Raw genomic sequence first — 64,485 nt, 5'->3', positions numbered from 1 at the left:
CTATTTCCCGTATGGCCCAATAAGGCTCGTTACTTCTCCCGATGAATTCCCGTAACTCCCCGGTACTCCAAAAAATACCCGAATCACTCGGAACCTTTCCGATGGCTGAATATAGCCTTCCAATATGTTGATCTTTACGTCTCGACCATTTCGAGACTCCTCGTTGGGTCTATGATCTCATCCGGTACTCCAAACAAACTTCGGTCATCAAAACACATAACTCATAATACAAATCATCATCGAACGTTAAGCGTGCGGACCCTACGGGTTCGAGAACTATGTAGACATGATCGAGACACATCTTCGATGAATAACCAATAGTGGAACCTGGATGCTCATATTGGCTCCTACATATTGTACGAAGATCTTTATTGGTCAAACCGCAGAACAACATGAAGGAAATATGCCCTAGAGGCAATAATAAAGTTATTATTTATTTCCTTATATCATGATAAATGTTTATTATTCATGCTAGAATTGTATTAACCGAAAACATGATACATGTGTGAATACATAGACAAACTTAATGTCACTAGTATGCCTCTACTTGACTAGCTCATTAATCAAACATGGTTATGTTTCCTAACCATAGACATGAGTTGTCATTTGATTAATGAGATCACATCATTAGTAGAATGATGTGATTGACATGACCCATTCCGTTAGCATACCACTTGATCGTTTGGTATGTTGTTATTGTTTTCTTCATGACTTATACATGTTCCTACAACTATGACATTATGCAACTCCCGTTTACCGGAGGAACACTTTGTGTGCTACCAAACATCACAACATAACTGGGTGATTATAAAGGAGCTCTACAGGTGTCTCCAAAGGTACATGTTGAGTTGGCGTATTTCGAGATTAGGTTTTGTCACTCTGATTGTCAGAGAGGTATCTCTGGGCCCTCTCAGTAATGCACATAACTATTAGCCTTGCAAGAAATGTAGCTAATGAGTTAGTTACGGAATGATGCATTACGTAACGAGTAAAGAGACTTGCCGGTAATGAGATTGAACTAGGTATTGAGATACCGATGATCGAATCTCGGGCAAGTAACATACTGATGACAAAGGGAACAACGTATGTTGTTATGCGGTTTGACCGATAAAGATCTTCGTAGAATATGTAGGAGCCAATATGAGCATCTAGGTTCCGCTATTGCTTATTGACCGGAAACGTGTCTCGGTCATGTCTGCATAGTTCTCGAACCCGTAGGGTCCGCACGCTTAAGGTTTTGATGACAGTTATATTATGAGTTTATGAGTTTTGATGTACCGAAGGTTGTTCGGAGTCCCGAATGTGATCACATACATGACGAGGAGTCTTGAAATGGTCGAGACATGAAGATTGATATATTGGAAGCCTATATTTGGATGTCGAAAGTGTTTCGGGTGAAATCAGGATTTTACCGGAGTACCGGGAGGTTACCGGAACCCCCCGGGGGCTTAATGGGCCTACATGGGCCTTAGTGGAAATAGAGGGCAGCAAGGGGAGTGTGGGGCACACCCCCCAAGGCCCAAATCGAATTGGTTTAGGGCAAGGGGGGCCGACCCCCCTCTTTCCTTCTCCTCCTCTCCCTTTCCTTCCCCCTCTCCTAGTCCAACAAGGAAGGAGGGAGTCCTACTCCCAGTGGGAGTAGGACTCCCCATGACGCGCCCCCTCCTAGGCCGGCCGCCCCCTCCCCCCTTGCTCCTTTATATACGGGGGCACGGGGCACCCCATAGACAACAATTGATCTCTTGATCTCTTAGACGTGTGCGGTGCCCCCCTCCACCATAGTCCTCCTCGATAATACTGTAGTGGTGCTTAGGCGAAGCCCTGCGATGGTAGAACATCAAGATTGTCACCACGCCGTCATGCTGACGGAACTCTCCCTCGACACTCGGCTGGATCGGAGTTCGAGGGACGTCATCGAGCTGAACGTGTGCTAGAACTCGGAGGTGTCGTAGTTTCGGTGCTTGATCGGTCGGGCCATGAAGACGCACGACTACATTAACCTTGTTGTTCTAACGCTTCCGCTTTCGGTCTACGAGGGTACATGGACCCACTCTCCCCTCTCATTGCTATGCATCACCATGATCTTGCGTGTGAGTAGGATTTTTTTTAAAATTACTATGTTCACCAACAGTGGCATCCGAGCCTAGGTTTTATGCGTAGATGTTATATGCACGAGTAGAACACACAGTGAGTTGTGGGCGATACAAGTCATACTGCTTACCAACATGTCATACTTTGGCTCGGCGGTATTGTTGGATGAAGTGGCCCAGACCGAAATTACATGTACGCTTACGCGAGACCGGTTCTACCAACGTGCTTTGCACACAGGTGGCTGGCGGGTGTCAGTTTCTCCAACTTTAGTTGAACCGAGTGTGGCTACGCCCGGTCCTTGCGAAGGTTAAAACAACACTAACTTGACGAACTATCGTTGTGGTTTTTGATGCGTAGGTAAGAATGGTTCTTGCTCAGCCCGTAGCAGCCACGTAAAATTTGCAACAACAAAGTAGAGGACGTCTAACTTGTTTTTGCAGGGCATGTTGTGATGTGATATGGTCAACACGTGATGCCATATTTTATTGTATGAGATGATCATGTTTTGTAACCGAGTTATCGGCAACTGGCAGGAGCCATATGGTTGTCGCTTTATTGTATGAAATGCAAGCGCCCTGTAATTGCTTTACTTTATCACTAAGCGGTAGCGATAGTCGTAGAAGCAATAGATGGCGAAACGACAACGATGCTACGATGGAGATCAAGGTGTCGTGCCGGTGATGATGGTGATCACGATGGTGCTTCGGAGATGGAGATCACAAAGCACAAGATGATGATGGCTATATCATATCACTTATATTGATTGCATGTGATGTTTATCCTTTATGCATCTTATCTTTCTTTGATTGATGGTAGCATTTTAAGATGATCTCTCACTAATTATCAAGAAGTGTTCTCCCTGAGTATGCACCGTTGTGGAAGTTCTTCGCGCTGAGACACCACGTGATGATCGAGTGTGATAGGCTCTACGTTCAAATACAACGGGTGCAAAACAGTTGCACACGCGAAATACTAAGGTTAAACTTGACGAGCCTAGCATATACAGATATGGCCTCAGAACACGGAGACCGAAAGGTCGAACGTGAATCATATAGTAGATATGATCAACATAGTGATGTTCACCATTGAAAACTACTCCTTCTCACGTGATGATCGGACATGGTTTAGTTGATTTGGATCACGTGGTCACTTAGATGACTAGAGAGATGTCTGTCTAAGTGGGAGTTCTTTAGTAATATGATTAATTGAACTTTAATTTATCATGAACTTAGTCCTGGTAGTATTTTGCAAATTATGTTGTAGATCAATAGCTCGCGTTGTTGCTTCCCTATGTTTGTATATGTGTTCCTAGAGAAAACTAAGTTGAAAGATGTTAGTAGCAATGATGCGGACTTGGTCCATGATTGGAGGTTTATGCTCATTGCTGCATAGAAGAATTATGTCCTTGCTGCAACGCTAGGTGACATACCTATTGCAGGAGCAAATGCAGACGTTATGAACGTTTGGCTAGCTCAAAATGATGACTACTTGATAGTTTTGTGCACCATGCTTTATGGCTTAGAACCGGGACTACAAAAATGTTATGAAACATCATGGAGCATATGAGATGTTCCATGAGATGAAATTGATATTTCAGACTCATGCCCGTGTCAAGAGGTATGAGACCTCTGACAAATACTTCGCCTAAAAGATGGAGGAGAATTGCTCAACTAGTGAGCAAGTGCTTAGATTGTCTGAGTACTACAATCACTTGAATCAAGTGGGAGTTAATCTTCCAGATAAGATAGTGATTGACAGAGTTCTCTAGTCACCATCACCAAGTTACTAGAACTTCGTGATGAACTATAGTATGCAAGGGATGATGAAAACGATTCCCGAACTCTTCGTGATGTTGAAATCGATGAAGGTAGAAATCAAGAAAAAGCATCAAGTGTTGATGATTGACAAGACCACTAGTTTCAAGAAAAGGGCAAAGGGAAAGAAAGGGAACTTCAAGTAGAATGACAAGCAAGTTGTCACTCCCGCGAAGAAGCCCAAAGCTGGACCAAAGCCTAAAACTGAGTGCTTACACTGCAAAGGAAATGGCCACTGGAAGTGGAAATGCCCTGAATATTTGGTGGATAAAGAAGGATGGCAAAGTTAACAAGGGTATATTTGATATACAGGTTATTGATGTGTGCCTTACTAGTGTTTATAGTTGCCCCTGAGTATTTGATACTTGTTCGGTTGCTAAGATTAGTAACTCGAAACAGGAGTTACATAATAAACAGAGACTAGTTGAAGGGGAAGTGACGATGAGTGTTGGAAGTAGTTCCAAGATTGATATGATCATCATCACACACTCCCTATACTTTTGGGATTAGTGTTAAACCTAAATAAATGTTATTTAGCGTTTGCGTTCAGCATGAATATGATTTGATCATGTTTATTGCAATACGATTACTCATTTAAAGTCAGAGAATAATTGTTGTTCTGTTTACATGAATAAAACCTTCAATGGTCATACACCCAATGAAAATAGTTTGTTGGATCTCGATCGTAGTGATACACATATTCATAATATTGATGCCAAAAGATGCAAAGATAATAACGATAGTGCAACTTATTTGTGGCACTGTCGTTTGGGTCATATCGGTGTAGAGCGCATGAAGAAACTCCATAAAGATGGATTTTCGGAATCACTTGGTTATGAATCATTTGATGCTTGCGAACCGTGCCTTTTGGGCAAGATGACTAAAACTCCGTTCTCCAGAACAATTGAACGAGCTACTGACTTGTTGGAAATAATACATACTGATGTATGTAGACCAATGAGTATTAAGGCTCGTGGCGGGTATCGTTATTTTCTGACCTTCATAGATGATTTGAGCAGATATGGGTATATCTACTTGATGAAACCGTTGACTCTAAGTCTTGGCACTGATCCAGATGACTCTAAGTCTTAATCTGGATACATATTGAAAGTGGGAGCAATTAGCTAGAGTAGCTTCATGCAGAGCATTGTAGACATAGAATATTTGCAAAATACATACGGCTCTGAATGTGACAGACCCGTTGACTAAACTTCTCTCACAAGCAAAACATGATCATACCTTAGTACTCTTTGGGTGTTAATCACATAGAGATGTGAACTAGCTTATTGGCTCTAGTAAACCCTTTGGGTGTTGTTCACATGACAATGTGAACTATGGGTATTAATCACATACAGATGTGAATATTAGTGTTAAATCACATGGTGATGTGAACTAGATTATTGACTCTAGTGCAAGTGGGAGACTGAAGGAAATATGCCCTAGAGGCAATAATAAAGTTATTATTTATTTCCTTATATCATGATAAATGTTTATTATTCATGCTAGAATTGTATTAACCGGAAACATGATACATGTGTGAGTACATAGACAAACTTAATGTCACTAGTATGCCTCTACTTGACTAGCTCATTAATCAAAGATGGTTATGTTTCCTAACCATAGACATGAGTTGTCATTTGATTAATGAGATCACATCATTAGTAGAATGATGTGATTGACATAACCCATTCTGTAAGCATAGCACTTGATCGTTTAGTATGTTGCTATTGTTTTCTTCATGACTTGTACATGTTACTACAACTATGAGATTATGCAACTCCCATATACCGAGGAACACTTTGTGTGCTACCAAACGTCACAACGTAACTGGGTGATTATAAAGGAGCTCAACAGGTGTCTCCAAAGGTACATGTTGAGTTAGCGTATTTCGAGAATAGGTTTTGTCACTCTGATTGTCAGAGAGGTATCTCTGGGCCCTCTCGGTAATGCACATCACTATAAGCCTTGCAAGCAATGTAGTTAATGAGTTAGTTATGGAATGATGCATTACGTAACGAGTAAAGAGACTTGCCGGTAACGAGATTGAACTAGGTATTGAGATACCGACGATCGAATCTCGGGCAAGTAACATACCGATGACAAAGGGAACAACGTATGTTGTTATGCAGTTTGACCGATAAAGATCTTCGTAGAATATGTAGGAGCCAATATGAGCATCCAGGTTCCGCTATTGGTTATTGACCGGAAACGTGTCTCGGTCATGTCTGCATAGTTCTCGAACCCGTAGGGTCCGCACGCTTAAGGTTTCGATGACAGTTATACTATGAGTTTTGATGTACCGAAGGTTGTTCGGAGTCCCAGATGTGATCACGGACATGACGAGGAGTATCGAAATGGCCGAGACATGAAGATTGATATATTGGAAGCCTATATTTGGATGTCGGAAGTGTTCCGGGAGAAATTGGGATTTTATCGAAGTACCGGGAGGTTACCGGAACCCCCCGGGGGCTTAATGGGCCTTAGTGGAAATAGAGGGTAGCAAGGGGAGTGTGGGGCGCCCCCCCCCCCCAAGGCCCAAACCGAATTGGTTTAGGGCAAGGGGGGCCGGCTCCCCTCTTTCCTTCTCCTCCTCTCCCTTTCCTTCCCCCTCTCCTAGTCCAACAAGGAAGGAGGGAGTCCTACTCCTGGTGGGAGTAGGACTCCCCATGACGCTCCCCCTCCTAGGCCGGCCGCCCCCTCCCCCCTTGATCCTTTATATACAGGGGCAGGGGGGCACCCCATAGACAACAATTGATCTCTTGATCTCTTAGCCGTGTGCGGTGCCCCCCTCCACCATAGTCCTGCTCGATAATATTGTAGAGGTGCTTAGGCAAAGCCCTGCGACGGTAGAACATCAAGATCGTCACCATGCCTTCGTGCTGACGGAACTCTCCCTCGACACTCAGCTGGATCGGAGTTCGAGGGACGTCATCGAGCTGAACGTGTGCTAGAACTCGGAGGTGCCGTAGTTTCGGTGCTTGATCGGTCAGACCGTGAAGACGTATGACTACATCAACCACGTTGTTCTAACACTTCCGCTTTCGGTCTACGAGGGTACGTGGACACACTCTCCCATCTCGTTGCTATGCATCACCATGATCTTGCATGTGCGTAGGATTTTTTTGAAATTACTACGTTCACCAACACAACATACGTTGTTCCCTTTCTTATCGGTATATTACTTGCCTGAGATTCGATCGTTGGTATCATCATACCTAGTTCAATCTCATTACGAGCAAGTCTCTTTACTCATTTTGTAATGCTTCATCCCGCAACTAACTCATTAATCACATTTCTTGCAAGGCTTATAGTGATGAGCATTACCGAGAGGGCCCAAAGATACCTCTCCAATACACGGAGTGACAAATCCTAATCTCGATCTATGCCAACCCAACAAACACCTTCGGAGACACCTGTAGAGCATCTTTATAATCACCCAGTTATGTTGTGACGTTTGATAACACACAAGGTGTTCCTTCGGTATTCGGGAGTTGCATAATCTCATAGTCTGAGGAACGTGTATAAGTCATGAAGAAAGCAGTAGCAATGAAACTGTAATGATCATAATGCTAAGCTAAAGGATGGGTCTTGTCCATCACATCATTCTCCTAATGATGTGATCCCGTTTATCAAATGACAACACATGTCTATGGTCAGTAAACATAACCATCTTTGATTAACGAGCTAGTCAAGTAGAGGAATACTAGGGACAGTCTGTTTTGTCTATGTATTCAAACATGTACTAAGTTCCGGCTAATACAATTCTAGCATGAGTAATAAACATTTATCATGATATAAGGAAATAAATAATAACTTTATTATTGGCTCTAGGCCATATTTCCTTCACATGTATCATACACTTTTGCATGGCCATGGAATACACCTAGCCTGGGCATTTCCTAGCTTGTTTATTATCCCTTGTGCACGAGGCAGCTCAGTTGTTTCTTTGAGCACGATGTTGACAAGAACTTCAACACAATCAGCTAGTGGTTGGCCATCAATAGCTTTAGCTTTTCTACTAGTTTTCTGAATGGTTCCCATTACCACCACACTTGCACTATTTGGCGACGTCAAACTAACTTCCATGCCACACTTTATGGTATCTTCTAATCCATCATGTAAGTTGCAATGGTACTAAGTAACCCTTTTAATTCGCTAGTTGGTTAATAAGTTGAGACACATCTAGAAAAATCACCTTTGGCCCCTTTTGGAGCGGTGTTTGAAATATTCCTGGTTTCTTATGTTTAGTTGTCTTTGTCTTCTTTGGTTTTGGCACAGGCGCAAGACTTGGTAGTGCTGATTCTGTTTTCTTTGATTCCAGTTGGGATGCCTTCACCTTATCTGGATGCCTTGGAGCAGCCATTGCCTCAGATGCCTTGGTAGTATATGAAATTGAAGTTGCTTGTTCTTTGTCATTCATGGTTTCCAAGTCCTAGTATGTGGAGACTCATATTTAGCTAATAGTAAATGCTCAAATAATGTGACTGAATTTAAGAGATGAAAACAAGAATCACCTTAGAAGGATCTTTATTTGGAAGCTCCTTTTCTGGAATTCTTCCCATTTCAACAGACCCCCTAGAAGCTATGATCAATCTCTTTAGCTCATTGTACTGTTCTTCCATTCTCTCACTCTTGGCCATTATTGGAGTTTGATTTGCCACCAGAGTATGCACCACATGTCGAAGCTCCATGTTCTCTTATTTAGCAGCATGTAGTTCAGCTTCAACTTGAGCAAGGCGCTCCGAAGAAACTCCACCTACTAACAGACCAAGGCCACTTAGCCTTCCTTTCTTTTCTTTTGGGAAAATTGATGAATAAAGATCACCATCATGGGCCTCCTCACCAATTAAATAAGGATCTGCTTGAATCCTTTTTTAATGTCATCCTGAAAGGTTCATATAACAGTAGGCTTGCAAGCATGAATTTTATGAAGCACTAAAAAAAGCAGTATGAAATGAAAGCTAACTAGGAGTATAATGGAACAGAGCACTATCAAGTGAACTACATACCATTTTTACTCCACTTTGTTGGTTGACTGGATATCATTTTTTTTCGTATATGTAACCACGTAAAGCTCGGCACGCACAATTTCCCTACCCTCTACCATCTCCTGAAGCAGAGATGAAATGTTGATACACTAGTTACACGAGTTAATAATACACTACTTAACAACAAATTACCATTTGATCAAGGACAACTGCAAAACTTCGTGACCTAGCGGTGTGGGTCCCATTGCATCCCTCGAGTTGCGATGCCCGAGTAGCCTTGTTTCTTTCAGATTTTTCCTGGACACACAAATATGGTGAAGAAACTCATAAGAAGCTTATATGTGCAATACATATTTAGCATAGGATACAAAACTACAACATTGAGTACTCACATTAGCTTTCTCTGTTCTCCAGTGTTTTACTAGCCACTCCCACTGTCCAATTGGGATTCTATTATCACAACCATTAAGAATATTCCATGCTCGTGACAAATCAGCTTTGTAGTATTTCCTCTTTAAAACAACCTTGAAGTCTTTCCATTTTTTACTTGCTGATCTCAACACCCATCTTTTGTATGACTCGTCAATGTTGAGAAATGCCTATTATAAAATACAGTTGTGACAACATGTAGAACTTGTTCGTTGAAGAAGAAAATGACTTGTTTATTGAAGATGCAAATATATATGTTAGATTGCATTGACATACCTGGATAGAATCCCACAACTTCTCTTTCTCTAACTTTGGTACTTTGCTCCAGTTTTGAGCAGCTAAGGACATTTCTTTTCCTTTCACAAGTGTTCCAATAAAATTTGTCAGCTTGCATGTCTTCAAACCACATGGCTGACCAAATCTGTTGAACTTCAAATTGATCTTGTTATCAACATCATGTTCTTTCTAGAAGCGCCTCATGTGAGTAGGTCCTCTTCTAATCTTCTCAGCAACTTCTGGGATATGAATAGATATCAACTACCATCATGGCCATGCAAAACAAGCACGTGTAAATTCTTTTATGCCCTCAAAACTAACCATGTGTTTGCTCCTGTTCTTGTCGAACTTCTTCTTCTTGTTCATGTTCATCTTCTTGTTCAGACTCACCTTCTTCATCTTCTGATTCAGTTTCATCACCATGTTCATCGTCATCTTCTCCATCTTCTGATTCAGTTTCATCACCACTTCCCTCATGGATCCTTAAGTCAACATCTTCTTCAGTTGTGGAATTCTTCAAAATCAATACAAGAAAACAAGATGAGTAATAAAAACAAGTGTTCAAAGTTATCCATGTTGAGCTCCTCAAGACCATCAGAAGTAATAAAAACAAGAGCTCACCAAGTACTTTAAGAGCTTACCATAGTGAAGTGTTTTAATTTATCCCTGTTTGAAGCTTCTGTTTTAATTTGTTTGATAACATCAATGCATTCCATTTGTGGCAGATTAAGTTCTCTGACTCTCTATAATTCAGCTCATTCAACCTTCGTTCATGGTCAGACACATGGGTCTGATTGAATGCATCAGATCTTGATCCCGAAGTCATCATATTTCCTGGCATGTACAATTCAAAACTCAGTTAGAAAAGACAGTATCAAAAATAAGATAAAAACAACAACGATGGCAACTCCCCAATCGACATTTAGTGAAAAACAAACAATAACTCTCACCTGATCCTAGCCTAATATTCATCATTCCCATCACTTCTAGCATCCATATCAAAGAAGTCTCTTGTAGGTGGATGAACCACGGCATACCAATCCTTCTCTATAGAATCTTGTACATAATAGACTTGGGTGGCTTGAGTTGCAAGGATAAATGGCTCATCAAATATATCACTACTGCTGCTTAGCAAGTGGTTAAAAGTCACCTCAGTTACTCCATATGGGTCCTTTCGAACCCCAGCATCAGGGCGAACACTATCAACCCAATAGCACTTGAATAAAACCACGTTGCCTTTGTTTGAATAATTCAGCTCAACTATTTCAGTGATTTGTCCATAGTAAGCAACATCTCCTAAAGCTGGATTCTTATCTTTAGCACTTGAGAAACTAGATGTCTTAGCAATCATAGATACTCCATCACATTGCGCTTCTTTTCCATCACCATATCCCCTTGTGTGGAAAGTGCATCCATTTATAGAGTAAGCATTGTACTTTCTCACCATCCCATATGGCTTTTGTGCTAAGACTTTAACTTCTTCATGGATCTTAACATTATTGGAAATCAATGACTGAACCTAGAGACATAACATAGTCAATGCAATATCTCCACATGAAGCGCTTTAAGAATTTTAGCGTGAGATCATAGACACTTACACGGTCAGCAAACCAAGTGTGGAAACTATTTTGATGGGAGCATTCTACATCACGTATTCTTTTGCGTTGACCCGCTGATAGAATATCGTGATGTTGTCTACATGAATATGAGAGAGGGTTACTGCTAGTTCAGAGAGTATGGAGAGTGTGGAACAAGTGATGAGAAACTTACTAGACATATGGAGCAATGTGGGGATTATTGACCAACACATATCTTTGAGCTTGGACCCATGACGTGTAGTCTAGTTCTTCAACACAATGACCAGATAAAGGACGACCGACTATTCTCAAGTATGGTTGATGGTTTGTCGAGTCATTGGGGCCAATAAAATCATTATGTCGTCCTGTTTGAGTGAATATGGTTGGACAACCATGCAAATATCGTGAGCAAAATGTAAGAGTATCATCCAAAACATATCCCTCTGCTATTGATCCCTCTGGGTGACTTAGCGTATGGATCATACTCTTCAACTTGCCCAAAAACCTCTCAACAGCCCACATGCTTCGGTAATGCACCGGTCCGGTAGTTTGTACTTCAGTTGCAAGATGAATGGTCAAGTGTTCCATGATGTCAAAAAAAGGCAGGAGGAAATACTTTCTCCAATTGGCACATGATTTCAGGAATCTCATCCTCCAACTTTTGTATCTCACTCACAGTGATAACCTTAGAGTATAATTGCTTGAAGTAGTTACACAAACGCATCAACGGAATACAAACATCTTTAGGCAAAGTTCTCCTAATGGCTAAGGGCAACAGATCACGCATTATAATATGACAGTCATGGCTCTTTAGTCCATTTAATCTATTTCTCACTATATCCACTTTGTTGTGCAAGTTAGATGCATAGCCCTCAGGAAACCTAGCATCCTTTAGAACCTGGCAAAACATGTTAGCACCGTGTGAATCCAAGTAGTATAATGCTGGAGGTAGGTATTGTTTACTCCCTGTTAAATATGGATGTTGGTCTTGGCGTATATTCAATTGTTGTAGGTCAAGACATGCATTTAGATTATCCTTTGATCTTTTGCTAACATTCAGAAGGGTATGGGAATTATTGTCAAACATATTCTTCTCTATGTGCATAGGATCCAGACTATGACGTAATTTAAGTGTTTCCCAGTATGTCAGATGAAAGAAGCAACTTCTCTTTCTGAATATTGAAGTGTCTTGCTGCACGTTTGTATCATTCTCATCTACCTCATTACGGTGTCGCTTCCTACTGCTCTTCTGCTGCAGTTTCCCATATGTAGTTTTCATGTCATTTGTCAATATTGAAATGTCATGTGATGAAGGGGAACATGAGGCTCTCGATGTTCCTCAAAACCATCAAATGACTCAGCATCGAATCAAAACTCGTGATTAGGTTCCAAGAATCTGCGATGTCCCATATAGCATTTCTTGTGTCCATTCTTTAACCAAAGAGAGTGTGTCTCTGATAGACAATGGGAGCAAACTGCTATATTTTATCCAGACAAAAATCCACGCCTAGGCCAATCCCTTATTGTCCATAGTAGTGCGGCATGTAAGAGAAACTTCTTAGATCGAGAGGCATCATAAGTCCAGACTCCATCATTTCAAAGCTCCAAAAGATCATCTATGGTCAGCTGCATGTAAACATCCATGTCTTTCCCTGGAGATTTTTTACTAGGAATGATGACAAAGAGGATAAAGTTTGATTGCTTCATACAAATCCATGGAGGAAGGTTGTAGGCGATCAAGATGATAGGCCATATGCTATATGAGAGATTCATATTTCCAAAAGGACTGAAACCATCAGCTCCCAATCCACATCTAATGTTGCAAACTTCTGACTGAACTCTTTGTGAATAGCATCAAAGTGTTTCCATGCAGGTGAATTGGCTGGGTGTCATATCAAGCCATCCTTTGTGCGGCCTTTGCTGTGCCACCTCATATCTGATGTCGTCTTTGTAGAAGCGAACAACCTTTGGAGTCCCTTCTTTAGCGTGAAATGACGAACCACCTTTTGAAGCACCTTGTGGACACGCCTTCCATTAACTCCAGTATTTACGCTCTTCCATCTACTTGTGCCACACACTGGACATGATATGGCATCAGCATGTTCCTTCCTAAATAGAATGCAATCGTTCTTGCATGCATCTATACTATCATATCCAATACCAATGGCTCTCACAAACTTTTTGGCCCCATAAATTTTTTTGGGCAAGACCTCACCTTCTGGAAGTGCCTCCTTAATTAGCATCAATACCTCATCAAAGAAGACATTGCTCATTCCCCTCATATTCTTGATGTGAAGCAACCTCACCAAAAATTGCAGCTTCGAGAATCTTTTGCAACCTGGGTACAACTCTTGGCGTCCATCATTAAGTAATCTATAGTATGCTTCAGCATCATCGTCCCAGTCATCTTCAGACTCTCGCTCCTCTCCTAAATTATGAGTATCGTACATCCCAAATCCTTCCAGTAGCATCTCATCCATCTCATCACTATCAGCCTATTCTTCAAACTGTGAACTAGGACCTGAAGTTGTTTCGCAGGGCCGCATACTTTCTCCATGATGAACCCATGTGGTATATCCAGCCATGAATCCATCATAAATCAAATGATCATAGACTCTAAGTTCACCTAACCAACGAGAGTTTACACATATCTTGCAAGGGCAGAGAATCCTATTATTTTTTGCTGGCGTACGAAAAGCAAATTTTATGAAGTTGCTAGTTCCTTCAGAAAACTCGGCGGAAGACCTTGCTGCTCGCATCCAACTCTTATCCATTCTCAACTGTACAAAACCAAGTTCTACGACACATTAAAGCAGAGACCACATAAAATTCTACAATAAATATTTGAATGCATCAAAGAGAAATTTCTAAAAGCAATATCAGTTTACTATTAGCGGAATCAAAGGGATGTTCTATATAGAAGACCTCACGTGTAGCAAGAAAACAGTTTAACTGAAACTTGATGCAACAAGATTAGAAGTAAGAGCATCTCCAACAGCATGTGTATATTTGGATGTCTATATATTCATATAGATAATGGTCTATAGAGGTTCCTTCGTATACACGTCCAGTTTCGGAGCAGAATGTCTATATACAAAACGTCTATATTCTCTCTCTTATATTTTAATATTATCTTATAACTACCATTTCAGTAACAATTCAAACGATTTATAGTTACATTGGTTAAACCTAACGATTACATTTCATCCGCAAACACAAATAATCAACACAGGTATCATACAATAGCAAAAAATGAGGTGGTTGTAGGAGCACTCTATCAAAATCAATCTAACTAAATAAGTACAGCAGCAACACTTAATAAATTAGCAACAACAGATAAACAAGAAGCAGCATAGAAAGATAGCATATGCAGATAAACAAGTACTGGCAATTTCCTCTTTGGTTGGTGTCGCGTCCATATAAACACACAAGAGTCACATCACATCTCAGCGTACCTCCAGCTTTGGACGACGCCTCGACAACGTCCAAGTCTGGACGATGTGGAGGTAATTCTAGACAATGTGAATGGATAGACGACACGGTGGACGAGCTGCTGGGACGCATTTTTGGGCCTTCATTGTCCATATCTCCTTTAGACGATGGTATACACAAGCTGTTGGAGATGCTCTAACACAGTACACTAGATAACATGTAGGGATGTTCTATATAGAAATGCCAAATGCACCTACAGTTTGATTATCAGTCTATCTATATAGCTTTCTCCTCGTGTGCAGATTTCTAACATGAACAGAAGGCCACCATTCACACAAGGCAACACCAAACAAGCTCCAACTTCAACTGGACAATTTGCCACACTCCTAGTATAATTACAAAAAGAACATGACACACAGTACAAGTTGATCCTAGATGTCATAGCATAATGATTCTTCATCCATAAGTCTAGCACCAACAAAAACTGGAAGAAAAATGAACTACAAGATTGAAGAGGGATTACCTCGAACACCTTGTGTGCAGCAGAGCGTCGGATCAACAGCAACCTGACATGGGCTTCTTTGGCATGGGTTGGGGGCGGGGGGATCACCGCTGATGAGTTCGTGGCCTGGACCACTTGATCTTCCTCCTCCTCTCCGAGCCTGGATCTCCCCTTCTTCTTCACCATGTACTATGAATCCCACCCCGAGATTGGGGACGAGAGAGGGAAGGCGCAGAGTGGGGATGGCGGTGCAGGTCGCGGTGGCTGCAGAGGCTCTGGCATGGTGCGCTGATGGCGGAGCAGGCGCCGGTGGCAGAGCAAGCACCGGTGGCAAAGACGACAAGGCGCCCAGCGCGGAGAAGCTGCGATGGTTGTGGTGTTCCTCTATTTTGGAGGACCTCTATTTTTTACCTTGAAACGCAGTGGGGAGGGTTGTTTCCATAGACAGAATGATAACTGCCATTCTAAAACTGAGCTACGCGGGCACTTTTCTAGAACGCCTTGTTTTCCCCTGTTTAGAACGCATTTTCTAAAACTGCCCTTCAAGGTTGTGAGCTTCGAGGCACTTTTCAGAAGTGTCGTAAATACCATGATTTTGAGGCGTTTAGCAAAAACGCTGGCAAAAAAGCCTCCTAATGACATACGTGTTGTAGTGTCTATTTGTTATGAACTTAATATCATAGATGCATGCTGGATAGCAGCCGATTGGTGGAGTAATAGTAGTAGATGAAGGTAGGAGTCGGTCTACTTGTCACAGACGTGATGCCTATGTGTGATCATTGCCATGAATAACGTTATAACTATGCGTTTTCCTATCAATTGACCAATAATAATTTGCTTACCCATCATATGCTATCGTTTCGAGAGACAAGCCTCTATTGAAAACATTGGCCCCGGGGTCTACTTTTATCATATTACGAAAACCAAAAATGCCTTGCTGCAATTTTATACTTTTTGTTTTACTTTTCTTTTTATCTATCTATCACTATCAGAATTAATCCTTGCAAGTAGCGAGTTCAAGGGGATTGACAACCCTCTTGCCCGTGTTGGGTCCAAGTATTTTTTTTGTGTGTGTAGGTGCTGAAGATGAGAATTTGTGTGGTTCTCCTATTGGTTAGATAACCTTGGTTCTCACCGACGGAAATACTTATCTATACTTCACTGCTCGACCCTTCCTCTTTAGGGGAAATCGCAACACAACTTACAAGTAGCAACCAACCTCTTCAGCGGTAAGCTGAGGCTAGGGCGATGATACCATATGTGAAGTCCTATTTGCTTTGGCATCAATCTCTTCATGAATCCACTCCTCATTTGACTCTGCTGATGGTGTCATACACCGGGGGTGGCTCACCATCATGGAGCTTGGTTGTGGGCCTGACAGTAGAATGATCCAGCAATAGGAGGACGCCCAAAGGAGGAGGGTGATAACCCTGGATCATCTTGATCACCAAGATGGTGGCGGCGGCTGATGGTGTCCTGGACCAGGGGGTACTCACCACGTCGTCTTCCGATCAGTTGGATTGGGCCGAGGACCCCCATGGCTGTATACTCATGGGCCAGTTCGGATAGCTGCCGCATACAAGGAAGATTCCACAAGACTTGGTGATCAAGACAAGGACTCCTCTCCCACCGGCGTATTCGGCTAGGACTCTTGTTATACTAGGCCTCTGGTACATTATATAAACCGAGGCCAAGCTAGTCGATAGATCATTATGACATTACTCATCATACATCTAGGGTTTAGACCACAACATATGATATCGGGGTAGATCAACTCTTGTAACCCCTATATTCATTAAAGTTAATCAAGCAGCATGTAGGGTATTATCTCATCAAGAGAGCCCGAAGCTGGGTAAAATCCCGTGTTCATGTTACCATCGATCCTAAGACGCACAGCTTGGGACCCCTACCCGAGATCTGCCCGTTTTGACACCGACATTGGTGCTTTCATTGAGAGTTCCGCTGTGTGATCGGCAAAAGGATCAATGGCTCGACTGCAGATCAACTGCGACGTCGACTTCTTCGTCACTGGCTTGACTAGTCACCTTGGCTTGACCGATGACTACGCCCTACCTCCGATCGTCATGATCGGATGAGGGCCTTCATCAACACCAACTCCGATCTCCATCAAGATCATGGAGGAATCATCCATGGAGCTCGGGGGCTCAACGTCAACATTGCCCTCGGGCGACCGTGCTGTTTTTCTGGACAACGAACTCGTATCCGCCGCCACCGCCTCCTTGAGTGTCGCTTAAACGATTGCTTCAGTGGAATTATGTGGAATTAAGTCTACAACAACCCTGCAAAATTACATCGAGTTCCGATGGAGGAATCTCCGGCAACCTCCAATATACCAGAGCCCTGTTGAATCTGGACGAGTATCCGGACGAGTTTGGAGCGTGGTGTCCAGCATCTAGCTCGGACGTCCTTTGGAAGAGCCAACCATTAATCGGCTGCGGAATTCCTATACCTACCACCTATCAAAAATTCAGCTCGATCCGACCGTCCAAACTCCAAGAACCTTCCGATTAGTGCATCACTTTTCGGATCTGTTTTCTGCGCGAGAACGAATCCGACCCGAGTTCATCTTCTTTATGTATGGAATTTCGGACATCCTTTTTGAAGGAAGTTTTTGTATGGGGTATTGTGTTTTATTCTCAAACACATCTGATTAATATTAAAAGTATTTTTACAATACAATCTTCACCATTGCGCCGGTGTCAAACCGGCTCGACAACATCACTCCACGGTGGCCGACCTGCGCTAGACACGTCGTCGTTTTGTTGAGCCGAGCTCAACTTCTTCGGATCATCATCTCGGACAGCTGAACAATAGTTCAGCATCGCGAAGGATAAATTGTCACCAACATCGCCGCTACACGGATTACATATGGAGCGGGCACACCGGCATCGCCGCACGGTCACTTCATCAAGCCAGCATTGACCACGTCACAAGTTACGACCTGGGTCGGCATGGCCGCACTGTTGCCTCTTCGAGCCAATGTCCGTCACACTGAACTACTTCAACACCTCGGCTGACATGGCAGTTGCAACAACTCCTCACCGGCCTACTCCGACACCTCGGCTAGACCGGGGACTTGGCTATTTCTTCATCAACATACTCCGGTGACTTCGGCGTCACCAGCCGACCAGCTTCGTCATGTTAGCTGGACCGGGGGCTTTGCCTCGGCAAGCCAACCTTTGCCAGCATCGCCATGCCGTCGCTTTATCTCCCATCAGGCAATGGGTGTGCGGATCAATTCCCAGCTTTGGGAGTCGCTTTTCTTCAGACTACTACAACAAATAAACCAGGTCTATCAAATGGCGGCCACGTTAAAAACGGTCGCGTGGTGGTTCAGTCAGTTTCTGTACATAGGTCGGCGAACGCCGCATCCGAAACTCAGACCACCCTGCAAATTCAGGCTTTGTCACGCCTTCACTGCGTCATGCCGACGCCCTACATCGACATTGGCTTCGGCGCCAGGCCACATCTCTTTAAATAAATTATTCTCGTATAAAGCAATTATTCAAGGATTATATATATTATTATTATTTCCTGGACCACACTGTTTTATCTGTACAGGTAATCGATTTTGACCGCATTACGTGGTCACTACTCGGGAATGCTGAACTCCTTGCTCGGACACCTCGGGCCTGGGGGCTGGGACCTCGGCCATGCCGAGGACTGCGAACCTTGTCGGTTCAATGGGCCTCTTTGTCTCGCCACAAGCCCGAATCGCGTCATCAACACCGAACACATTAACCAGCTAAGTTTCTTTCATGCTCAAAAACTTTCAGTTTTAAATTTTGTTCGGTTCAACCAAGCATTATACTTTTTGGCACAAAGTTGTTTGTGACAAAGTTCCTTGTCAAAACTTTGTTTGTGACGCACATATTCAAATACCCCGTTTATTTGGGGGCTTCCTTGATGGACCTTTTCCTCTTGCATATGATTATACTTGTAAGGCTTCATTCCTTGTTCGTGTATTACGCCACAATATGCACCATATTGACCTAAGCGATTTGCAAGCTGGGTTGCCTTGCTCCTATGTTTACCCCTACGTTCCCGATTGTTCGGCTAGGGAGTAAAAGGAGCACCTCTACCATTGTCATGATCGGGTCATCCGAGCCGGACCTCAGACTGGGTGAAGCCGAAAGCTAACGCTCTTACTATTTTCAATAATGGTCGGCACACAACGGAACTCATGGGTACAAAAAATCTATTGCACAACTCTCATAGTAATAATGAGCAACCGAAGAAAGGTATCGGTGGGGGTAATATTTTCTTCGAATATGCTTATTACACTTCGTCGGTAATATAGCATAAGTTCCCTGAGCGCGCTTTGTCTGTTACAGCCTTATGGCCTAATTGCCTGGTTATCAGAAACCCCGTCGATATTCTCGACAGGGGGAGTACATAAGACTTTTTGGTCCTTGATCAAAGAGGGAGAAGCCGACGGTCGATTAAGACGCGTATAAAGTTCGGGTGAACACAGATATGATATAAGTACTTCGGTACATACAATCATTATACATAAACTTCTTTTGCCAAAGTCACTTGGGGGCTCTTAAAATTCATATATGAGCTGTAAATGTGTTTTCTTCTTGGTCGACAGAAGCACAATTTTGTTCCAATTTTCGGATTGGCGCCGAACACGTGATCTTGTTTGGACGTCATGTTTTTACTGGCGTTTTTTGGTTTTCCAAGCTTTTGGCACTTTTAGACTATTTGTGTGTTTTTCGCATAAGTCTCGCAGTGCAACGCCGGACACCTTTAGAGATTCGGCAAAAAATTCTCGGATATTGCTACATATGCATCAGTTTTGAATTGTGTCTTCGGTCAATAGTTGGGTTGCCTGGCTCCTGTGCTTGCCTCCTATGTTCCGCTTTGTTCGCCTAGGTGTGCAAAGGGAGAACCACTGCGATTGTGCTTCCATCTTGCATGGTTAAGCACCGCAGTGGAGAAAGCCGAAAACTGACTGTCAGAATAAGCGTAAACTGGTCAGCGGTCTGACGACTATATTAAATGATGGGCCATTCATAACATTGGCCGAAGTGTTTACGTCTTGACCTTGGCTATCGCTGCACACTAAGCGGGGGGCTACTTGCTGGCCTCCCAACTTTAAGCTCCTATGACTAAGTGAAAGTTATAAAGCCCGCATATCTGATTGCCTCGTTTCCGCCAACTCAACCGCCTTCGGGCACCGAGACGTCGGCTAAGGGTTGTTTTGTTATTTCGGAAACACCCTGCGTAGCATCTACAAGGGGGTAGAAGCCGACGATGGGCCACTTTCAGATTATAAACGGTCGCAACGGAAGTGAAAATTTGGGTTCATTTAGACCACAGAGTTTGGAAGCTTTCCCCGAACTAAATCCTCAGTATTTTCCTCCCACATTGATCAGAGCCGAGGTTTCATGATCATGCTTAGCATGGCAACCCAAAGAAAGGAACCGATAGCGGGACTATTTTCTTTGGACGATGTTTCTTATGTTAAACAATAATATAACATGTCTCTCTGCGTACCTTTGTTTATAAAACCGTATGGCCAGATTGCCTTGTTTGTCGTAAATCTTTGCCCTCATAAAGGCTTTATAAAGTAGGACAAACACTCCTCGGCTGCTTGCCGAGGAGGTTGAAGCCGATGGTCGGTCAACCAAGTTTTGTACAATGTGGATCTGAGCATTAATGATGTAAAGTACTTGGATACATAGAGTCATTACACATAATTTATAATTTTACTATGGATATTGATCCTTAATTCGGCCTCCCGTGCCCGCATTAAGGCTCAGGGGCTACTAGGCTTTGGGCTTATTATTTAAAAATATTAAAAGGGCACATCGATCCCCTGATCGGGTGTTGCCACCCGACCAGTGTCTCGGGGGCTACTGCATTGACAATCCAATGCAGAAAATTTAAAGTGCAATATAGTTTTCGAGGAGATTATTATCCTCAGGTTGGTCGGCCGCACCCAACCTGAGTCTCGAGGACTTTGCACACCACATTTTTATTCCTAGGTATGATGCCGAGCTGGGAATTGATCCTTAGGCTGATTTTACGAATCGACCTGAGTCTCGGGGCTACTACGGTCAGCGGTCTGATTCTTTCCTTCAGGTGCATCCTGGATATTAGGCCAACACGCAGCTTGAGGACTACTGGCCATACATCTCGTTAGAGATTACATTGCACAATTTGGAATTGAATTCATAAAAATCAGCCCATGGCCAAGGTGGTGCACCACCTCGAAAGTAGCCCGGCATAAAGCACGGGCGCCAGTGGCTGGCTCCATAGCGGACATTTCCGACATTAAGCTCGGCTAAAACTCCTTCAAACCTTTTTGAACCAAGGTGATCTATGATACCTCGAATATAATCCAGCGTTGGAGCTCGGATACATTCCGAGGTTGGAGCTTGGACATAGTCCGACGTTGGAGCTCAGATACATTCCAACGTTGGAGCTCGGAAGCAGTCCGACGTTGGTGCTCGGCTGCAAAAGATACCTCGAATGCAGTCCGGCATTGGTGCTCGACTGCAAAAGATACCTCAAATGCAGTCCGGCGTTGGAGCTCGGACGCAAGAGGACACTGCCTCCCGGGAACAACTTCAAACCCGAGGTGTGGCATAAAAATAACGAGGCATTGATAAAGGCCGTAAACTTAAAGGGGCTCCTCGGATACCCGATGTGTAAACTCTTCGGATGCACTTTGGCGATCCTCGAGATCGAAGATAAGGAGATTTGTTGAACCAGTTTTCAAGACCGACGACCGAGGATGAAAAACAATTCGGAAGAATCGAGGAGCATCCCCAACTTGAATATCGGCTCAGGGGGCTACTAACGGTGTCCTAGACCAGGGGGTACTCACCACGTCGTCTCCCGATCAGTTGGATTGGGCCGAGGACCCCCATGGCCGTATACTCATGGGCCAGTTCGGACAGTTGTCGCATACAAGGAAGATTCCACAAGACTTGGTGATCAAGACAAGGACTCCTCCCCTGATATGTCTTCGTCGTATCTACTTTTCCAAACACTTTTGCCCTTGTTTTGGACTCTAACTTGTATGATTTGAATGGAACTAACTCGGACTGGCGCTATTTTCTGCAGAATTGCCATGGTGTTGTTTTATGTGCAGAAAATAAAAGTTCTCAGAATGACCTGAAACTCCACGGAACACCTTAGAAAAAACAATAAAAAATCCTCGCCAAAGATGAAGACCAGGGGGCCCATACCATGTCCACAAGGGTGGGGGGCGCCACCCCCCCTGGGCGCGCGCCCCTACCTTATGGGCCCCTTGGTGGCCCTCGGACTGCAACTCCAACTCTATATATTGGCTTTCGGGGAGAAAAAATCAGGGAGAAGAAATCATCGCGTTTTACGATACGGAGCCGCCGCCAAGCCCTAATCTCTCTCGGGAGGGCTGATCTGGAGTCCGTTCGAGGCTCCGGAGAGGGGGATTCGTCGCCGTCGTCATCATCAACCATCCTCCATCACCAATTTCATGATGCTCACCGCCGTGCGTGAGTAATTCCATCGTAGGCTTGCTGGACGGTGATGGGTTGGATGAGATTTATCATGTAATCGAGTTAGTTTTATTAGGGTTTGATCCCTAGTATCCATTATGTTCTGAGATTGATGTTGCTATGACTTTGCTATGCTTAATGCTTGTCACTAGGGCCCGAGTGCCATGATTTCAGATCTGAACCTATTATGTTTTCATGAATATATGTGTGTTCTTGATCCTATCTTGCAAGTCCATAGTCACCTACTATGTGTTATGATCCGGCAACCCCGAAGTGACAATAATTGGGACCACTCCCGGTGATGACCATAGTTTGAGGAGTTCATGTATTCACTATGTGCTAATGCTTTGTTCCGGTTCTCTATTAAAAGGAGGCCTTAATATCCCTTAGTTTCCAATAGGACCCCACTGCCATGGGAGGGTAGGACAAAAGATGTCATGCAAGTTCTTTTCCATAAGCACGTATGACTATATACGGAATACATGCCTACATTACATTGATGAACTGGAGCTAGTTTTGTGTCACACTATGTTATGACTGTTACATGACGAACCGCATCCGGCATAATTATCCATCACTAATCCGGTGCCTACGAGTTTTCCATATACTGGTTCTCGCTTATTTACTTTTCCGTTGCTACTGTTACAATCACTACAAAATACCAAAAACATTACTTTTGTTGTCTTTACTTTTGTTACCGTTACCACCACTATCATATTACTTTGCTACTAAACACTTTGCTGCAGATACTAAGTTTCCAGGTGTGGTTGAATTGACAACTCAGCTGCTAATACTTGAGAATATTCTTTGGATCCCCTTGTGTCGAATCAATAAATTTGGGTTGAATACTTTACCCTCGAAAACTGTTGCGGTCCCCTATACTTGTGGGTTATCAAGACCTTTTTCTGGCGCCATTGTCAGGGAGCATAGCTCTATTCTTTGAGTCACTTGGGATTTATATCTGCTGGACACTATGAAGAACTTGAAAGACGATCGAACTATTATTTTGCCCTCAACTACGAGGGGAGGTAAGGAACTTCCATCTAGCTCTGCACTAGATTCTCCTTCTGTTATAAGTAAGCTTGCGACACCTAAACCTGCTACTGCTATGAATTCTGATATGTCACATGTTATTGATGATGCCACTTCTGCTATGCATGATACTTATGATGAAACTACTTCTATGCTTGATACTACTATGCCCCTTGGTGAATTTCTTGATGAGCAAATTGCTAGGTCTAGAGAAGAGAAATTATTGAACCTGAATACGATGATGAGAGTGATGATGAAAATATGCCTGCTATTCCTGAGGGTTATCTTTTTGATGCAGAATCTTCTGCAGCTATTTTTGCTTGCCAGGATAGATATGAACTTAAGAGGTTGCTAGTTAAATGGAGTAAAGAATCTCTTAGAGATAGAATGAGACCCGACCCTGCTTTTGCTACTTCACCTATTTGTGTTCCCGATAAGGATTATTATGTTTTTTTTGTTGATCCAGATATAATTAATTTGGTTGAATCTGATCCTTTCTATGGTTATGAATCTGAAACTGTTGTGGCACATCTTACTAAGTTGAATGATATAGCTGCCCTGTTTACTAATGATGAGAGATCGCGCTACCTTTATTTACTCAAAATATTTACTTTCTCATTAAAGGGTGATGCTAAGATATGGTATAATTCTCTTGATCCTGGTTGTGTGCAAAGTCCCCAGGATATGATTTATTACTTCTTTGCTAAATATTTCCCTGCTCATAAGAAACAAGCTGCTTTGAGGGAAATATACAAATTCGTGCAAATTGAAGAAGAGAGTCTCCCACAAGCTTGGGGGAGGCTTCTCAAGTTACTTAATGCTTTGCCTGATCATCCTCTTAAGAAACCTGAAATACTTGATATCTTTTATAATGGACTAACTGATGCTTCCAGAGATTACCTGGATAGTTGTGCTGGTTCTCTTTTCAGGGAAAGAACACCGGATGAAGCTGAAATTCTATTGAATAATATGTTGACAAATGAAAATAATTGGGCACCTCCTGAGCCACCTCCTGAGCCAGCTCTAGAGCCAATTATTGAGCCTATTCCTAAACCAACTCCAAAGAAGAGAGGTGTTCTATTTCTCAGTCCCGAAGATATGCAAGAGGCAAAGAAATCTATGAAAGAAAAAGGTATTAAAGCTGAAGATGTTAAGAAATTACGTCCTATTGAAGAAATACATGGCCTTAATTTACCGCCTGTTGAAGAAGTATATGATCTCAACTACTTATTTACTAAAGAACCTCCCGATATCCCGACACAGGTAGTAAAGGTAAATTCTCTCTATAGATATGATAAAGCTGAAGTCCCTCCTACTAAAATTGCTAGTCAGTGCTTGGATGAGTTTGATGACGTTATGTTTAAGCAAGATGACTTTAATGCTTATTTTGGTAGACAATTAAAACAGAATACCTTTATGATTAAACGCTTGGGTGATTATATGGCTGATATTGGAGGTGAACTTAAACTTGTTAGCAAACATGCTTCTATGGTTACTACTCAAGTAGAACAAGTACTTAAAGCTTAGAAAGAAGTGCTTGATGAAATGAATAGTAAGAAAAATGATTATGTTGTTAGAGTGGCTACTAGAACTGGTAGAATGACTCAGGAACCTTTGTATCCTGAAGGCCACCCTAAGAGAATCGAGCAAGATTCTCAGAGAAATAATATTGATATACCTAGTTCTTCTAAAAGGAAGAAAAAGAAAAATGATAGGTGTCAGTGTCAAAACCGGCGGATCTCGGGTAGGGGGTCCCGAACTGTGCGTCTAGGCGGATGGTAACAGGAGACAAGGGACACGATGTTTTACCCAGGTTCGGGCCCTCTTGATGGAGGTAAAACCCTACATCCTGCTTGATTAATATTGATGATGTGTGTTACAAGAGTAGATCTACCACGAGATCAAGGAGGCTAAACCCTAGAAGCTAGCCTATGGTATGATTGTTGTTTGTCCTACGGACTAAAGCCATCCGGTTTATATAGACACCGGAGAGGGCTAGGGTTACACAGAGTCGGTTACAATGGTAGGAGATCTACATATCCGTATCGCCAAGCTTGCCTTCCACGCCAAGGAAAGTCCCATCCGGACATGGGACGAAGTCTTCAATCTTGTATCTTCATAGTCTTGGAGTCCGGCCGATGATGATAGTTCGGCTATCCGGACACCCCCTAATCTAGGACTCCCTCAGTAGCCCCTGAACCAGGCTTCAATGACGACGAGTCCGGCACGCATATTGTCTTCAGCATTGTAAGGCGGGTTCCTCTTCCGAATAATTTATAGAAGATTGTGAACACCAGGATAGTGTCCGGCTCTGCAAAATAATTTCCACATACCACCGTAGAGAGAATAATATTTACACAAGTTCAATCTGCTGACGTATTTCGTGGCGTTTCGTCATACCACTACCGAGCCTTTACTCGAATTGTTTTTATTGTACCACCTCAGCGCGTTTAGCGAAGTAGTTTCCTTGGCACGTCTTGTCAAAGCAGAGATCGTGTTCCCCTTATTCTGGGATTCCCATCAATACGGACGAGGATAACCCAACCGCGCCATTGATTGCGGCGCTTGGGGGATAAGCGAGTTTTATCAGGTTGGTGCGGACGCATGTTTTCGTCCGCCCATATAAGGGGATAAAGATCCAACCCTTTTACCTGCGCCTTCTTCCTCCTTGGATTATCCATCTCTACGAACTCGAGCTCCAGCGCCCAAGTCCGCACATCTCACCTCAACCTCCTCCAACTATGTCCGGAGCGGGAGGCAAGTGGATGGCCTCCTCCGTTACGGAGGGGCACATCCAGAAGTTGCACAGTGCCGGATATTTGTCCAGCAACATCGCGCATCGGCTCCCCGACGAAGGAGAGCTCATCCCCACCCCCAGGCCCCATGAGAGGGTAGTATTTCTTACCCATTTCCTCCGCGGACTGGGCTTCCCACTCCATCCCTTTGTCCGGGGGCTCATGTTCTACTACGGCCTGGATTTCCACGATCTGGCCCCGAATTTCATCCTCAACATCTCGGCGTTTATCGTCGTGTGTGAGGCCTTCCTCTGCATCTAGCCCCACTTCGGCTTGTGGCTCAAGACCTTCAGTGTCAAGCTGAAGGTTGTGAAGGGCAGCCAAGCGGAGTGCGGAGGCGCCATGGTGGGCAGGATGTCCAACGTTACTTGGCTTGAGGGCACTTTCGTGGAAACCATCAAGGGGTGGCAATCGGGGTGGTTCTACATCACCGAGCTGCATGACCCTGAATGGGCAGCGGCCCCCGAATTCAGATCTGGCATCCCCACACGGCTCACCTCCTGGAAAGAGAGCGGCTGGACTTGGGGTGATTCGGAGGAGCTGACCGGGCTCCAAGCCTGCGTACAAAAACTGGTGGACAAGAAGCTCAAGCTTGTCAACGTGGCCCAGGTCATGCTCATCCGCCGGATCCTCCCGTGCCAACGACGGGGCTTCAACATGTGGGAGTTCGATCCGGCGCAGCACCAGACTTTGAGCGGGCTCTTCGACACTACGTACGAAGATGTCTGGAAGGTGTTGTTCAAGGGCGCCGAGGCTCCCGCATCCGCTACCGAAGATCGCGGATTCAGCTCGCAGCATCCGGCTGACGAGGTAAGCAATTTTGTCCTTTACGGGACGCTTGTTTTCCATAGTTTGACTCTATGCGGATCTAAACTCCCTTTCCTTTGACAGGGTTGGCTGGCGAAGGCCGAGCGGACTATCTGTCCGGCCCCATTGCCAGAGGACCCAGCGGACGCCCGCCTAACGGGGCTGCTGGCTCCGGCACCCCACGTGGTGCCGGAGAAGAAGGCCAAGAAGAAGGCCACGGGGACTCAGAAGAGTTCCCGTTTTCAGGTGCTATCGGATGACGACTCCGAGGCCGACTCCTCTCACCAAGGTGAGGAGGAGAAGAAGAAATCCTCTCCCCCAGTGGGGGGGAGAAGAAAAGGAAGGCCTCCCCAACGAGGGAGGCCGAAGGGTCCAAGAAGGGAAAAACTCTTCCCCCGGATTGCTCTGCCAACGCCAGTGACGACGACGAGGACTGGCCTCCAAGGGCCAAGCCCCTGGCGAGATCGTGAGTATCCGGACTCCCGAATAACTTCATGGTTTTTCTTTTTTGCCACACAATGTCTTTCTAATGCCGCATACAACCCTGCAGTCCGCCCAAGGATGATCTTCCCGCTTCGTCGAGCGGGTCCTTAGGTGCGTCAGATATGGATTCTCTTCCGACTACCTCCACCCCCCATGATGCGGACGATGCCGAGGTGGGATCCTGGGAAGGGACCCACCAGGAGGAGGAGGCCCCGGAGGTGTCACAGGACAACCTCCCGGACTTTGCACCGGACTCGGCCCCGGAACCCATAGTGGCTCCGGAGTCCAGCGGGCGACCCCTTCGTAAGAAGGGCAAGACCGTGACGCCGGCAGCCTCCGTCCAACCGGAGGCGCCGGATAACTTGCTGGAGGCGCTCAATGGCGCCTCCATTGAAGAGGAACACCGCACTGTTATGAGTGTGGTGATTCAGAAGGTTCAGCTCGCCAAGAGCGGGCTGACCGAAGCCTGCAGCAGCCTTCTAACAGGCTTTGAGGTAAGAATTTTGATATATGTAAAATAGTACCGCATAGACAGTAGCCCCTGATGCTCGGTTCAGTGTTCGGAAAGAAAAGCCGGACTGAGGATCTAAGAAGATATACGCAGGAGTCATAAAAAGATGTCGATATGGGATTGCAGGCTGCGCTGCTGACCTCTGCCGCACTGACTGCGGAGGTCAATACTTTGAAGGAAAGCCTCGAGCGGTCCAAGAACGAGCTCGGCCGTGCCAAGAAGCAGCTCGAGGACAGGGAAGGTGAGTAACACCTTATTAAAATTGTACCTTACAGAAAAGGATTTTGGTTGCAAAAAGAATGACAAGGATAACGTGGGTATTGCAGGGGCCACTAACGAGGTGGCAACCCTGAAAGAGGCGGTGGCCGCGGCCGAACGCAATGCGGCCGCGGAGCGCACCGAGCGAGAGAAGTAGGAGGCGCGGGTGGCGGAGGTACAGCAAGAGCTCTAGGATCTTGTGAAAAAACATGAGAGCCTGGAGCGTGACTCAAAGACTCGAGAGTCTGAGCTTGCAACGGCTCTTGAGAGTGCCAAAGCCGCTAAGGCCGAAGCCTACAAGGCCCTCTAGGAAATCGAGGCATTGAAGAAAATAGCAGCGGGTAAGGCATTTTTCATGCAAAGTAAGCATGTGTGTTAATTACCTGTTGCTTACCCGAATTCGGAGCTCTCCAGGAGCGTTCGCAGATCTTCCTCACAGCGTGTCCGATGCTGCCGCATTCTACCGGGCCGAGGAGGGGAGCTCGACGGAGAAGGTCTTCTGGTCTCAGTATGCTGAGGCCGGACATCCGGTGCCCCTTAGCGACCAGCTGAAGCAGCTGGTCGAGCTCCACAAGGCGGCCGAACAGGCCATGAAGGGCCTCATAGTTTGGTTGTGGCCTAAGGAGGCCATGCCTGGGAGCTACTTCGGCCTGGTGCGGCGGCTGGTGGATGCGTGCCCGTGGGTTGAAGTCATCAAGTACTCCGCCTGTATTGAAGGTGCCCGTCGGGCCCTTGCCCGCGTAAAGGTGCACTGGGGCAAGATGGATGCCCAGAAGCTCGTGATGGACCCGCCACCACAAGGCAAGGAGCATCACATGCCCGAGATGTATTATAAGAGTGTGTTGAAGGGCGCCCGCACTATTGCGGGTGAGTGCTCCAAAGATGTAATATTTGAGTAGACTCGCATTTTGTTATCCTGTGCGCTGAAAACTTAGTTCATTTGCGCTAAGCAACGCATTTTAATTTAAAATATTACCTTCTGTGCGGCTGTTTATCAAATCTGAGAGATGGCAAGTCGTCGGCTTCAACCCCCATGCCACGAGTGCTGGGGTGTTCGGGATAAATTTGAGCACTCTTGTTCCCATATTTGGGTCCATCTAGGGAGGCGCTCAACACAACGAACAAGGCAACCGGACTTATAATGCTTGAAAACTCTCACTTAGCCATAGAATTCTATAATTTTAAATTTCGGCGAAGCCCCTAGTCTTCGGAAGGCCGAATTTGGGGCACTATCCACGCCTGGGCCAGACAAAGTCGGCTCCTCGCTCTAAGCGGCATAAGTCTTTAAGGACTCGCAAAAAACCTCTCGAACAGCGACCAGCTCTTGCCTCATCATGACGGTCAGTTTTAGCTTTCTCCACTGAGGCGCTCGCCCAGCTCAACCGGGGCGCAATCGCAGTGGTTCTCCCAGTGCTACCTTAGCCGATACAACGGAACGTAAGGTACCAAAACATGGGAGTCGGGCAAACCCAACTATTGACCCAAGACATGATTCGGAGCCGATGCATATAATGCTATAAATTCGGGGTGCCGCACTTGTGAAAGTGTTCGGACTTATCACACCATGATGCGGGAAACATAAGCCCCTTGTGTATTTAGCCGTACCAAAACGTACGGATGCGACATGTCACAAATGAACATATGTATAAGAGATAAATGCAATTGGAAGCAAAAAGGTGCTGCATTACTTATTCAAGAAAAATTGCTGTAAGTGCAGAACGATACAAATGGTGCGATAAGCAAGGGATGGGACTGTTAAACATGTCCCCCTCCAGAGGTAGGCTGCGGAATGGTGCATAAAACAGATTTAATGCTCGTAATGGAGACCACCTGGATATTCGTTGTAGCCTTTCTCCTTCCCTGGCTGTTGCATCGTGAGTTCGGCAGGTCTACTGCCGGACAGGGCCTCTGACGAACGGAGTCCTGTGGGTAAAAATTAAAAGAAAAGAAAAAAAGAACGACACACTTGAGAGCCCGTGGTGTGGTTAAGCCGTATTCTGGGCCTATCGTGGTCGTGCCCCTCTCCCCATGCCCATGGTATCTTCAGAGTGTAATGGTGTACGTGAAGGACCTGCCTTGACATTTTGCAGGGGCTGGGGTTGGGGCCGCACTGCTACGCGTGCTCGGAACGTGCCAGGTGGTCTTGTTGTATGTTACTCCGGGCGCGTTTAGCCGTGTCCGGTCGCTTAACGGCCGGACTCGAGAGTTGCCTTAAGAGGCTGCACTGTACTTCTTCTGCGAGAGCCGCTGTATGTTCCTCCGTTCGGAGGGAGCGTTCAGTGTTTCCGTTGACCATGATGACTCCTCGAGGGCCTGTCATCTTGAGCTTGAGGTATGCGTAGTGAGGCACCGCGTTGAACTTTGCAAACGCGGTACGTCCGAGCAGAGCATGATAGCCGCTGCGGAACGGAACTATGTCGAAGATTAACTCCTCGCTTCAGAAGTTATCCGGGGATCCGAAGACCACTTCCAATGTAACTGAGCCTGTACAATTGGCTTCTACACCTGGTATGACGCCTTTAAAGGTCGTCTTGGTAGGTTTAATCCTTGAGGGGTCTATGCCCATTTTGCGCACTGTGTCCTGATAAAGCAGGTTCAGGCTGCTGCCACCGTCCATCAGGACTCTCGTGAGGTAAAATCCATCGACGATTGGGTCTAGAACCAATGCGGCGAATCCGCCATGGCGGATGCTGGTGGGGTGGTCCCTTCGGTCAAAAGTGATCGGGCAGGAGGACCATGGTTTGAACTTCGGGGCAACTGGCTCCATCGCGTACACGTCCCTGAGTGCACGCTTCCGCTCCCTTTTGGGTATGTGCGTTGCGTATATCATGTTCACCGTCCGCACCTGTGGGGGGAAACCCTTCTGTCCTCTATTGTTCGGCGGTCGGGTCTCTTCCTCGTCATCGCTGTGCAGCCCCTTGTCATTGGTTTCGGCAATTAACTTGCCTGCCTGCTTGAATACCCAACAGTCCCTGTTGGTGTGGTTGGCTGGCTTTTCGGGGGTGCCGTGTATCTGGCACGAGCGGTCGAGTATTCGGTCCAAATTGGATGGACCCGGAGTAGTTCTTTTGAATGGCTTTTTCCGCTGACCGGGTTTAGAGCCTCTGAATCCGGCATTGACTGTCGTATCTCCACTGTTATCTCCGTTAATGCGGCGTTTGTTTTTGTTGCGACGCGACCTGCCATTACGGTCCTTGAAATCTGGACTGCCAGAATTTTTGCTGAGGTTATTGCTGCGTGCTAGCCAGCTGTCCTCACTCGCGCAGAAGCGGGTCATGAGTGATGTGAGGGCTGCCATGGATTTCGGCTTTTCCTGTCCTAGGTGTCGGGCAAGCCACTCGTCACGGATGTTATGCTTAAAGGCTGCTAGGGCCTCTGCATCCGGACAGTCGACAATTTGGTTCTTCTTGGTTAAGAACCGTGTCCAGAATTATCTGGCCGATTCGTCTAGCTGCTGAATTATGTGGCTTAGGTCATCGGCGTCTGGTGGTCGCACATACGTGCATTGGAAGTTATCGAGGAATGCGGCTTCCAGGTCTTCCCAACTCCGATTGACTCTGCTGGCAAGCTGTTAAGCCAATGCCGGGCTGGTCCTTTAAGTTTGAGTGGGAGATATTTGATGGCGTGAAGATCATCACCGCTGGCCATGTGGATATGAAGGAGATAGTCTTCGATCCAAACCGCGGGGTCTGTTGTGCCATCGTAGGATTCAATGTTCACGGGTTTAAACCCTTCGGGGATTTGATGATCCATTACTTCATCTGTGAAGCATAGTGGGTGTGCGGTGCCTCTGTACTGGGCGATATCCTGACGGAGCTCGAAAGAGCTTTGTCTATTTTGTTCGGCCCGGCCGGACTTACTGTGTCCGGCGCGACGGTTGTCGTCACATATCATGGGGCGCCCACGCGATCCATAGATCGATCTTGATTGTCTTGCCTTATCCTCCAATATATCTCGCAAGTCCGGAGCGTTCCCCTGTGGCTTTGTGCTCTTCGAGCGATGCCGGGGTACGGTTCTAGTGAAGGGCCTAGGGGCCTCTCTGTCGCGACCACGGGGTGGTCGGTCAGCTGTATTGTCTGCTGGTGATGTAGGTTCATACGCCTCCTCCTCTAATCGGGGGAGCAACTTGTGTTTAGGGTAACTTTTGGAGGGGCGTTCGAGCTCATGCTCTTTGGCCGCGAGGACTTCAGTCCATCTGTCGGCTAGCAGATCTTGATCAGCTCTAAGCTGTTGCTGCTTTTTCTTGAGGCTGTTTGCCGTGGCCATAAGCCTGCGTTTAAAACGCTCTTGTTCGACGGGATCCTCAGGCACGACGAATTCGTCATCGTCGAGGCTTGCCTCGTCTCCGGAGGGAGGCATATAATCCTCTACCTCTTCTTATGCCGCTCTCTCATGAGGGCTGGCGTCTTCGTCCTCCTGCGCTGAATCTTGCTGGAGTGGGTTGTCTTCGGCACTGTCCGGTGTGTTATTATCTCTGGTGCCGGAATCTTCATTCTTGCTGTGGCGGGATTTAGAGCGGCGCCGCTGACGCCGGCGCTTGGGCTGTTTCTTGGAGGGGTCATCCTCCGCTGTTGCTTCGCCATTCCCATCCTTTGGGATATCCACCATGTATATGTCATATGATGAGGTGGCTTTCCAGTGCCCGGTAGGCGCTGGTTCTTGGTCGTCTCCGGCATCGTCGTCCATACCGTCGATGTCTTCGGAGTCGTAGTCTAGCATGTCGGTTAGATCATCGACAGTGGCTACTAAGTGGGTGGTGGGTGGGCTTTAAATTTCTTCGTCGTCCGCATCCCAACCGTCCTGACCGCAGTCCGGCCAGGGTTCTCCTGATAACGAGAGATACTTTAGCGAACTCAAGATGTCGCCAAAAGGTGAGTGTTGAAAGATGTCCGTTGTGGTGAACTCCATGACCGGCGCCCAATCGGATTCGATTGGAGGGGGCGCGGGAGGTTCGGAGTCCGGCAAGGAGCCCGGCACCTCGGAGTCACGAGCTTCATTAGGGACAAGGTCAGTGTTCGGCTCTATCGCCATAGAGGTTGCAGCCCCCGAGGCGGTGTCTAGCCATCCGTCCTCGATCTGTGCAGCCGGCTCCGAATTGAAGATCGGAGCGGACTCGAGTGCGGCCTCCAGGGTACTGTCTGGCTGCAGAGCTAAATCATGCCCGTCGTGACAGTGTGGCGCGCTCGGCTGTGGCCCGAACCCATCGAAGATCAAGTCCCTGCGGATGTCAGCCGTGAAGTTCAAACTTCCAAATCTGACCTGACGGCCAGGGGCGTAGCTTTCGATCTGCTCCAGATGGCCAAGTGAATTGGCCCGCAGTGCAAAGCCGCCGGATACGAAGATCTGTCCAGGAAGGAAGGTCTCACCCTGGACTATGTCGTTGTTGATGATCGAAGAGGCCATCGAGCCTATCGGTGACGACACAGAGGAACTCTCAATGAAAGCACCAATGTCGGTGTCAAAACCGGCGGATCTCGGGTAGGGGGTCCCGAACTGTGCGTCTAGGCGGATGGTAACAGGAGACAAGGGACACGATGTTTTACCCAGGTTCGGGCCCTCTTGATGGAGGTAAAACCCTATGTCCTGCTTGATTAATATTGATGATGTGTGTTACAAGAGTAGATCTACCACGAGATCAAGGAGGCTAAACCCTAGAAGCTAGCCTATGGTATGATTGTTGTTCGTCCTACGGACTAAAGCCATCCGGTTTATATAGACACCGGAGAGGGCTAGGGTTACACAGAGTCGGTTACAATGATAGGAGATCTACATATCCGTATCGCCAAGCTTGCCTTCCATGCCAAGGAAAGTCCCATTCGAACACGGGACGAAGTCTTCAATCTTGTATCTTCATAGTCTTGGAGTCCGGCCGATGATGATAGTTCGGCTATCCGGACACCCCCTAGTCCAGGCCTCCCTCAATAGGACCCTGCAAACTTCTGGTGAACCTATTACTGAACCACCTGAGAATCCAAATGATATCTCTATTTCTGATGCTGAAACACAATCAAGTGATGAACATGAACCTAGTGATAATGTTAATGATAATGTTCATGATGATGCTCAACCTAGTAATGATAATGATGTAGAAGTTGAATCTGCTGTTGATCTTGATAACCCACAATCAAGGAATCAACTTTATGATAAAAGAGACTTCGTTGCTAGGAAACATGGTAAAGAAAGGGAACCATGGGTTCAGGAACCCATGCCTTTTCCTCCGAAACCATCCAAGAAAAAGGATGATGAGGATTTTGAGCGCTTTGTTGAAATGATTAGACCCATCTTTTTGCGTATGCGATTAACTGATGTGCTCAAAACAAATCCTTATGCTAAGTATATGAAGGATATCATTACTAATAAAAGAAAGATACCTGAAACTGAAATTTCCACCATGCTTGCTAATTATACTTTTAAGGGTGGAATACCAAAAAAACTTGGAGATCCAGGAGTACCTACTATACCATGCTCCATTAAGAGAAATTATGTTAAAACTGCTTTATGTGATCTTGGAGCCGGTGTCAGTGTTATGCCTCTCTCTTTATATCGTAGACTTGACTTGAATAAGTTGACACCTACTGAAATATCTTTGCAAATGGCTGATAAATCAACTGCTATACCTTTCGGTATTTGTGAGGATGTGCCTGTTGTGGTTGCAAACGTTACTATTTTAACGCACTTTGTTATTATTGATATTCCCGAGGATGATAGTATGTCTATTATTCTTGGAAGACCTTTCCTTAATACTGCAGGGGCTGTTATTGATTGCAACAAAGGCAATGTCACTTTTCATGTTAATGGCAATGAGCACACGGTACACTTTTCGAGAAAACAACCTCAAGTTTATAGTATCAACTCTATTGGAAAAATTCCATCGATTATATTTGGAGGTTTTGAATTTCCTCTCCCTATTGTCAAGAAAAAGTATGATATTCTTATTGTTGGGGATTTTCATATCCCCGTTGAGGTAACTAAGTGTTATTCGAAATTTCTCCGGTTCCATGATTATCGGAATGAGTTTGTTAATAAGACTTGATCAGCCTTGTTAGTGGATTCTTTTTTATGATCACGAGATGGATGAAACTAGAAGCACAACCTTCTGTACCCTCTTTATATTTCCTTTTTATTTAGTAGAAATAAAGTAAAATAGTATTTTTCTGTCTGTCTCCCGACTTATCCGTGCAATATAAAAATATCCCGAAAATAAAAGTCCTCAGAATGCCATGCCAATTTAATATGATTTTTCAGGAATATTTGAGGATTTACTGTGCAAAAATCACCGCGGGGGGAGCTGCCACCTGGCCACGAGGGTGGAGGCGCGCCCTACCCCCCTGGGCGTGCCCCCTGCCTCGTGGGCCCACGGTGGCCCTCCTCCACTTATTCCTGCACCCATCTTCTTCCTCTGTCTCTCACAAACACAAAAACCAACTCAAGCACGAGTTCCAGCCCCGTTGTTGTGATTTTCGATCTCCTTGCTCAAAGCACCTCTCGCAAAACTGCTTGGGGAGATTGTTCCTTGGTATGTGACTCCTCCATTGGTCCAATTAGTTTTTGTTCTAGTGCTTTATTCATTGCAAATTTGTGCTGCATAGGTGACCATGTTCTTGAGCTTGCATGTGAAATTTATATGGTTCCAAGTAGTTCCAATGCTTTATATAGGCTCTAGACACTTGTGGGAGTTGTTACTATCAATTTTATTAAAGTTGATTCACTTTTATTTGAAGTTACTAAAAATTTCAGATTGTTTCAAAAAATAATGAAGAGACTTTTGAGGGGCTCGTCGAGCCGAAGCTCCAAGGAAAAACAAAAGGAAGAAGAGCAGAAGCCCAAATTTAATTTGCCTCGCACCGCGGAGGTCCGGCCATGTGAATGGCCTTCCGATAACTTCTTGAGGAGAGCCAGGATTTATGAGGATTTCTATCTATTGATTGAGAACGCCGGCCTCACCGACTTCCTCCGCGACCAACGTCATCAGTATCTCTTACTCACAAATACTTTTGTGCAAAACTTCTACTTTTTCCCTAAAAAATCACCTCCAATAGTAGAATTTCATTTATATGACGTTGTTAAAGAGATGACATTAGCTGAATTCTGCGAGGTTTGCACAATACCCTTTGAGGGCACCTTAGATGAACCCCACCATAACGAAGTAGAAGCTTTTATTAACACTATCACTGTGGGAGAAACCAGGAAGGTTTCTGATGCGAGGATCACTAGCATACATTTTCCTGTTTTACGCTACTTTGCCTTATTTGCTAGTCGTTGCTTGATTGGACGCGCAAACTGTGGGAACCTTAGTATTCCTGATATTAGCATTTTGCTCCATGGTTTATACCGCGATAACTCTGTTAGTATGGGTGGAATTGTTGCTAGACAGTTAAGTCTGAACCGTACTAAAGGCCCCATCTTTGGAGGCATTTATGCTTCACGCCTAGCTGAACATTTTGAAATACCTATTAGGCATGAGGAGGAAGAAGAAACAGCACTGCCCCGTGCTTACTTAGATTATAAGAGTATGATAGCGCATGCTTTTCTTGTTAAGAGTCGCGAAGGGGAGCTCAAATACAAATTATACTTTGATAAACATCACCCTAAGACTATTACTTTGCCTGCCCCTTCTTTTTTTAACTTATCTGCAGGTCCTCACATTGTTCCGTGGTCGGCTGTTCAAGCCTATCGGAATCCTGCACCAGCCCCAGAACCGGAGCCACAAGATGAGCCTCCACGTCTATCTGTTTATTCTTGGGATCCAGAGGAAGTTGCCAGCCAGTGGTAGCCGGAGCCTTCTTCATCACAGTATGACCCCAGCTTCACCTACGGATATCCGCCAGGCTATCCCTGGCAATAGACCAACTTAGGCCAAAAGCCTAAGCTTGCGGGAGTACGTATTTCCCACCGACATTACATTCATGTTCACACACACTCATTGCTAGATGTCGGTGCTCATACTCTTTCACTGTAATATCCATGCTAGTTTATTTTCCTTTTCCTGCTTTCTTCTTGTGTGTTTGATAAACCTTGAGAAAAAACCAAAAAAATTAGTAGTAGTTTATTTCTTTGTTGTAGTAATTAAAAAGAAAACCCAAAAATATTTCCCGTTCTTCTTTTGCTTGTTGGGAGCTTTCCCGTGTAAATAGTTTTTATTTTCTTTTCCTTTCTTTGGGGGTCGAGAAGACTATATTGAAAATGCTTAGTGGCTCTTATATGCATGAATGATTATTTAACTTAGAGCCCATATTACTTGTCTTCTCTCTTGAGTTGAATGCTTGCAGATTCCAGCTTAGTCCAATGCACGTGCACTCTTAATATTATACACATAGTTCGGTCGTGCAAGTGAAAGGCAATAATAATGATATATGATGGACTTATTGGGATGAGAAAAGCTGGTATGAACTCAACCTCTCTTGTCTTTGTAAATATGATGATTCATCGTTTCTGATTCAGCTATTATGAAGTAAACATATTTGCAATAACATTTAGAGATTATAGTTGCTTGTGCCATGCTTGATTAGCTATGGGTTATAATGGTTTACCTTGCGTGCCAACATGCTATTAGAATGATTATGATGGGATGGCATCCTCCTTTAAATGAATTGAGTGACTCGACTTGACACATGTTCACACATGTAGTTGAATCAAATCAACATAGCCTTCATGATATTTATGTTCATGGTAGATTATATCCTACTCATGATTGTATTCGGTGTAAATTAATTTTAATGCATGTTTATGACTGTTGTCGCTCTCTCAGTTGGTCGCTTCCCAGTCTTTTGCTAGCCTTCACATGTACTAAGCGGGAATACTGCTTGTGCATCCAAACTCTTTAAACCCCAAAGTTCTTCCATATGAGTCCACTATACCTGCCTATATGCGGTATCTACCTGCCGTTCCAAGTAAATTTGTATGTGCCAAACTCCAAACCTTCAAATGAAATTTGGTTTTGTATGCTCAAGTAGCTCATGTTTCAACTAGGGCTTCCCTTATCTTCCATGTTAGGCGGTTATTCTCAAGATGAGTGGACTCCGCTCCTCATTCACGAGAAAAATGGCTGGTCTTCGGGATGCCCAGTCCCATGCTTTATGCAAACTAAATCAAAATAACTCCAAACAAAACTCCCCCTGGGACCCGTTGAATGTTGGAGGCACTCGTTGTTTCGAGCAAGCCATGGATTGATGCTTGTGGAGGAGGGGGAGTATAAACTTTACCATTCTGTTTGGGAACCGCCTATAATTTGTGTAGCATGGAAGATATCTTCATCTCATAGTTGTTGCGTTGACAGCAAAAGTATGCCGCTCAAAATGTTATTCGGTCTCTATTTTAAAACCGAGCTCTGGCACCTCTACAAATCCCTGCTTCCCTCTGCGAAGGGCCTATCTATTTACTTTTATATTGAGCCATCACCCTTCTTATTAAAAAGCACCCGCTGGAGAGCACACTATCGTTTGCATTCATTATTATTGGTTTATATTGGGTATGACTTGACTGGATCTCTTTTACCATGAATTACAATATTTAGTCAGTCCTTGATCTTTAAAGGTGCTCTGCATTTATGTTTTGCAGTCTCAGAAAGGGCTAGCGAGATACCATTTCGTTATATCATGTTATGATTATTTTGAGAAAGTGTTGTCATCCGGGTTTTATTATTATGGCTCGCTAGCTGATTATGCTATTGATATGAGTAATTGTGAGACCTGCGTGTTATTGTGAGTATGGTTAGTTCATAATAATTGCTGAAACTTGAATGCTGGCTTTTCATGTTTACAACAACAAGAGCAAACAGAGTTTGTAAAAGTTTTTCTTTTTCTCTTTCAGTTTGTCAACTGAATTGCTTGAGCACAAGCAAGGGTTTAAGCTTGGGGGAGTTGATACGTCTCCGTCGTATCTACTTTTCCAAACACTTTTGCCCTTGTTTTGGACTCTAACTTGTATGATTTGAATTGAACTAACCCGGACTGACGCTGTTTTCAGCAGAATTGCCATCGTGTTGTTTTATGTGCAGAAAATAAAAGTTCTCGGAATGACCTGAAACTCCACGGAACACCTTAGAAAAAACAATAAAAAATCCTCACCAAAGATGAAGACCAGGGGGCCCACACCCTGTCCATGAGGGTGGGGGCGCCCCCCCCCCTGGGCGCGTCCCCCCTACCTCGTGGGCCCCCTGGTGGCCCTCCGACGCCAACTCCAACTCTGTATATTGGCTTTCGGGGAGAAAAAAATCAGGGAGAAGAAATCATCGCGCTTTACGATACGGAGCCGCCACCAAGCCCTAATCTCTCTCGGGAGGGCTGATCTGGAGTCCGTTCGGGGATCCGGAGAGGGGGATTCATCGCCGTCGTCATCATCAACCATCCTCCATCACCAATTTCATGATGCTCACCGCCGTGCGTGAGTAATTCCATCGTAGGCTTGCTGGACGGTGATGGGTTGGATGAGATTTATCATGTAATCGAGTTAGTTTTGTTAGGGTTTGATCCCTAGTATCCATTATGTTCTGAGATTGATGTTGCTATGACTTTGCTATGCTTAATACTTGTCACTAGGGACCGAGTGCCATGATTTTAGATCTGAACCTATTATGTTTTCATGAATATATGTGTGTTCTTGATCCTATCTTGCAAGTCTATAGTCACCTACTATGTGTTATGATCCGGCAACCCCGAAGTGACAATAATCGGGACCACTCCCGGTGATGACCATAGTTTGAGGAGTTCATGTATTCACTATGTGCTAATGCTTTGTTCCGGTTCTCTATTAAAAGGAGGCCTTAATATCCCTTAGTTTCCAATAGGACCCCGCTGCCACGGGAGGGTAGGACAAAAGATGTCATGCAAGTTCTTTTCCATAAGCACGTATGACTATATACGGAATACATGCCTACATTACATTGATGAACTAGAGCTAGCTCTGTGTCACCCTATGTTATGACTGTTACATGACGAACCGCATCCGGCATAATTATCCATCACTAATTCGGTGCCTACGAGTTTTCCATATACTGGTTCTCGCTTATTTACTTTTTCGTTGCTACTGTTACAATCACTACAAAATACCAAAAACATTACTTTTGATGTCTTTACTTTTGTTACCGTTACCACCACTATCATATTACTTTGCTACTAAACACTTTGCTGTAGATACTAAGTTTCCAGGTGTGGTTGAATTGACAACTCAGTTGCTAATACTTGAGAATATTCTTTGGCTCCCCTTGTGTCGAATCAATAAATTTGGGTTGAATACTTTACCCTCGAAAACTGTTGCGATCCCCTATACTTGTGGGTTATCATGCCCCACCGGCGTATTCGGCTAGGACTCTTGTTATCCTAGGCCTCTGGTACATTATATAAACCGAGGCCAGGCTAGTCGATAGATCATTATGACATTACTCATCATACCTCTAGGGTTTAGACCACAACATATGATCTCGGAGTAGATCAACTCTTGTAACCCCTATATTCATTAAAGTCAATCAAGCAGCATGTAGGGTATTATCTCATCACGAGAGCCCGAAGCTGGGTAAAATCCCGCGTTCATGTTACCATCGATCTTAAGACGCACAGCTTGGGACCCCCTACCCAAGATCCGCCGGTTTTGACACCGACAGCGGCCACCATATATCATCTCTCTTTTTACAATCCTAGCCCTCACCATGTATATAGGGTATTACTCTCTGGAAGCTCGAACCTGGATAAACTCCCCGTGTGACCTCTAATGTGTGACTTACGCTAGGCACCCTACCGAGGGATTTGACTTTTTTTGCACCTTCATACGCCGTGAGGGTGCCCCAATTGACACGTTTGGCTCCGGACGAGGAGTCATTGCCAGATATAGACATGGTATGGCGAGGGAGGGGAGTGGAGAGTGAAGCGATGTGGATGGTGAAGCGAGGCGAACGAGGAGAGTGAAGAGCTAGGGTGTTGTCCAGGGGGGGTTGTAGGGTCCGTGTGGGACAACACATGCCGAATTAAACATGGTCGTCGTGTTCGGACACGTCAGGACCACTCCATATCCGCCCCCACATATGAGCCGGATATGAGGGGTGCCGGACAACCCTTGAGGGTTCTGGTTGGCTATTGTCCCATACCCGCATAGTGACAGAGCTAGCAAATTGTCGAAGCCTAGCCACACCATAAGCTAAATTTTACTTTAGGATATCAAACACCACAAGCTCCTCATTTATGTCACGTTCTCGGTGGTTGAAAAGACATTACCAATTCAGTCACCATCCGCTCGAGCTGGAGTTGAATTCCCACAGGAATTGGAGATCCGACAACTTGGTATGAGCAGGCTGACCCAAAATGAAAGAAAGCGCCCAGGCTGGCCCACTTGGAGCAACTTACAAATTTTTCATCCTATATTCGTATTTTCCAACAATGTTGAGGAATACGACAGCTTGAGACGCTTGCCATAGTTTAGAAAATTGTCGACGTCGAGCACGTGCCCATTGTGCTCGGTCGATAATTCACCCATGTATCCACCCCACATATAAACTAGATATGAGGGGTGTCAGATAGTCCAGACGTTTGGACTAGATTTGAGGGAGTCTGGTAGTGTGGCTTAATTTGATTTTGGGAGTGTTTGAACTGTCCACCCAAACATTTAGGGGATAAGTAGGACGTTCGGTTGGAGACGCTTTTATTTACTCTCACATTGTTGTTCAACAAGTTTCCTTAGATGTTCCTATAGTATTTTCTCCCCTCCAACAACCCCAAGGAGGCACGATGGTCTTCCTAAACGATTACTATTGTCCCACATATGAGTTGAATATGAGGGGTGTCAGACAACCCGGGTGTCAGACAACCCAGGCGTCTAGGGCTGAGGGTTTGGCAACGTGTGAACTGTTCGCCTGGGTGTTTTGGGGAGAAGTAGGACGTTCGATGGAGATGCTTTTATTTTCTCTCACATTGCCTTCCAACAATTTTGCTTTGCTTTTCATACGGTATTTTTTAAGTTCAACAACTCCAAGGAGGTACGATAGTTTTCGTAAAAGATTACTATTGATTACAGATCTTCTATGGTCAATCTTCCTCGAAAGAAATATTCAAGAACACATTAGGTGCTATGAGAAAAACAAAAGATCGCAATGACTAAATTCCCATAGAAGATGGATTCTCCATTCTTTTCTTTTCAACTACTCCCTCTGTAAAAAAATATATAAAAGCGTTTATATTGCTACTTTAACAATCTAACACTCTTATCAGTATTTATTATCGGAGGGGATATTTCGAAAGATACCTCCGTGGTTGGGCTGAAAGTCCAGACACGAGAGCTCGAGCAAACATGCCGCGGAATTTCGGGGTGAAGCACGGGGCGCGCTTTAGCGTTTTGGTACGGGGCCTTGTCCATTTTCGCCCGCACAACGTGCTCTTTCAGGAAGGGTCCAACTCCAAAGATGCTTTGGTGCCAGTCCAGACATTGACTTGGACAAGGCCCCTGTGACTTCGGGGCTGTTTGGTTCTAGGCCTAACATTGCCACACTTTGCCACATATTTTTGTCAAGCTTGCCTAAGGTTAGTTCATCAAAATGAAAGCCACAAGTTGGCAAGCCTAAAGAAATCTTGCCACATTTTTTGTGTGTATGCTATGTGAGGTTCAAGTGTGGCTTGCCTAAGGTGTGGCTTGAACCAAACACTCACCTAAGTTAGTCAAACTTGTCTAACTTTAGGTGTGGCAACATTTGACAAAGTTAGTCACAAACCAAACAGCCCCTTCATCGCCTGCGTTGCCGCCCTGCCTACAGGTGGGGCCAGCCCCTCTGACTCGTGCCGTGCCTATGGACGAGAATCGGAGTCGGTTCCGTTCAGGCACCTTTTTGGTTAGATAGATGGGTTCAGTTCGGTTCAGGCTTGGTATTTTGGTAAAGTAACAGACGTGCATCCGTTGGTTGTTACAGATGGCCGGGAGCATGAAGGGGGAAAATGAACAAATGGCCGTAATAAAAAGAGGTTGGTCGTAGCAGAGGTTTCCATTTCCATTTCGACCTTTTCAACGCGGATTCCAGGGGCGGGCGGGGAATCATATTCACCAGTTCATGCTCTGACCTAGTTCCACCGAGAAAAGGGAAAGGAAATGGAGCATCAAATTCGCGTTTCTCAACGGTCCGGGGAGAAGCTGTTGACTATTCTCGATCCCCCACCGGCGGGCTCGTTGAGTGGGCGCTCGATTCGGCCCTGTCGAGCGAGGCGCGCATGGGATGGACACGTGACGGTTGCACGCTATATGACGCTAGTCTAAATTATTATCTTTATAATATAAAATAATATAATAATAGTATCATAAATGACTTCATTTATTAGCTTGTAGACCCATCTTGTTTTATGAGACTCTATGTTGCAGTAATATATTATGTTATCACCTCTCATTAACTATTTACCACATAAATAAAAATTCTTAAAGTGCCCTATGTTACTAATTAAGTTACTCCCACTATAACCCATGGGAATGCATGGTGTTGCTGGTGTTGCTCACGTTAGGCTAGGGGGGAGGATATCCGTTCGGCTCAGGTGTGTATACCAGTTGATTCACTTGGCTCGGCCAACTTGGCTGCTCTCTTCCGTCCTTAATCGCCTGATTTCCTATTAATGCGTATCCACGATCTTGTAGCACCGCAAGGTACAGCGCGCTCGGCAAAGTCGCGTGGAGATAGAGACTGCCGAAACAGGAGAGGAGGGGCGTCGCTGCGGGCGCAGGGGGCCGGCACCCGGCAGCGCGCGCGTAGCCACGAAAGGCTGTGGCGCTGCCGGCCCGATCGACCTGACCTGCCTGCTGCATCGGCATCAGCTGAGCCGAGGGCGAGGAGAAATGCCTCCTGGGAATGGGATCCCCGTGTCCCGCCGTTGCCTTTGCCGTTGCCGAGTCGGCACGGCGCGCGCGCTCGCTCGCCGCCAAAGGCCGTGGTAGCTCTCGCCGAGTTGATCATTGTCCCCCGCGCCAACGAAACCACGTCCGGCCGGCGGAAACACCGGTCAAACACTCCACCGCTCGCTCCGCCCTGCGTCGACTAGCAGCCCACTCGCTCTCACCCTTGATACATGTGGCCTACACTCGACCCATACGCCTGCGGCTCGGCCGCTACTCGTGTCGATCAGTTTCTAATTTGGGAATGCTGAGTGAAGGTGCAGATAACCTAGTACTCCGGCCGTCGTGTCAGTACACTATTTTGTACCAGCGGCTGCAGCCTGCCAGAAGATCCACGATCAAACCATGCATGGCGTGGGGACCTGGGGACGCAAGCTTGCCGAATTTATATGCATCCAAACAAGGATAGTAATATTTCTTTGCATCTCCAGTAGATTTTGCGCCTTTAAATCCAAATCTGCGTGTTGGAGTGTCTGTGTATCTTCAGCTAGATCCATGTGTAGCATCACGGTGGGATTGCATAGTTTCAGCAGATCTGCATTTCATCTCCGGCGAGTCCCTGTGTTAATTCCGAGTCAACTATCCTTACCTCCACAAGCTATAGTATTACTCCGCACAGATGGAGAATTAATCTGGTTCATGATGGTTCCGCTGCCATTTCTGCATCAGGCCTCATCAAACCTTTCTTTGATCGACAAATCAAGCGTGCTTAATTCCTCCAAGTCCGCATCTACCAGTATTGACCATGACACAACGCCAATCAAGCGCTCCGGATTCTCGACCACACTTGCTGACTCGCTGTCACTTTTAGCTCACCCTACTACACGCTTCCATTTCCCTCTCAAAAAATACTTTCGAGACAGAGAATTCCACCGAGTGCCATCACGACTGCGAACTCATTCCCTCACAACAGCCGCTAAATCTGCAGCGTACAGCCCGTCTCATTCTTGAAGACCAGTGTGCAGTAGACCAAAACGCGTAGGCCGCTGTTCCTTCACGACCCGGTGTCCCCAGGATGCAACCCACTGTTTGATGATCTATCTACTACTGTAACTCCCATGGTCCTTGGGCTCAATGAGACCATGATTCCACCGTCACGCGCACTAGTAATGCATCCACCGATTCTCCACGGACCACACAAGTGGATGACTCAAGATGCACATCCATGATCCATCAGCTGGCTGAGAGGTGCCTCCAAAATTCTCCTGTCTTCTAGCTATGCCCACTCCCTTTCACTCACTCCCCTCCACGCTTGGGTCTCAAGGACTTGCCATCATCTCACTGACCCCCGTTGAACGTGGAGGTCGAAGAATCTTATTTGAGATATGAACATGTAATAAAGCAAGATTTGAACATGAATATATCAAGATAGTTTAGACCTTTATACGAAGTATATATCTTTAAAAAGGTTGAAAATGAGGAACCACAATTTTCTGTAGAACCACCAAGAGAAAAGCTGCTTGTTTTGACAGATCGATTTCGAACAAGACATTCCTCTAGAAAAAGTGCGTGAGGACTGTTGCCTCGTCAATTCGGCGTCTCAAATCACTGTAAATTGCTGAATGAATTTTTGTACAGAGTTCACTGGAAGAAGAAAAAGATTGACGCGAAAGAGAAATCAATCAACCATGAACAAACCAAGTCATTAATTGATAACAACTGAGCACTTGCGTGCTTGACTTTGAACTAGAAAGCAATTTTAGCGAGCCAAGGAGGCATGTCATTGTTACCAAAGGGAACCAGAATATTTTTACATGTCTGTCCAAAATGAATTAGAAAGCGAAACCACCTATCGCCCAATTCCTCGACAGAATAATGGAACAACGGCAGAAAACATCGTCTCATCACTCTTTTGACCGGGCAGAAAACATGGCTTAGGAAATTCAGTTGCGAATAAAGGGAGAAAAGTGTGAGGCCTGTGAACGTTTCATCACTTTTTTGACACGGCAGAAAACATGGTAGAAGAAATCAGCTCGATTCTCATGCAGGTGACAGGGTGATGGACAGTTGAAAATACAGCCAGAAAGATACAGAGAGTGAGTCATCAAACTCCAACCAACAACAGCCTACTATATTTATACCGAAAAAGGCTCACGCCCCGCTTTATAGATAAAGCCAATGCCAAAGCCAACATCCACAAGGTTCACACCACCAAGGTACACACACACACACATAGTCCATGAACAAACAAGCACCAAGGGTTAGTGCTGAGGGCACAGCTCAACAAGCCCAACACACACACAAAAAGCGGCATACACGCCGGGAGAGAGACGCCTCTAGTCGGGCTCCGGGGGAGGCGGCGGGAGCGGCGGTGCCAGGCGGAAGGCCAACGAACGAAGGTCGGAGAGGAGTCTGTCGATGGCATCCCGGTCCGGAGGGCGGCTAAGCGGCCGCCAGAGCTGCAAGTAACCACACATTTTGAAGATGGAGTCAGTCGCACGTCGAAGAGGCACCTTCTGAATGACAAGCTTATTGCGAACCGTCCACAACGTCCAAGCCAGCACCCCAACGCACAGCCATCTAATATGTCTGTAGCGTGGATGGGAGGCCTGGATTTCCGCAAGCAAGTCGGGGAAGTTGTTATTACACCACTGTCCCCCAACCGTTTCGCGAAAACACGCCCATAGGAACTGTGCCGTGCAACAGGAGAAGAAGATGTGATTGGCATCCTCCGCCGTGTCACATAGGGGGCACATCCCATCCCCAGGCCCATGGCGCTTGAGGACCTCCACGCCGGACGGGAGGCGGCCGCGGATCCATTGCCACAAGAAGATCCGGATCTTAAGTGGGAGGCGGATGTCCCAGATAAGGCCGAAAGGCTCCGGGGCAACTGATGGGGCAATAGCCGCGTAAAGGGACTTGGTGGAGAAGCGGCCTGAGGAATCCAGACGCCAGGAGATGGCATCCGGAGAGTCAGCCACGTCCATAGGCAACAGGGCGATGTCCTGAAGGAGGACATCCCAAGCAGCCACCTCGGCAGGGCCAAAAGGACGACGAAACGCGAGGCGCCCTAAGTCAATAAGGGCCGCCTCGACCGAGACCCGAGGGTCAACTACAATGTCGAAGAGGATGGGGAACCGGGCGGCCAGGGGGGAGTCCCCTAGCCAACTATCAAGCCAAAACAAGGTCGAGGCGCCAGAGCCCACCGAGATGGAGGTGCCTATCCTCAGGACTGGAAGCAGCTGGACGACTGCCTGCCAAAACTGGGAACCGCCCGAGCGCTGGCAGAACGCCAGAGGCTGGCCACGCAGGTACTTGTTCCGGATGATAGTCAACCAAAGGCCTCCCTCCCCATTGGCAATGCGCCATAGCCAGCGGGTGAGGAGGGCGATGTTCATGCGCCGAGAGGACAAAATCCTAAGGCCACCTTGGTCTTTGGGTTTGCAGATGTCTGGCCAGCTGACCATGTGATATTTCTGTCTGCCTGCCTCGCCAGCCCAGAAAAATCTGGCCTGGTACTTGGCGATCTCCTGATGAAGGGTTTCATGAAGGCTATAAAAGCTCATGAGGAACCACAGAAGGCTGGCAAGCGACAAGTTGATAAGGATCACACGTGCCGCCTTCGACAGCCAGCGCCCTTTCCAGGGCTCAACTCGGTGCTGCATACGGGTCACCGTGGGGCGGAGGTCCGCCACGGTGAGGCGCGAGTCGCTGATGGGGATCCCCAGATAGGTCGTGGGAAAAGATCCCAGCCGGCAGTTAAGCCGATCGGCAATGGACTGAGCGTCCTCATCGGGGTAGCCGAGCACCATCACTTCGCTCTTGTCAAAGTTGATGGTCAGGCCCGACATTTGCTGGAAGCACAGAAGGAGGAACTTCAGGTTGGAAATCTCAAGGGCGGATCCCTCCGTCATAATAATGGTGTCATCCGCGTATTGGAGAAGGGTCACCCCTCCCCCTCCAACAAGGTGCGGGACCAAGCCTCGAATATGCCCCGCAGCCGTGGCCTTAACTAGGATGGCGGCCAGGGCATCGACAACCATGTTGAACAAGAACGGCGAGAAGGGGTCCCCCTGCCGAACCCCACAAAGGGTAGGGAAGAAGGGTCCAATCTCGCCGTTGATGTTCACCGCAGTCCGGCCGCAGGAGATGAGCTGCATGACGCGAGTCACCCACCGATCGTCAAAGCCCTTGCGAAGCAGGACTTCCCTCAGGAACGGCCAGTGGACCGTGTCATAGGCTTTGTGGAAGTCCAGCTTAAGGAAGACCGCCCTGTGGCGCTTCAGACGAACCTCGTGGAGCACTTCGTGGAACACCAACACCCCATCCAGGATAAATCGGCCTTGAATGAAGGCGGATTGGTTCGGGTGGGTAATAGTGTCCGCAAGGAGGGTCACCCTATTGGCGTACCCCTTCGCCAGAATCCTAAAGATCACATTAATAACTGTGATGAGGCGGAACTGGCGGATATCGGCGGCACCCGGGACCTTGGGGATGAGGGTCACCACACCATAGTTAAGGCGCCCCAAATCCATGGTACCAGAGTAGAATTCCTCAAAGAGAGCCATGAAAAGAGTAGCCATCTCGAATTAAACGAGATCCCGATACAATGTTCATGCTCAAAGCTGGCACTAAATAACAATTATTAAGGTTTAAAACTAATCCCGAAGGGAGATGCAGAGGTAGCATGCCGACGGCGATCACATTGACCTTGGAACCATTCCCGACGCGCATCGTCACCTCGTCCTTTACCAGTTTCCGCTTATTCCGCAGCCCCTGCTTTGAGTTACAAATGTGAGCAACTGCACCGGTATCAAATACCCAGGAGCCACTACGGGCACTAGTAAGGTACACATCAATTACATGTATATCACATATACCTTTGGTTTTGCCGGCCTTCTTATCCGCTAAGTACTTAGGGCAGTTCCGCTTCCAGTGACCGCTTCCCTTGCAATAAAAGCACTCAGTCTCGGGCTTGGGTCCATTCTTTGGCTTCTTCCCGGCAGCTTGCTTGCCGGGCGCGGCAACCCCCTTGTCGTCCTTCTTGAAGTTCTTTTTACCCTTGCCTTTCTTGAACTTAGTGGTTTTATTGACCATCAACACTTGATGTTCTTTCCTGACTTCTACCTCTGCTGATTTCAGCATAGCAAATACTTCAGGAATGGTCTTTTCCATCCCCTGCATATTGAAGTTCATCACAAAGCTCTTGTAGCTTGGTGGAAGCGACTGGAGGATTCTGTCAATGACCGCATCATCCGGGAGATTAACTCCCAGCTGAGTCAAGCGGTTATGCAACCCAGACATAGTGAGTATGTGCTCACTGACAGAACTGTTTTCCTCCATCTTACAGCTGAAGAATTTGTCGGAGACTTCATATCTCTCGACCCGGGCATGAGCTTGGAAAACCATTTTCAGCTCTTCGAACATCTCATATGCTCCATGTCTCTCAAAACGCTTTTGGAGCCCCGGCTCTAGGCTGTAAAGCATGCCGCACTGAACGAGGGAGTAGTCATCGAAACATGCCTGCCAAGCATTCATAACATCTTGTTCTGCAGGGAGAACGGGTGCGTCACCAAGCGGTGCTTGTAGGACATAATCTTTCTTGGCAGCTATGAGGATGATCCTCAGGTTCCGGACCCAGTCCGTATAGTTGCTGCCATCGTCTTTCAGCTTAGTTTTCTCTAGGAACGCGTTGAAGTTGAGGACTACGTTGGCCATTTGATCTACAAGACATATTGCAAAGATTTTAGACTAAGTTCATGATAATTAAGTTCAACTAATCAAATTATTAGTGAACTCCCACTTAGATTAGACATCCCTCTAGTCATCTAAGTATTACATGATCCGAGTTAAACTAGACCGTGTCCGATCATCACGTGAGACGGACTGGTCAACATCGGTGAACATCTTCATGTTGATCGTATCTTCTATACGACTCATGCTCGACCTTTCGGTCTTCTGTGTTCCGAGGCCATGTCTGTACATGCTAGGCTCGTCAAGTCAACCTAAGTGTTTGCATGTGTAAATCTGTCTTACACCCGTTGTATGTGAACGTCTGAATAAAACACCCGATCATCACGTGGTGTTTTGAAACAGCGAACTGTCGCAACGGTGCACAGTTAGGGGGAACACTTCTTGAATTTTATTGTGAGGGATCATCTTATTTACTACCGTCGTTCTAAGTAAACAAGATGCAAAACATGATAAACATCACATGCAATCAAATAATAAACGTGACATGATATGGCCAATATCACATAGCTCCTTTGATCTCCATCTTGGGGCTCCATGATCATCTTGTCACCGGCTTGACACCATGATCTCCATCATCATGATCTCCATCATCGCGTCTCCATGAAGTTGCTCGCCAACTATTACTTCTACTACTATGGCTAACGCGTTTAGCAATAAAGTAAAGTAATTTACATGGCGTTTCTTGATGACACGCAGGTCATATAAAAGAATAAAGACAACTCCTATGGCTCCTGCCGGTTGTCATACTCATCGACATGCAAGTCGTGAATCCTATTACAATAGCATGAACATCTCATACATCACATATAGATCATTCATCATTCATCACAACTTTGGCCATATCATATCACAAACCACTTGCTGCAAAAACAAGTTAGACATCCTCTAATTGTTGTTGCAAGTTTTACGTGGCTGAATTAGGGTTCTAGCAAGAACGTTTTCTTACCTACGTTAAAGCCACAACGTGATTTGTCAACTTCTATTTACCCTTCATAAGGACCCTGTTCATCGATTCCGCTCCAACTAAAGTAGGAGAGACAGACACCCGCCAGCCACCTTATGCAACTAGTGCATGTTAGTCGGTGGAACCGGTCTCACGTAAGTGTACGTGTAAGGTTGGTCCGGGCCGCTTCATCCCACAATACCGCTGAAGCAAGAAAGGACTAGTAACGGCAAGAGAGTTGACAAATCTACGCCCACAACAAATTGTGTTCTACTCGCGCAAGAAGAACTACGCATAGACCTAGCTCATGATGCCACTGTTGGGGAATGTTGCAGAAAACAAAAATTTTCTTACTCGTTTCACCAAGATCATCTAGGAGTTCATCTAGCAACGAGTGATTAGATGCATCTACATACCTTTGTAGATCGCGAGCGGAAGCGTTCAAAAGAACGGTGATGATGTAGTCGTACTCGACGTGATCCAAATCACCGATGACCAGCGCCGAACGGACGGCACCTCCGTGTTCAACACACGTACGGAACAGCCACGTCTCCTCCTTCTTGATCCAGCAAGGGAGGGAGGAGAGGTTGAGGGAGATGGCACCAGCAGCAGCACGACGGCGTGGTGTTGATGGAGCTGCAGTACTCCGGCAGAGCTTCGCTAAGCACTATGGAGGTGGAGGAGGTGTTGGAGAGGGAGAAGGAGGCAACCAAAGGCCAAGGCGTTCAGGTATGAAGTCCCTCCTCTCCCCCACTATATATAGGAGGGCCAAGGGGGGTGGCCGGCCCTAGGAGATCCAATCTCCTAGGGGGTGCGGCGGCCAAGGGGGGTTTCCCTCCCCCCCAAGGCACCTAGGAGGTGCCTTCCCCTCCTAGGACTCTTCCCCCTTCAAACCCTAGGCGCATGGGCCTATGTGGGGCTGGTGCCCTTGGCCCATTAGGCCAAGGCGCACCCCCTACAGCCCATGTGGCCCCCCCGGGACAGGTGGACCCACCCGGTGGACCTCCGGGACCCTTCCGGTGGTCCCGGTACAATACCGATAACCCCGAAACTTGTCCCGATGCCCGAAACAGGACTTCCCATATATAAATCTTTACCTCCGGACCATTCCGGAACTCCTCGTGACGTCCGGGATCTCATCCGGGACTCCGAACAACATTCGGGTTACTGCATATACATATCCCTACAACCCTAGCGTAACTGAACCTTAAGTGTGTAGACCCTACGGGTTCGGGAGACAAGCAGACATGACCGAGACGACTCTCCGGTCAATAACCAACAGCGGGATCTGGATACCCATGTTGGCTCCCACATGCTCCACGATGATCTCATCGGATGAACCACGATGTCGAGGATTCAATCAACCCCGTACGCTATTCCCTTTGTCTATCGATATGTTACTTGCCCGAGATTCGATCGTCGGCATCCCAATACCTCGTTCAATCTCGTTACCGGCAAGTCACTTTACTCGTACCGTAATGCATGATCCCGTGACCAGACACTTGGTCACTCTGAGCTCATTATGATGATGCATTACCGAGTGGGCCCAGTGATACCTCTCCGTCATACGGAGTGACAAATCCCAGTCTTGATCCATGTCACCCAACAGACACTTTCGGAGATACCCGTAGTCTACCTTTATAGTCACCCAGTTACGTTGTGACGTTTGGCATACCCAAAGCACTCCTACAGTATCCGGGAGTTACACGATCTCATGGTCTAAGGAAAAGATACTTGACATTAGAAAACTCTAGCAAACGAACTATACGATCTTGTGCTATGTTTAGGATTGGGTCTTGTCCATCACATCATTCTCCTAATGATGTGATCTCGTTATCAATGACATCCAGTTTCCATAGTCAGGAAATCATGACTATCTGTTGATCAACGAGCTAGTCAACTAGAGGCTCACTAGGGACATGTTGATGTCTGTTATTCACACATGTATTACGATTTCCAGATAACACAATTATAGCATGAATAAAGACAATTATCATGAACAAGGAAATATAATAATAATGCTTTTATTATTGCCTCTAGGGCATATTTCCAACAGTCTCCCACTTGCACTAGAGTCAATAATCTAGTTACATTGTGATGAATCGAACACCCATGGAATTCTGGTGTTGATCATGTTTTGCTCTAGGGAGAGGTTTAGTCAACGGATCTGCTACATTCAGGTCCGTATGTACTTTACAAATCTCTATGTCTCCATCTTGAACATTTTCACGAATGGAGTTGAAGCGACGCTTGATGTGCCTTGTCTTCTTGTGAAACCTGAGCTCCTTGGCAAGTGCAATAGCTCCAGTGTTGTCACAGAAGAGCTTGATCGGCCCCGACGCATTGGGTATGACTCCTAGGTCGGTGATGAACTCCTTCACCCATATTGCTTCATGTGCTGCCTCCGAGGCTGCCATGTACTCCGCTTCACATGTAGATCCCGCCACGACGCTTTGCTTGCAACTGCACCAGCTTACTGCCCCACCATTCAAAATATACACGTATCCGGTTTGTGACTTAGAGTCATCCAGATCTGTGTCGAAGCTAGCGTCGACGTAACCCTTTACGACGAGCTCTTCGTCACCTCCATAAACGAGAAACATTTCCTTAGTCCTTTTCAGGTACTTCAGGATATTCTTGACCGCTGTCCAGTGTTCCTTGCCGGGATTACTTTGGTACCTTCCTACCAAACTTACGGCAAGGTTTACATCAGGTCTGGTACACAGCATGGCATACATAATAGAACCTATGGCTGAGGCATAGGGGATGACGCTCATCTCTTCTATATCTTCTGCTGTGGTCGGACATTGAGCTGAGCTCAATTTCACACCTTGTAACACAGGCAAGAACCCTTTCTTGGATTGATCCATATTGAACTTCTTCAATATCTTATCAAGGTATGTGCTTTGTGAAAGACCTATGAGGCGTCTCGATCTATCTCTATAGATTTTGATGCCTAATATATAAGCAGCTTCTCCAAGGTCCTTCATTGAAAAACTTTTATTCAAGTAGGCCTTGATGCTGTCTAAGAGTTCTATATCATTTCCCATCAACAGTATGTCATCTACATATAATATGAGAAATGCTACAGAGCTCCCACTCACTTTCTTGTAAACGCAGGCTTCTCCATAAGTCTGTGTAAACCCAAACGCTTTGATCATCTCATCAAAGCGAATGTTCCAACTCCGAGATGCTTGCACCAGCCCATAAATCGAGCGTTGGAGCTTGCACACTTTGTCAGCATTCTTAGGATCGACAAAACCTTCCGGATGCATCATATACAATTCTTCCTTAAGGAAACCATTAAGGAATGCCGTTTTGACGTCCATTTGCCATATTTCGTAATCATAGAATGCGGCAATTGCTAACATGATTCGGACGGACTTCAGCTTCGCTACCGGTGAGAAAGTCTCATCGTAGTCAACCCCTTGAACTTGTCGATAACCCTTAGCGACAAGCCGAGCTTTATAGATGGTCACATTACCATCCGCGTCTGTCTTCTTCTTAAAGATCCATTTATTTTCTATGGCTCGCCGTTCAACGGGCAAGTCAGTCAAAGTCCATACTTCGTTTTCATACATGGATCCTATCTCGGATTTCATGGCTTCTAGCCATTTGTCGGAATCCGGGCCCGCCATCGCTTCTTCATAGTTCGAAGGTTCACCGTTGTCTAACAACATGATTTCCAAGACAGGGTTGCCGTACCACTCTGGTGCGGAACGTGTCCTTGTGTCCACTAGTAGGACTCCTCCCCCTTGGAAACCCTAGGCGCATGGGCCTTGTGGGGCTGGTGCCCTTGGCCCAAGCAGGCCAAGGCGCACCCCCTACAGCCCATGTGGCCCCCGGGGATGGGTGGCCCCACCCGGTGGGCCCCCGGGACCCCTCCGGTGGTCCCGGTACAATACCGATAACCCCGAAACTTGTCCCGATGCCCGAAACAGGACTTCCCATATATAAATCTTTACCTCCGGACCATTCCGGAACTCCTCGTGACGTCCGGGATCTCATACGGGACTCCGAACAACATTCGGGTTACTGCATATACATATCCCTACAACCCTAGCGTAACCGAACCTTAAGTGTGTAGACCCTACGGGTTCGGGAGACAAGCAGACATGACCGAGACGACTCTCTGGTCAATAACCAACAGCGGGATCTGGATACCCATGTTGGCTCCCACATGCTCCACGATGATCTCATCGGATGAACCATGATGTCGAGGATTCTATCAACCCCGTACGCTATTCCCTTTGTCTATCGATATGTTACTTGCCCGAGATTCGATCGTCGGTATCCCAATACCTCGTTCAATCTCGTTACCGGCAAGTCACTTTACTCGTACCGTAATGCATGATCCCGTGACCAGACACTTGGTCACTCTGAGCTCATTATGATGATGCATTACCGAGTGGGCCCAGTGATACCTCTCCGTCATACGGAGTGACAAATCCCAGTCTTGATCCATGTCACCCAACAGACACTTTCGGAGATACCCGTAGTCTACCTTTATAGTCACCCAGTTACGTTGTGACGTTTGGCATACCCAAAGCACTCCTACGGTATCCGGGAGTTACACGATCTCATGGTCTAAGGAAAAGATACTTGACATTGGAAAACTCTAGCAAACGAACTATACGATATTGTGCTATGTTTAGGATTGGGTCTTGTCCATCACATCATTCTCCTAATGATGTGATCTCGTTATCAATGACATCCAGTGTCCATAGTCAGGAAACCATGACTATCTGTTGATCAACGAGCTAGTCAACTAGAGGCTCACTAGGGACATGTTGATGTCTGTTATTCACACATGTATTACGATTTCCGGATAACACAATTATAGCATGAATAAAGACAATTATCATGAACAAGGAAATATAATAATAATGCTTTTATTATTGCCTCTAGGGCATATTTCCAACAGTCTCCCACTTGCACTAGAGTCAATTATCTAGTTACATTGTGATGAATCGAACACCCATGGAATTCTGGTGTTGATCATGTTTTGCTCTAGGGAGAGGTTTAGTCAACGGATCTGCTACATTCAGGTCCGTATGTACTTTACAAATCTCTATGTCTCCATCTTGAACATTTTCACGAATGGAGTTGAAGCGACGCTTGATGTGCCTTGTCTTCTTGTGAAACCTGGGCTCCTTGGCAAGTGCAATAGCTCCAGTGTTGTCACAGAAGAGCTTGATCGGCCCCGACGCATTGGGTATGACTCCTAGGTCGGTGATGAACTCCTTCACCCATATTGCTTCATGTGCTGCCTCCGAGGCTGCCATGTACTCCGCTTCACATGTAGATCCCGCCACGACGCTTTGCTTGCAACTGCACCAGCTTACTGCCCCACCATTCAAAATATATACGTATCCGGTTTGTGACTTAGAGTCATCCAGATCTGTGTCGAAGCTAGCGTCGACGTAACCCTTTACGACGAGCTCTTCGTCACCTCCATAAACGAGAAACATTTCCTTAGTCCTTTTCAGGTACTTCAGGATATTCTTGACCGCTGTCCAGTGTTCCTTGCCGGGATTACTTTGGTACCTTCCTACCAAACTGACGGCAAGGTTAACATCAGGTCTGGTACACAGCATGGCATACATAATAGAACCTATGGCTGAGGCATAGGGGATGACGCTCATCTCTTCTATATCTTCTGCCGTGGTCGTACATTGAGCTGAGCTCAATTTTACACCTTGTAACACAGGCAAGAACCCTTTCTTGGATTGATCCATATTGAACTTCTTCAATATCTTATCAAGGTATGTGCTTTGTGAAAGACCTATGAGGCGTCTCGATCTATCTCTATAGATTTTGATGCCTAATATATAAGCAGCTTCTCCAAGGTCCTTCATTGAAAAACTTTTATTCAAGTAGGCCTTGATGCTGTCCAAGAGTTCTATATCATTTCCCATCAAGAGTATGTCATCTACATATAATATGAGAAATGCTACAGAGCTCCCACTCACTTTCTTGTAAACGCAGGCTTCTCCATAAGTCTGTGTAAACCCAAACGCTTTGATCATCTCATCAAAGCGAATGTTCCAACTCCGAGATGCTTGCACCAACCCATAAATCGAGCGTTGGAGCTTGCACACTTTGTCAGCATTCTTAGGATCGACAAAACCTTCCGGCTGCATCATATACAATTCTTCCTTAAGGAAACCATTAAGGAATGCCGTTTTGACGTCCATTTGCCATATTTCGTAATCATAGAATGCGGCAATTGCTAACATGATTCGGACGGACTTCAGCTTCGCTACCGGTGAGAAAGTCTCATCGTAGTCAACCCCTTGAACTTGTCGATAACCCTTAGCGACAAGCCGAGCTTTATAGATGGTCACATTACCATCCGCGTCTGTCTTCTTCTTAAAGATCCATTTATTTTCTATGGCTCGCCGTTCAACGGGCAAGTCAGTCAAAGTCCATACTTCGTTCTCATACATGGATCCTATCTCGGATTTCATGGCTTCTATCCATTTGTCGGAATCTGGTCCCGCCATCGCTTCTTCATAGTTCGAAGGTTCACCATTGTCTAACAACATGATTTCCAAGACAGGGTTGCCGTACCACTCTGGTGCGGAACGTGTCCTTGTGGACCTTCGAATTTCAGTAGGAGCTTGATCAGAAGTATCTTGATCATTATCATTAACTTCCTCTCTAGTCGGTGCTGGCACCTCAGGAACATTTTCTTGAGTTGCGCCATTTTCCGGTTCAAGAGGCAATACTTCATCAAGCTCTACTTTCCTCCCACTTACTTCTTTCGAGAGAAACTCTTTCTCCAGAAAGGACCCATTCTTGGCAACAAAGATCTTGCCTTCGGATCTAAGGTAGAAGGTGTACCCAATAGTTTCTTTTGGGTACCCTATGAAGACGCATTTTTCCGATTTGGGTTCGAGCTTTTCAGGTTGAAGTTTCTTGACATAAGCATCGCATCCCCAAACTTTTAGAAATGACAGCTTAGGTTTCTTCCCAAACCATAATTCATACGGTGTCGTCTTAACGGATTTCGACGGAGCCCTATTTAAAGTGAATGCGGCAGTCTCTAAAGCATAGCCCCAAAAAGAAAGCGGTAAATCGGTAAGAGACATCATAGATCGCACCATATCTAACAGAGTGCGATTACGACGTTCGGACACACCATTACGCTGAGGTGTTCCAGGCGGCGTGAGTTGTGAAACTATTCCACATTTTCTTAAGTGTGCCCCAAACTCGTGACTCAAGTATTCTCCTCCACGATCTGATCGTAGAAACTTGATTTTCCTGTCACGTTGATTTTCAACCTCACTCTGAAATTCCTTGAACTTTTCAAAGGTTTCAGACTTGTGTTTCATTAAGTAGATATACCCATACCTACTTAAATCATCAGTGAGGGTGAGAACATAACGATAGCCACCGCGAGCCTCAACACTCATTGGACCGCACACATCAGTATGTATGATTTCCAATAAGTCGGTTGCTCGCTCCATTGTTCCTGAGAACGGAGTCTTGGTCATTTTACCCATAAGGCATGGTTCGCATGTGTCAAATGATTCATAATCAAGAGACTCTAAAAGTCCACCAGCATGGAGCTTCTTGATGCGTTTGACACCTATGTGACCAAGGCGGCAGTGCCACAAGTATGTGGGACTATCATCATCAACCTTACTTCTTTTGGTACACACATTATGAACATGTGTAGCATCACGTTCGAGATTCATAAAGAATAAACCATTCACCATAGGAGCATGACCATAAAACATATCTCTCAAAAAAATGGAACAACCATTATTCTCAGATTTAAAAGAGTAGCCATCTCGAATTAAACGAGATCCCGATACAATGTTCATGCTCAAAGCTGGCACTAAATAACAATTATTAAGGTTTAAAACTAATCCCGAAGGGAGATGCAGAGGTAGCGTGACGACGGCGATCACATTGACCTTGGAACCATTCCCGACGCGCATCGTCACCTCGTCCTTTGCCAGTTTCCGCTTATTCCGCAGCCCCTGCTTTGAGTTACAAATGTGAGCAACTGCACCGGTATCAAATACCCAGGAGCTACTACGGGCACTAGTAAGGTACACATCAATTACATGTATATCACATATACCTTTTGTTTTGCCGGCCTTCTTATCCGCTAAGTACTTAGGGCAGTTCCGCTTCCAGTGACCGCTTCCCTTGCAATAAAAGCACTCAGTCTCGGGCTTGGGTCCATTCTTTGGCTTCTTCCCGGCAGCTTGCTTGCCGGGCGCGGCAACCTCCTTGCCGTCCTTCTTGAAGTTCTTTTTACCCTTGCCTTTCTTGAACTTAGTGGTTTTATTGACCATCAACACTTGATGTTCCTTCCTGACTTCTACCTCCGCTGATTTCAGCATAGCAAATACTTCAGGAATGGTCTTTTCCATCCCCTGCATATTGAAGTTCATCACAAAGCTCTTGTAGCTTGGTGGAAGCGACTGGAGGATTCTGTCAATGACCGCATCATCCGGGAGATTAACTCCCAGCTGAGTCAAGCGGTTATGCAACCCAGACATAGTGCGTATGTGCTCACTGACAGAACTGTTTTCCTCCATCTTACAGCTGAAGAATTTGTCGGAGACTTCATATCTCTCGACCCGGGCATGAGCTTGGAAAACCATTTTCAGCTCTTCGAACATCTCATATGCTCCATGTCTCTCAAAACGCTTTTGGAGCCCCGGCTCTAGGCTGTAAAGCATGCCACACTGAACGAGGGAGTAGTCATCGGAACGTGCCTGCCAAGCGTTCATAACGTCTTGTTCTGCAGGGAGAACGGGTGCGTCACCAAGCGGTGCTTGTAGGACATAATCTTTCTTGGCAGCTATGAGGATGATCCTCAGGTTCCGGACCCAGTCCGTATAGTTGCTGCCATCGTCTTTCAGCTTAGTTTTCTCTAGGAACGCGTTGAAGTTGAGGACTACGTTGGCCATTTGATCTACAAGACATATTGCAAAGATTTTAGACTAAGTTCATGATAATTAAGTTCAACTAATCAAATTATTAGTGAACTCCCACTTAGATTAGACATCCCTCTAGTCATCTAAGTATTACATGATCCGAGTTAAACTAGACCGTGTCCGATCATCACGTGAGACGGACTGGTCAACATCGGTGAACATCTTCATGTTGATCGTATCTTCTATACGACTCATGCTCGACCTTTCGGTCTTCTGTGTTCCGAGGCCATGTCTGTACATGCTAGGCTCGTCAAGTCAACCTAAGTGTTTGCATGTGTAAATCTGTCTTACACCCGTTGTATGTGAACGTCTGAATAAAACACCCGATCATCACGTGGTGTTTTGAAACAGCGAACTGTCGCAACGGTGCACAGTTAGGGGGAACACTTCTTGAATTTTATTGTGAGGGATCATCTTATTTACTATCGTCGTTCTAAGTAAACAAGATGCAAAACATGATAAACATCACATGCAATCAAATAATAAACGTGACATGATATGGCCATTTTCACATAGCTCCTTTGATCTCCATCTTGGGGCTCCGTGATCATCTTGTCACCGGCTTGACACCATGATCTCCATCATCATGATCTCCATCATCGTGTCTCCATGAAGTTGCTCGCCAACTATTACTTCTACTACTATGGCTAACGCGTTTAGCAATAAAGTAAAGTAATTTACATGGCGTTTCTCGATGACACGCAGGTCATTAAAAGAATAAAGACAACTCCTATGGCTCCTGCCGGTTGTCATACTCATCGACATGCAAGTCGTGAATCCTATTACAATAGCATGAACATCTCATACATTACATATAGATCATTCATCATTCATCACAACTTTGGCCATATCATATCACAAACCACTTGCTGCAAAAACAAGTTAGACGTCCTCTAATTGTTGTTGCAAGTTTTTACGTGGCTGAATTAGGGTTCTAGCAAGAACGTTTTCTTACCTACGTTAAAGCCACAACGTGATTTGTCAACTTCTATTTACCCTTCATAAGGACCCTGTTCATCGATTCCGCTCCAACTAAAGTAGGAGAGACAGACACCCGCCAGCCACCTTATGCAACTAGTGCATGTTAGTCGGTGGAACCGGTCTCACGTAAGCGTACGTGTAAGGTTGGTCCGGGCCGCTTCATCCCACAATACCGCTGAAGCAAGAAAGGACTAGTAACGGCAAGAAAGTTGACAAATCTACGCCCACAACAAATTGTGTTCTACTCGCGCAAGAAGAACTACGCATAGACCTAGCTCATGATGCCACTGTTGGGGAACGTTGCAGAAAACAAAAATTTTCCTACTCGTTTCACCAAGATCATCTAGGAGTTCATCTAGCAACGAGTCATTGGATGCATCTACGTACCTTGTAGATCGCGCACGGAAGCGTTCAAAAGAACGGTGATGATGTAGTCGTACTCGACGTGATCCAAATCACCGATGACCAGCGCCGAACGGACGGCACCTCCGCGTTCAACACACGTACGGAACAGCCACGTCTCCTCTTCTTGATCCAGCAAGGGAGGGAGGAGAGGTTGAGGGAGATGGCACCAGCAGCAGCACGACGGCGTGGTGTTGATGGAGCTGCAGTACTCCGGCAGAGCTTCGCTAAGCACTATGGAGGTGGAGGAGGTGTTGGGGAGGGAGAAGGAGGCAACCAAAGGCCAAGGACTCAAGGTATGAAGTCCCTCCTCTCCCCCACTATATATAGGGGTGCCAAGGGGGGGTGGCCGGCCCTAGGAGATCCAATCTCCTAGGGGGTGCGGCGGCCAAGGGGGGTTTCCCTCCCCCCCAAGGCACCTAGGAGGTGCCTTACCCTCCTAGGACTCTTGCCCCCTTGAACCCTAGGCGCATGGGCCTATGTGGGGCTGGTGCCCTTGGCCCAAGCAGGCCAAGGCGCACCCCCTACAGCCCATGTGGCCCCCGGGGATGGGTGGCCCCACCCGGTGGGCCCCCGGGACCCCTCTGGTGGTCCCGGTACAATACCGATAACCCCGAAACTTGTCCCGATGCCCGAAACAGGACTTCCCATATATAAATCTTTACCTCCGGACCATTCCGGAACTCCTCGTGACGTCCGGGATCTCATCCGGGACTCCGAACAACATTCGGGTTACTGCATATACATATCCCTACAACCCTAGCGTAACCGAACCTTAAGTGTGTAGACCCTACGGGTTCGGGAAACAAGCAGACATGACCGAGACGACTCTTCGGTCAATAACCAACAGCGGGATCTGGATACCCATGTTGGCTCCCACATGCTCCACGATGATCTCATCGGATGAACCACGATGTCGAGGATTCAATCAACCCCGTACGCTATTCCTTTGTCTATCGATATGTTACTTGCCCGAGATTCGATCGTCGGTATCCCAATACCTCGTTCAATCTCGTTACCGGCAAGTCACTTTACTCGTACCGTAATGCATGATCCCGTGACCAGACACTTGGTCACTCTGAGCTCATTATGATGATGCATTACCGAGTGGGCCCAGTGATACCTCTCCGTCATACGGAGTGACAAATCCCAGTCTTGATCCATGTCACCCAACAGACACTTTCGGAGTTACCCGTAGTCTACCTTTATAGTCACCCAGTTACGTTGTGACGTTTGGCATACCCAAAGCACTCCTACAGTATCCGGGAGTTACACGATCTCATGGTCTAAGGAAAAGATACTTGACATTAGAAAACTCTAGCAAACGAACTATACGATCTTGTGCTATGTTTAGGATTGGGTCTTGTCCATCACATCATTCTCCTAATGATGTGATCTCGTTATCAATGACATCCAGTGTCCATAGTCAGGAAATCATGACTATCTGTTGATCAACGAGCTAGTCAACTAGAGGCTCACTAGGGACATGTTGATGTCTGTTATTCACACATGTATTACGATTTCCAGATAACACAATTATAGCATGAATAAAGACAATTATCATGAACAAGGAAATATAATAATAATGCTTTTATTATTGCCTCTAGGGCATATTTCCACATGGAGACGGATGACCGCGGGCTGCACTAACTGCGCATCTCCATCCCACAGGCAGTGGATGGAGTTGCGACGGCGCCGGCCGTTCGCAACCGCCTGGAAGTAGGCGGTGTTTGCGTCGCCCTGAAGCACCCATCTCTGGGTGCCCCGTAGGCGCCAGTAGGCCTCCTCGTCCGTGTAGATGAGGGATAGCTGGTCCTCTAGGTCGTAGCGCAGCAGCCACTCATCCGAGGAGAGCCCGGTCGAGTCCGCACGCGCATCCAAGGCTTGAATCGCCACAAGGATGGAATTCTTGCGCTCTCTCAGGTCCCGGCCAAGATTAGCCCCCCAACCCTTCATGAACTGGCGGGCTAACTTGGCACAAAAGTGCCAAGTATCGACCGCGGACATGGCGCGATGGGGTGCCGACCTGGCGAAGATCCAGCGGGCGACGACGGCCTCCCGGAAGCCCGCCTGGTTGAGCCAGAAGCTCTCGAACCGGAACCGCGGCGGGGAGGGAGGGCGCTCGTCAACCGTGGAGAGGAGAAGGGGGACATGGTCGGAACCAATCCGGGTGACCGCCCGGAGCGATGCCAGGGGGCATCGCAATTCCCACTCCGGGGAAACTAGGACACGATCCAGCACAGATTGTGTCGGAATAGTTTGCCGGTTGGTCCAAGTAAATCTGGCACCAGTCCGGTCAAGCTCACGGAGCCCCAGCTCCGCGATCCAATCGTTGAAAAGCTGCATCCGGGGGAAATTAACCCGGGAATTATTCTTCTCGTCCGGCGAACGGATGAGGTTGAAGTCACCCCCCACCAAAACAGGATGTGGGGAGTTGGATATCTTCAGCTGCAACTCGGCAAGGAAGGCCGGGGAGCGGCGGTGGTCAGCCGAACCGTAGACCGCAATGACCTCCCATTTGAAGTTCAAAGCCCGCTCGAAGATCTCCATGCTAACGAAAAACTCCCCTCTATCCATGCCGCCCACCTCGAAAGTGGCATCCTTAACCCCAAGAAGGATGCCACCCGAGTGGCCTGAGGTCCCGCTAGAAGGGAGCCAGTGCCACGCGAAGAGGTGGGGGCTCAGATGTTCCAGCTCCTGTAGGGAGAACTCGACTCTAAGGGTTTCTTGGATGGCAATAATGTCAATATGTTCGTCCCGGATGTACTCGATGAGCTGGCGGCGACGGCCGTCATGGCCGAAGCCGCGGAGGTTCCAGAAAAGGGCCCTCATCTAAACCCCCATCGGGGGGCTGCTTGACCCCAAGACACGAGAGGCGCTTTGCGCGCGAAGGGCGGCCGTGCGAGACCGAGTGCGACCACGGATGATCCCGTCGGCCTCCAGAGGGGTCGGAGCTGGAGGCCGAAGCAGGCGGGCACGAGACTCGGCCAGCCTGCCGTCGAGGATCTCCCGGGCCCTGATGGCCTCAATCTGATCTAAGGGGGGCCCAACCTCCCCCCTGAAGACAATGGCCGAGTCGTTGGCCACCTTAGCAAGGTGGCCAAGGGGAGCGGCCTCGAGAGCAGAAAAGGAGCAACGAGAAGA

The 64,485-nt window shown here is 46.4% G+C and overlaps 1 long non-coding RNA gene and 1 pseudogene across 1 annotated transcript; both read right to left on the bottom strand.

Annotated features, from left to right (window-relative positions):
- Window positions 1-7,757: 7,757 nt before the first annotated feature.
- LOC119279613 lies at window positions 7,758-14,304 on the bottom strand (annotated as a pseudogene).
- Window positions 10,692-11,718, bottom strand: LOC119276815. The gene is made up of 3 exons (XR_005136825.1): window positions 11,369-11,718; window positions 11,197-11,293; window positions 10,692-11,117 (listed from the first exon to the last, which is right to left on the bottom strand). It is a non-coding gene; the product is annotated as an uncharacterized LOC119276815 (long non-coding RNA).
- Window positions 14,305-64,485: the final 50,181 nt, after the last annotated feature.

Source organism: Triticum dicoccoides, chromosome 3B (genome assembly GCF_002162155.2).
Source record: "Triticum dicoccoides isolate Atlit2015 ecotype Zavitan chromosome 3B, WEW_v2.0, whole genome shotgun sequence".
Taxonomy (NCBI): domain Eukaryota; kingdom Viridiplantae; phylum Streptophyta; class Magnoliopsida; order Poales; family Poaceae; genus Triticum; species Triticum dicoccoides.
Note: the sequence above shows the minus strand (reverse complement) of the source record. Positions and strands in the feature narration are given on the sequence as shown.